Source organism: Mytilus edulis, chromosome 4 (genome assembly GCF_963676685.1).
Source record: "Mytilus edulis chromosome 4, xbMytEdul2.2, whole genome shotgun sequence".
Taxonomy (NCBI): Eukaryota; Metazoa; Mollusca; class Bivalvia; order Mytilida; family Mytilidae; genus Mytilus; species Mytilus edulis.
In genome coordinates this window covers 30,370,485-30,442,573 of record NC_092347.1, presented here as the reverse complement: position 1 = coordinate 30,442,573, position 72,089 = coordinate 30,370,485, and the positions used below count along the sequence as shown (strand labels likewise).

General features: G+C 31.7%; 3 protein-coding genes across 6 annotated transcripts in view; 1 reads left to right on the top strand and 2 right to left on the bottom strand.

Moving 5' to 3' along the window:
- Positions 1-29,653: 29,653 nt before the first annotated feature.
- Positions 29,654-58,245, bottom strand: LOC139519406 (geranylgeranyl transferase type-1 subunit beta-like). Its single transcript, XM_071311459.1, has 9 exons — positions 58,091-58,245; positions 52,628-52,752; positions 51,653-51,720; positions 49,734-49,885; positions 49,304-49,436; positions 46,303-46,348; positions 40,701-40,885; positions 39,070-39,178; positions 29,654-32,226 (listed from the first exon to the last, which is right to left on the bottom strand). Exons 1-9 carry the CDS (start codon positions 58,183-58,185, stop codon positions 32,081-32,083), a joined length of 1,059 nt encoding a protein of 352 aa, XP_071167560.1. The 5' UTR covers positions 58,186-58,245; the 3' UTR covers positions 29,654-32,080.
- Positions 58,246-64,670: 6,425 nt separating this feature from the next.
- On the bottom strand, positions 64,671-70,009 carry LOC139519404 (retinol-binding protein 4-like). Of its 2 annotated transcripts, XM_071311458.1 has the most exons (3): positions 69,642-70,009; positions 67,190-67,372; positions 64,671-65,931 (listed from the first exon to the last, which is right to left on the bottom strand). In XM_071311458.1, the coding sequence occupies exons 1-3, from the start codon at positions 69,646-69,648 to the stop codon at positions 65,414-65,416; spliced, it is 708 nt and encodes a 235-aa protein (XP_071167559.1). In that variant the 5' UTR covers positions 69,649-70,009; the 3' UTR covers positions 64,671-65,413. The 2 variants fall into 2 exon arrangements, with proteins under 2 accessions (XP_071167559.1, XP_071167558.1); XM_071311457.1 differs by lacking the exon at positions 69,642-70,009 and having other exon boundaries at positions 67,190-67,518.
- Positions 69,468-72,089, top strand: part of LOC139519403 (protein Star-like) — an 8,714-nt gene continuing 6,092 nt past the window's right edge. The window contains exons 1-2 of one of the 3 annotated variants that reach the window (XM_071311454.1): positions 69,526-69,590; positions 70,625-70,679. The gene's annotated coding sequence lies outside the window, so the exon portion shown is untranslated. Of the gene's footprint in view, positions 69,608-70,624; positions 70,680-72,089 lie in introns of all 3 variants that reach the window. The other 2 variants (XM_071311456.1, XM_071311455.1) reach the window with 2 other exon arrangements.

Genomic DNA, 72,089 nt, shown 5'->3' with positions numbered 1-72,089 from the left:
TTCATCTTTAAATTACCTCTTAAAACACAAATATTACATAGTTGTAATATTGATATTTGTCATTAGTGTGATTAACTTTACAATATTCATTAATTAATCGATGGAGGTTTCATATTAAATTTGAAACGGTATCAAGTGTGAACAGTTACAGATTATTTGCTTGGAACTTGACAAGCAACACGTGATATTCTTTCTTTAATGCTTGTATCTTTAATATAGTATAACACATGTTTACATAAAGTTGCTTATATTCACGCTATTTAGACACTGGTCTCACTGGCAAATCATCACCCGTCTAGTTATTTATAAATGAATATGAAATTATATTGATGTGGATTACTACTGTTCAAAATAAACAAAAATAAATAAAAAATTCATTCTAATTTCATTCGTGTTTTCATGTTTTGATAGGAGGGACGCTGAAATATATTTGTGTAAATATTGGGGTATGTTCAAATCATATAAGATTATTTCATACCATTCGATGCTCTTGCAATTTTGTCCCTGGCATACATGTTCCTTTCCTCAAAAGGATATGAAATGTTCATACAATATTCACAAACATTACTGTATTCACAAACATTACTGTATTCACAAACATTACTGTATTCACAAACATTACTGTATTCACAAACATTACTGTATTCACAAACATTACTGTATTCACAAACATTACTGTTTGACAAATCTAAAAGCATCTCTATGTACTAGTATAAAAAAAGAAAAATACATTTATATTATATAAGCGACCCAATAACCCTTGTTAGAATGTTTGTTGACTACTATCAGACGTTATATATATGAACACAATTAGGCTGAAAATGCAAAAAAGTCATTATTCATATTTAATATAAATATTTAGTGCATTTTAATCCTTACGGTTTTTCTATCTTTTTTTCTTCTTCCATCAGCGGAGTTTGAACTCCTGCTTCTGAGACAAACCGCCAGCGGTGTGCCCAGCGCCCTATACCACTTGGCCAACTTTATTAAGATATAACTGTCGTTAATCGAGTAATTGCTTTCCTGTCAGCTTTATCTAGGGTTGTAACACAGTACATATATTTAAGTCGCAAGTAGGGTGACGTTTCTTTCCAATCAGATATGTTGAGACTGTCATATACCATCCCTAAACCGGTGACTTTAATAATCACTAAACATTTTAAGAAATTATTTTGCAAATTCCTAGATATGATTAAGAGGGTATCAATAATACAAAGATCTTTTGTTTAATAAAAAAAAAGGATAAACAAATATTCTGCATGTCTTACCCCTTTAAGGACCAAGAGGACAGTCATCTGAATCGGAAACCCTTCAAACACTTGTCAAAAAGAAGTCAGATCATTTAATTTCACATCTATATATATTAATGATGTTCTTTCCGTCAACAATTCTAATGAAGTTCCAATATAAACCCCGAAGTAGAATTGAAAAAAAACACCCAACAGAAACGGCTTCCGACGCCTAATTGTAAGACTTATACGTTGACTTTTACATAAGCGGTCATCTGAGTGCCAAAATCTATGACAAACGAGATGATCTTAATGAACTCATCATAGATACCAGGACTAAATCTAATATATACGCACGACGCGCGTTTCGTCTACAAAAGACTCATCAGTGACGCTCGAATACAAAAAAGTTAAAAAGGTCAAATAAAGTGCGAATTTGAAGAGCATTGAGGACCAAAATTCCTAAAAGATTTGCCAAAAAGAGCTAAGGTAATCTATGTCTGAGGTAGAAAAGCCTTAGTATTTCAAAAAAATCAATATTTTGTAAAGAGTAAATTTATAACTATAACCATATCAATGGCAATTCATGTCAGCACAAAAAGTGCTGACTACTGGGCTTGTGATACCCTCGGGGAAATAAATCTCCACCAGCAGTGGCATCGACCAAGTGGTTGTAAATAAACTCATCATAGATACCAGGACTAAATTTAATATATACGCCAGACGATCAATTTATCAATTTACCATAACCTTACTAGCAATATACTAACATTGCATATATTTATCAACTCATTCGGTATTCAAGAAATCGCAGCTGCTACGCAGGCTTTGTAAAACGTCACTATTGTCTGAGCAGAAAGTTTATTGTAGGATTATATGAAAAAAAGTTTCGTCCTTTTCTAAAAAGATACCAAGACCTTGCTGATAAATAGTCTGTATCAAATTTATAAAATACATTATGATCTTGAAGTAAAAATTCTAGGTACTGACGTTGTTTATCATCTTAACTACGATTTATAGTGTTCACTCATTTGTCTTTGTAAATTATTAACCTTTAGTCCATTTTTCGTAATATTCTTTTGGCGTGGTTCGGTACTTATACCTCCCGCCATTGTGTTCTTCTGTAGCCATTCACTGTGTCAGGAATATGACCGTTGTTGATGAATTTAAGCTTTTGATTTTGCCATTTGATTAGAAACTTTATTTTCTTGAATTTTCCTCGAAGTTCTGTATTTTAATGATTTTTGTTTGTATTATTGTCCTTCGTGTTTTGATTACGTGATATGTGTATATATCATTATTTTTCTACTGACATATTTGTTTGTTTGATAGAGGGATGAAGATTATAACACAATGCTGACTGGTATACTGTTATCATTTACATTTTTATCAATTATGTCACAAATTGTTGTCAATATAATGAAATTGTTTGAGACTGTCATACAAGTCATAAGTTAAGCTAGCTGTAAAACCAAGTTTAATTCACAATTATCTACATAAGAATATGTCTGTACACAATCCGGAATATGACAGTTGTTTTCCTTTCGTTTGATGTGTTTGAGCTTTCTATTTTTGCCTATTGATAAGGGAATTTGCTACTTATATTTCCCTTGGAGTTTTTTTTTGGTTATCTTTCAATTAGATATTTCCTTGTCCGTTTATCAAATATAAAGTGACTAGTGTTGCCAGTGACATGCTTTTTGACTGTGTTGGACCACAATAACTCATAAACCAAAAAGTATTTAAAATTCAAATTAATAATAGCAACATTCCCAATGATATGTACATGTATGCGATGATTTGTATTGTTTTTCCAAAATAGTGTCAAAAGAGGGACGAAAGATACCAAAGGGACAGTCAAACTCATAAATCCAAAACAAACTGACAACGCCATGGCTAAAAATGAAAAAGACAAACAGAAAAACAATAGTACACACGACACAACATAGAAAACTAAAGAATAAACAACACGAACCCCACCAAAAACTAGGGGTGATCTCAGGTGCTCCGGAAGGGTAAGCAGATCCTGCTCCACATGTGGCACCCGTCGTGTTGCTTATGTGATTACAAATCCGGTAAATTGTCTAATTCGGTAGGTCATATTCATGAAAGGGAAGGGGATTGTAGTTACGACGTAAGGAACATATCCGATATCATTTGTGAAACGGTTATTCCATAACGGTCAACCAACTCGTGATGGCGTCCGTAAAATTTACGAAGGGATGATTTCAACTTCACCATTTGGAACTCTTGGTTTAATAGCTTCCTTGTTAGCAGCAAACCTCTATCAAGAAAATCATGATAGGAAATGCAAGCACGGGAATATCGTATCAATTGGGAGATATATACCCCGTATGCAGGTGCTGCTGGAATGTTGCTACTTAGAAATGGAAAGTTCACAATTGGAAAGCTGAAATCATCTCTTTTGTCGTAAAGTTTTGTTTTCAACCGACCCTCATTGTCAATTTCTAGATGTAAGTCAAGATATGAAGCCGACTTAACTGTATCTGTAGTATCCTTTATCTCTAGTTCGATTGGATAGATGCGTTCCACATAGTCACCAAATTTTGAATTGTTTAGTGAAAGAACATCATCTATATAGCGGAAAGTAGAGTTAAAGGATATTGCTAACTTCTTATCTTTCTTCCTAAGAAGTTCCTGCATGAAGTCAGCCTCATGATAATAAAGAAACAAGTCGGCGAGTAGAGGGGCACAGTTTGTTCCCATTGGAATGCCGACAGTCTGTTGAAAAACACGTCCTCCGAACGTAACAAATATGTTGTCAATCAAGAAATCAAGCATCTTGATAATATCAGTTTCAGAGAATTTTTTGTTTGAATCAGAGTGATTCTTTACAAAGTAGGATGCACATCCAAGTTCTGAATATAAATTCATAGTGCATGTAATTTGTGGTAAAACAAAGGCGATGAAGGTTATTGAACATCTATTTTTATTATGTTTTCTATGTTCCAATAAACAAGAAATGCAAACTTATATAATTAAAGGAGAGGCGAAAAATATTAAAAGGACTTACGTCATAGAATAATAGATAAAAAGAAAAAAAAACATCATAAAAAACACAATAAAGAACACTAAAGACTAGACAACACGATCTCAATCAAAAACCGGGCTTGGTGTCAGGTGTTCCTGAAGGTTTTATCTTACGTAGTCCCTAACTATCCAGTTCAAATCGGGAACATGGATCATCTCGTGTTTCTAAATATATCTAAATATAATTCTATCGAATAAATTATTCCACTTTTATCCTTATACAGTATCTTCTTACATTTCAAAGTTTATACATAATACCTTATCATACAGATTTACATTTAGATATATACGGACCGAAAATGTACTTTTAGAGTTTGATTTGATGAGGTAATATAGAAATTTAGAAAATCAATTGATGATACCCATACACTTTACATTTCTAACCCACTTAATATAGACCGATGCGAAAAGTTAGATATATAGTTATCAAAAGTACCAGGATTATAATTTTATACGCCAGACGCGCGTTTCGTCTACATAAGACTCACCAGACGCTCAGATCAAAATAGTTAAAAAGCCAAACAAATACAAAATTGAAGAGCATTGAGGACCCAAAATTACGTTTTAGTGAGGGTCGTTAACTGGGATTAAAACCAGTAAACATACGCATTCATCGCTGCTAATGTTGACACCTAGTAAGACAGTGTTGCACAAAACCACATACAAACATAAGTGTTAACAAAGTTAGAGAGAGAATAAAAAAATGCCACTAAAATGCGTTTATTCGATACACACAGTTATACAGTTAAGGATGCATAGCTTTTCATATCATTTAAACATTTTTCATATAAATATATATAACTATGCATGTAATATGCTCCATGTTGAAGACCATGTTTTTTTTTACGAATTGTGACTTGGATGGAGAGTTGTCTCATTTGCACGCATACCACATCTTATTATATTTATGTAATAATTTATGTAATAATCAAATGACATGTATTTGCTACAAATTAACTAAGTAAATAACAAATGGTCATGTTCCAATTTACAATTTGACTACATTATTTATTTCTTGTATCTGTGCGTCAAATGATCACTCCTTTTGACAAATTAATTATTTAACAAAATTAATTACATTAAGTCTTAACAATTTGTTTAAGAGGAACACAGTATTCACTTTAAGTTACATATCACAAGAGTGTTTTATATGACATTTCGATATATTATTTTTTCAATGATTCTACACGTTATGAGTATGCTTATCTGTACGTATAAGTATTTTGAAACGCAATGGTTCAATTTGGATCATAGCTAAAGTCAATCTCAAACGTTGATGCTTGGATACTTCATGAGTTTCTTAGTTATATTTAGTATTCATTTAAGTTTTCACTGCGTTTATTATTTGAAGTTTAATTTACTTTCGAATGTATCAGAAAAAACATTTAACTTATTTTTGAAAGTTATTTGAGTCGGGATTTTTCCAGAAAACACATTAAAAAAAGAACTGGTTCAGCGCAGAATACAATATTATAATTTTCATCTTATGATCTCTGTTTTCTACTAAATTATAAACCTGGTACCTGATAACTATTTACACCACTAGGTCGATGCCACTGCTGGTGGACGTTTCGTCTCCGAGGGTATCAACAACCCAGTAGTCAACACTTTGGTGTTGACATGAATATCAATAATGTGGTCATTTTTATAAATTTCCTGTTTACAAAACTTTGATTTTTAAAAAAAACTAAGTATTTTCTTATCCTAGGCATAGATTACCTTAGCCGTATTTGGAACAACTTTTTGGAATTTCGGATCCTCAATGCTCTTCAACTTTGTATTTGTTTGGCTTTATAGATATTTTGATATGAGCGTCACTGATGAGTCTTATGTAGACGAAACGCGCGTCTGGTGTACTGAATTATAATCCTGGTACCTTTGATAACTATTCGAAATTGGTTGAAAACAATTTTTGGATAAATAGTCGGATATTGATTTCCTTTAGGTGTAATACCACTAAATCATAGAATGATGAAGGGCATAAAAAATGTTCCCTTGAATTTGACAGTTGTAGGAAATAAATCCTACATAACATTAGAGTAACAAATTCTGAGTCATAAATATATACATAGAATGGTTCAAAGCGCCATCATTGTTTAATGTGGTGTCCCTATAGAATTACGATAGATTCGAGCATAACTGATGAGTCTTTTGTATACGAAACGCGCGTCTGGCGTAAATACAAAATTTAATCCTGGTATATATGATGAGTTTAATTACTACAAAGGCTGGGAGAAATTGATAATTTCAAATTAAAACAATCTCGTTTGTCATAGATTCTAGTACGGATATGAGATATAAGTATAAGAATGAAGCAGATAAAGCAGTGTCTGTTATATCTTTAGGTTCCAGTTCTGGAGTATAAATTAAAGGAACCCAATCAGAAAAGTTTTGGTTTTCAATTGAAGATCATCAATATTCTTGAATATAAAATTGAATGGTCTTGTTCGGTCTATTGGTATTTAACCAGTGTCTGAAGGAACCCCGACGTATATGAAAATATAAAGGATTCAGTAATGAGAAGTGCGCAGTTCGTTCCTATAGGTATGCCGACCATTTGTAGAAAAAGTCTACCAACAAATATGTTGTCGAAGAGTGGGTCGAAAGATACCAGAGGGACAGTCAAACTCATAGATCGAAAATAAACTGACAACGCCATGGCTTTAAAAGAAAATGACAAACAGACAAATAATAGTATACAACATAGAAAACTAAAGACTAAGCGACACAACCCCCATCGAAAACTTGAGGTGATCTGAGGTGCTCCGAAAGGGTAAGCAGATCCTGCTCCCTCTGCGGCACCCGTCGTGTTGCTCATATTATTACAAACCGGTAAATAGTATAATTCGGTAGTTCGCATTCGTGAAAAGAGAAGGGGATTTTAGTTACGACATCAAGAATATATCCGATATCAGTGAAACGGAGCATCTATGATCACTCCTAGCTTTTGGTGGGGTTCGTGTTGTTTATTCTTTAGTTTTCTATGTTGTGTCATGTGTACTACTGTTTGTCTGTTTGTCCTTTTCATTTTCAACCATGGCGTTGTCAGTTTATTTTCGATTTATGAGTTTGACTGTCCCTCTGGTATCTTTCGTCCCTCTTTTATTCCATCACAGTCAACCAACTCTTGATAGCGTCGTAAAAATTAAGAAGGGACGATTTCAACTTAACCATTTGGAACTCTTAGTTTAATAACTTCCTTGTCAATAATACCATCATACTGATCACTTGTTCCTCTGTGAAGCATGTTTTAGCTTTTTGTTCACTATAATAAAATATACAGTATGGTATCCCAAAGTAATAAATTCTTATCGTATGCTACTGTTTTTATGTTGAATAGCATTTTGGATTATTTCATTTAGATGATTTTTTAATTTCACATGGGGAATGGTGGTATATAGGGTTGAAAAGTGAAAAGTTTTGAAAGAACTTATTCGAGATTTGAAATCAATCAAAAGTTCTTTAGAATCCTAATATGAGTAATGCCCCTAGTCGAGTATAAAGTATCACAGTAATTCTGAAGACGATCTTTAACAGAATTTTTGTCAATCCAATGGACAGTCCCTTCGTCGTACATTCAAATGATCCGGAAATGTAACATTGTTTTTACGGAATTAAGTGAAGCTTAACTATCGATTACAAACAAGGCTAGTCATCCAATTGGATGTGCAATGTAATGTTCATTGAGACCATAAATGACTTATAATTCGCCAAAGTCTCATACTAGTCAAAAATATGTTTTTGAATGTGGGATTACGGGAGTGCTCATTTATTCCTAATTCTTTTACAAGACACTCGTAGTAGTACGGTTTTCACATAAATACAATATGATTTGAAGCTTTGTCCGCAGAGACATATCGTATAAAGAGAAAAGATATTTCACAGTTTCTTTGTCTATACAAACAGACTTTGTCGATCATTCGCACTATGTTTAAACTTATGAACACGACGTTTTATCAGAGACCTCATTGATTGATCCATTCTGGCAAGGTTTCTAGTTCAACTTCTTCTCGTTTAGTCCATGCTCAGGCGTAGTCCTCAATATAATCCATAATTATTTTGAAGTAATTATTCAAATTGTTTGTCTGGATTCTCTAAAGTTCGGACCATGCTATACCAACTTTCGGAGATATTCATGTTGAATTATATTTTGATCCCCCAGAAATACCGTATAGCAGGTTATTTTCGCTGGGTGCAAATTTTCGCTTATTTTCGCGAAAAGAACAAAATCGCCAAAATAAATTCCGCCAATTTAAATCTGCATATGCAAAAATAATGATAAACGTTTTGAATCCGCAGATAATTACCGCCAAAATATTTCGTATACCTTATTCAATGAAAATCGCGAAATTTTACACCCGCGAAAATAACCAGCTATACAGTAACATGGCCAGAAGAACTGTAAACATAAGACGAAAGGGAACACAATTACATGTACGAGGTTTCTTTTAAGAAATGTTCTAAATCAAGTTACTGCAAAGCTTACTTATAGTTAAATACTTTAGGTGCTTAGATTTTGATGTAACTGTATGATACATCAAGAGCAGTATATAATGTTTAGAAGTAGTTGATTATATCTGAAATATTTGAAATAGTATATGTTCAAGATTTTAAATGTTTATAATAAATCTTTTTATAATTTGATCAGTCTGTGTTCTGTAGTAACTTAAACGTTTTAATGCTCTTACATACCTTTTGAGTTGTCTCCAAACTTAAACGTTTTGATGCTCTTACATACCTTTTGAGTTGTCTCCAAACTTAAACGTTTTGATGCTCTTACATACTTTTTGAGTTGTCTTCAAACTTAAACGTTTTGATGCTCTTACATACCTTTTGAGTTGGCTCCAAACTTAAACGTTTTGATGCTCTTACATACCTTTTGAGTTGTCTCCAAACTTAAACGTTTTGATGCTCTTACATACCTTTTGAGTTGTCTCCAAACTTAAACGTTTTGATGCTCTTACATACCTTTTGAGTTGTCTCATAACTTAAACGATTTGATGCTATTACATACCTTTTGAGTTGTCTCCAAAATTAAACGTTTTGATGCTCTTACATACCTTTTGAGTTGTCTCCAAACTTAAACGTTTTGATGCTCTTACATACCTTTTGAGTTGTCTCCAAACTTAAACGTTTTGATGCTCTTACATACCTTTTGAGTTGTCTTCAAACTTTTGTTCTAGAGCTTATCTGATGAATGTTTCATTAAGATCAAAACGCGGCTCGTGCTTATTCAGTTTTACACTGTTACTTTATATAAAATTATTATACATTTTATAAATTCAATATATGTCATATTTGTATACATCGTTTTATTATAAACTCTTTCTCTCTTTTTGTCTTTTCCACGCAAAACTTCTGTAGATGTTCCTTTGAACGTTGTAAGTTTCGTGTGCTGCATAAATATTGTCACTAAACTACATTTGTTCAGCATATTAATTCGTCAATTTGTTAATCATTGTAAATCCCTTTAAATTAAGTCTGTTGATCGTAGCTTAACTTGATTTCCCACTTTGAATAATCAACCACATCTATAGCGTTAATCAGGAAATAACTTCAATCACGGATAGTAATGAACTATATAAGGTATAATTTCTCTGTCGTCTGAAAGAACAAGGATTTCCGTTGCAAATACCAATTAAATACAACTGTCTCTCAGACCTCTGTAAACAGTAACCGTGATTTGCCGTCGAGTTATCTAAGGATTACACCCATCTATGTAGTCACTGACAAGATGAAATATAAATGACAGTCAATTTTAATCAATTACCAAGTGCAATAACAAGACTCATTTTTTGTATTTGTGAGACATATGAAAATAGAAAAGTATATATGTTTATTGTATTATTTATTATATCGTATAATGTTGAAATTAGACGATGGTCGTTGTTACAATTGAAATATTAAACAAACAGAAAAATTTCAAAGGATCTATAAATTTTTAAAGTGATTACGAGTAAGAAATCTTTGAAGCAAATATTTTGACTATATCTTAAATGTTATGACTACGAATCTGTACAGTAAACGTTTAAAAAATACATTGTGTTCCACAAGCCAGGTTCAATCCACCTTTTTTTCATAAAATGCCCTGTACCAAGTAAGGAAAATAGACATTGTTATATTATAGTTCGTTTCTGTGTGTGTTACATTTCGGTGTCGTGTCTCTGTTGTGTCGTAGTTCTCTTATATTTGATACGTTTCCCTCAGTTTTAGTTTGTAACCTAGTTTTGTTTTTTCTCTATCGATCTATGAATTTGGAATAGCGTTAAATATTTTGGCCACGAGCCTCACTGAAGAGACATGTATTGTCGAAATGCGCATCTGGTGCAACAAAATTGGTACCGTTGATTTTATTACTACCACTGGGTCGATGCCTCTGCTGGTGGACTATTAGTCCCCGAGGGTATCACCAGCCCAGTAGCCAGTACTTCGGTACTGGCATGAAAATACGGATTTTTTGTGTTATTAAAATTTGCTGTTACACAATATTAAAAATTATTATAAATTAAGGAATGTATCTCCCTCATGCAAAGCTCTGATTCCTTTCACGAATTTGGCTATACTTTTTGGACTTTTTGGATTATAGCTCTTCATCTTTTATATAAGCTTTGGATTTCAAATATTTTGGCCACGAGCATCACTGAAGAGACATGTATTGTCGAAATGCGCATCTGGTGCAACAAAATTGGTACCGTTGATTTTATTACTACCACTGGGTCGATGCCTCTGCTGGTGGACTATTAGTCCCCGAGGGTATCACCAGCCCAGTAGCCAGTACTTCGGTACTGGCATGAAAATACGGATTTTTTGTGTTATTAAAATTTGCTGTTACACAATATTAAAAATTATTATAAATTAAGGAATGTATCTCCCTCATGCAAAGCTCTGATTCCTTTCACGAATTTGGCTATACTTTTTGGACTTTTTGGATTATAGCTCTTCATCTTTTATATAAGCTTTGGATTTCAAATATTTTGGCCACGAGCATCACTGAAGAGACATGTATTGTCGAAATGCGCATCTGGTGCAACAAAATTGGTACCGTTGATTTTAATACTACTGTTGCCTTTATTTTTCATCATTTTGTAATCTAAGTTTTTACATAGATTGAAGGCACTTTTTTAAATTTTAAATTCAATATTCAGTATTATGGCAGCAAATATATTGTAAAAGGTTTTTTCTCTCACCATTACCATATATGATTACAATATATATACTATCAAAATTCAAAGAAAATGTCTTATATTCCGTGTTTTTCTACAAAATGCAAAAAAGGAATATTATAATTTTTTTTTCTATTTCGACATAATAATGTCGTTAAACTTGTATTATTCAGAGAAAGGACATCGTCTGTATAGTGGAATATGAAGTTAAAATAGATTTCTAGATTTATCAAAGACCTTTGTTAGCCAAAAAATATAGAAATGGTTGTTTCTACGTTTCATCTTTTTCTTATGCCAACTAGTCTTAACAACCATAAGCTGTCGCAGTTTCCAATTTGCAAGTCCGATAGTTTTCTTTTTTTGCAAGGTGAGGGCATGTTTTTTTTCAGGATGCGAACTTCCATGGATATTAAATGTTCAGACTAATAAAATTGTTGATTAAAATGTCATTTGGTGTTAATGACTGTGCTATGGCCGCACAGTCGTTTGTTGAACTCTATTTCGTTTCATCGACATTGCTAAGTTTCAAGTTAATTGGACTTCAACTTCATCAAAAACTATCTCGACCAAAAACTTAAACCTGAAACGGGACAGACGGACGGACAGATGGACGGACAAACGGACGGACGGACGAACGGTACATCGAACAGTTCAGAAAACTAAATGCCCATAAATAATGCATAAAAACAACTTTTGTAATAAAAAATAAATTATAGTTTTTATACACATTACTCAGAAAGATATATAATATTGCTAACATACAAAATATAGTCGAAATTATTACAATGAGATTTTCCATTTAAAAGGAAGTACTTGATACATAATTTTGTTTTATGAAGGTATTCTAACAAAAACTGTCATCCTTAATTTTCTTTAACTTGGTTACTCTTTTGTATTCACCAAGTGTTTGTTAAGCTAGAAATTTGAGATACATGGTTATCAGATGACACAAGTAATGAAATATTGCAAGTACTCATATTTCTTCGAACTTTCAAAAAAAAAAATATACTTCGACAGATATTCAACATTTAAGTGCATTATTAATATTTCGTGGTGTTAAATAAAACATGTAGTTACTACATAAAAACGATCTTGTATACCATTATCAATGTATGCACTATAACATGTCCCAATTGGATTTCAAATTCATTCATTTGAATTGATATACAATTAGATAAAGCATGAACAGTTAAAGTGATCAAAGAGAAGAGATATTAAGACTATGCTCCAATGAAAACATATCTTTCATTAATCAAAGCACACCTGAAAGTTGAAATATTAAATATGAAACATATAAATATTTTAATAGAAGTTAAATGGATTTAAAATATTGTTTCATCAAGAAATCCATTTAATTAATCTGCAGGCTCGGCAAGTGAAAGGGTCGATTTAAATAAGGTGATGCAGGCATATGCTTAAATAGAAAAATCCAGTACATTCAGACCGATTTACAGAGAGATATAAAGAATACAAAACAAATTTAAAAAATAACAACCAAAAAAAATCTCGAAAACACAGCAAAAAAAAAGAATAAGAAAATAATATTTTCTCAGGATAAAAGAAAATCGTATATTAAAAAAGAAGCCAAAGGGTCGATTTAAATAAAGTGATGCAGACATTTGCTTAAATAGAAAAATCCAGTACATACAGACCGACATACAGAGAGATAAAAAAAAAATACAAAAACAAACTTAATAAACAACAACAACAAAAAGAAAATACAGCAAAAGAAATTGGATAAAAAATTGTATTTTCTCAGAATAATCGAAAATAGGGAATTAAGAAATCTTCGTCGATTTTTATTTTTATAAATTTCCTGTTTACAAAAGTTTGAATTTTTCGAAAAACTAAGGATTTTCTTATCCCAGGCATAGATTACCTTAGCCGTATTTGGCACATTTTTTTGGAATTTTGGATCCTCAATGCTCTTCAACTTTGTACTTATTTGGCTTTATAAATATTTTGATATGAGCGTCATTGATGAGTCTTATGTAGACGAAACGCGCGTCTGGCGTACTAAATAATAATCCTGGTACCTTTGATAACTATTTAGTTTTGTAAATAGTATATATTGAAAACTTAAGTAAGATACATATATAGGTTTTTTTGTGTATGTGCCTGTACTTCCTGTTTTGTTTTTATCTGTCAAATTAAGGAGATCTAAATACAAATAACACTTTATGGATCTGGTGTGTCCGAAGAGCTTGAATTAATTTCTATACGTCAGGAGGAATACTTCTGTAATTTGATAGCCAATGATGTATAAGTACATTAAAAACATGAGGAGCTAGAATTACAAAAAGGAACATAAACGAATATATATAGATATATTTAATAATTTTTTTTTACACCAAACGATGCTTTTAAAACAGATTTATTATGATAAAATGAGTAGTTTTTTGTTGTTCTTGGTAATGGGAAATGTGTGTTTGATTGCAATATAAATAGTGTAGCAATGTAACTTGATAGGCAATATATGAGTCAGTACCGTATTTTGACTCTGTTGAGTTCCTTTTATGATTTTCTTAATAGAGAATTTTACACATTCTCGAAGCAGCTGCTAAATGAGAATTGTTTATTGTGAAGTATCTTTGAATATTATACGAAGACCTGATAATTATATTTTGGAATATCTTTTTTTCTTAAATGACTGCATGACGATTATTTTCTACATAGCGGAGTTAAAATTTGTCATCTTTTTCTTGTTCATGTCAATGCCTTGATTTTTGTATTTGACATGAGCAACTCGACAGATGCCAATTCGCCTTTTCAGAATCTAATGCATTCTGGGTAATATTTTCAAAAACGTACACCAAAACGTTGTGATTGGTTTTAAGGTGGTATGGGTGTCTTCCTCCATCTTGGATTGTAAAAAACAGAGAATCAAAGGTCCAGATTTTCTATCAAGTTACCAAAATGTTATGCAGGAATGCAGATATTTAATGTGAATTTTCATTTAAAAGAACCAATTTATAAGAATATAACTTATCAATATTAATATTTTTGCAAATGTTGATTATTTTTGGTTGGTTAAAAAAAAAAATAAAAAACCATTTTAAGGGGAGTTAACTCTAAAACAGTGCATTTTCTGAAGGATTCTACATTGAATTTTTCTATTTTGTATTTAGCCAAAAAAAACGTACGGTGACCCTATCTTTTCTTTTGATATTCTCAAAGCATTGTCTGAAAGCTATCTTTTCCTTAAGTATTTAACAATTCTATCATTTTGTTTAGTTTCTAATTACAAAATGGTGTTTTTTCCTGTATAATGCATACAAAATTTGTCATTTTGTCACGCCCTGTAGCTTGAGAAAATGCACGGTGACCTATCATTTTATTATATTTTTCAACATATATCAATAGATACTACATTTTGGCAAAGTGTGAACAAATTCTATCATTTTTATTTTAGACTCCCATACCACCTTAAACGTTCTAAACAATGGAAATTCATCCAATGACGTAACGTTAGATTACCCATAGTTCTTTAGATTCTGAAAAGGCGAAATACCTTTACTTCACTTCAGAGGTGCATACAACTCAACTTTTATAAAAATGTGTTGTATGTAGTGCTGTGTAGAATATCATTTGATGTTATCTTCTTTACTTTGTGTTGTTTGTCCTTCTTCGATGTAAGATGTTATTTCCCTCCTAATATTTTCTTTTTACATCGCAACTTACATATTAATAAAACCACAGTTTTGCTTCAAACCATTCATAATTCCGAGTATCTTTTTTTATAAAAAAAAAAAGTATTAATTTGTATTGTAGACCAATGTATTAAATTGAGTTAGCAGCATAGTTTGAATTTCTAAAGGCAGAAAGCTAGCTTACTGGAAAAACACAATGATTAATTCATCTACAGAGGGAATAACATGGATATGTAAGTTAAAAAGAATCGTAGCTCTTGATTTAATATTTTTTTTTACAGTTTTCAAAATTAAAGCAAAGAATTTTGTCGTTTTGGCAAGAAAGTGTTAATTTGATAATTTGATCATCGAACGCCTCATTGACAACTGATGTTATCCTCCTGTCTGAAGTATTTCAGCTAGTAATGTAAACTTAATGCTGTCTTAATGTTAAACAATATTAGTATGTTATTAATATTCATTCTAAGCACACTTTGTCATAAATAACGGATATTGGTGATAATTGCAGAGATAATGACATAATATTTGTAACAGATGACAGATTTCTCCAAGTCTCGTTATGACAATTCTTAATCCCGGTCTCACTAACTACCCATCTGACAAGACAAGTCTAAGCTTTACTCTAGATTAAACGCCTTTTCGGTCAACAGTGCAGAGAATTGTTAATTAAATATTGTATTGGACGAATTATTATTGCACTTCTTTGAATTCGGAAAAATCGTTTTACATTTCAATATAAATCAAAATAGAGAAGTCCATTTTTATTAGCCAGTTGTGGTCCGTTGGAAGTTATGTTATGTTGAAAAAAATTACGTTTTTCAAAAGTACTATATCTTTTTTTTTCTATCTCGGAGAATATCTCAATACTAAAAACTATGTTTTGAGTTGCTGATAACATCCTATTTTAATAACGTGAAACTGAACATTGCCGGTACGTTATATTTCACTAAGTACGTGGCATTTTGTAGTAATTGCAAATACTGTTCGGCTTGAAGTCAGAAAAAATTAGTTCTGGTAGAACAACTTGTCTTCTTATGTACAATTTGTGAAATAGCCCTTTAAATCAGACTCAACCTGTCGGTCTAGTAAAAATTTTAGTATTTATTCATACCACATATACACATATATTACATTATCATATTCCCGTCCTGATATTTGATCATATTTGCTTGCAAAAAACGTCACTAGACGTTTAACACCGATTTATCCAGTCTTAAACGGTCGTTTTGATCTAAACAACTTCTGAACAATAAATTGTTTAGTCATGTTCAGTTTTTCTGGACTGCACCTGTATACCATCAAATCTGACTAACGATAAAATATAAATCGCATTAAAAGACATAGAGATGCATATTGTGACTAACTATGAAGGGAGGGACCAATATCCTTATCAGGGACAGGAAATAAAAAAATATACATATAGATATAAAGAAAGAAAGAAAGTCCAAATTATCACCAAATTGAGTGGAAATTGTATAAATAAAGGCAACAGTAGTATACCACTGTTCGAAATCATAAATCGATTGAGAAAAAAACTAAATCCGGGTTACAAACTAAAACTGAGGGAAACACATCAAATATAGGGGAAAACTACGACACAACATTAAAATGTAACACACATAAAAACGAACTATAATATAACAATAGATATAGGAAGATGTGGTGTGAGTGCCAATGAGACAACTCTCCATCCAAATAACAAGTTAAAAAAAGTAAACCATTATAGGTCAATGTACGGCCTTCAACACGGAGCCTTGGCTAACACCGAACAACGAGCTATAAAGGGCCCAAAATTACTAGTGTAAAACCATTCAAACGGGAAAACCAACGGTTTAATCTCTTTAAAATAAAATAAAAACGAGAAACGAGAAACACGTATAAATTACATAAACAAACGACATCAGTACATCAGATTCCTGACAGGTGCAAACATTTGCAGCGGGATTAAACGTTTTAATGGATCCAAACCTTCTGCCTTTTTCTGAAACAATAGCATAACATCACAACATAGAAAAACACACGATAAAATATCAATTGGCAGGCTTAACTCAATCAAAAAACGTACATTAATACACTATAAACGAATAAATTTAATCTGCGATATCTGAATGCAAATGCACAGTTAATAAAATATAAGGGACAACATTCAAGGCCAAAAAGCAAACAAACAAGTCCAAACAAATCCATGTCAAGACACCACTGCGAAATATTTAACCCTTCGAAAATATAAACTTTAGAAGAAAAAAAACGGTTTAAAAAAAAATACAGGTAAATCTTGAAGTTTATACAAATGTAGTAAAAAGAAGTGATATTCCAAATAATCAAAGCTGGAATATATGGCCATTTTCCTAACATGGTACAGGACATTTTAATTTTAAAAAAAAATGGTGGGTTGAACCTGGTTTTGTGGCATGCAAAACCTCCCACTTTTATGGCAACATTAAATATAATATTAAAATGACAACATTACATGATAGGACTACAATACAAATAAATTGGAGAATATAAAGGACAGAGAAACACACGAGTAATAGCTAACAAAGATACCAGGTTTAAAGATTAATACGCCAGACGCGAGTTTCGTCCACACAAGACTAACCAGTGATGCTCTGATGAAAAAAAAATCGAAAGCCAAAACAAGTACAAAGTTGGAGAGCATTGAGGACCAAAAGTTCCAAAAAATTGTGCCCAATACGGCTAGGGTAAACATCTGCTATATGCTAAGAGAATGCTTCGTATAAGCATATGTAGCTATTATACAAAATATCTTTGCAGTAGTGTTTCTGTGCGTGATGTCATGAAATAACATACATATCTGTAACAAATATACCAAGGTGAAGGTACTGATTGTCCACATTTATTATTAAAAACGTATACATTCAAGTCATGTTTGTTCCTGTGAAGCTTTTGATCGAAGACAAACTTCTTATTTTATACATTTTACAGGTCCGTCACCAGTGACGTGTCGTTACAGTAGAAAATCTTCCCGTGATTGCGATTAAAACCTTATATCTTATAGTCTGAGGGTTGTTTGATTTTAAGGTTTTATGTGCTTTATATACAAATATTGGAGTCAATTTTGATATCATATTGCTTGGTTTGCATTGAAGGACATGCATAACTAATATGAAATGTGTTTCATCTGAAACATAATACATAATTTTCATTTCAAAATTTCATTTTTATTTTTATAGGTTTGGTAAATAGTGTTCTTTCTATTTGTTTACGTATGTACATAATTAGCAAAAATATTGTTTTAAGCATTTATATGTTTTCATAGTTTTGTTACATATTCAATTTGATATTTTTATTAGAACCAAATTTAACTTCAATATGAATAGTAAGTTCTCGGAAGTTTAAAAGGAAAAAATCTTCATATTGTACATGTATGTAATGTTGCAGTATTAAAGAACAATTCATGATAAGCCTTTGAATACTGAAAACATAAGTAAAATCATTAAAATTCTGAACTCCCAGGAAAATAAAAAAAAAATGAAAGCGCGTAATCAAATGCAAAATCAAAAGTTCAAAACACACCAAACGAATGGATAACAACTGTCATATTTCTAACTTGGTACAGACATATTCTTATGTAGAAAATTGTGGATTAAACCTGTTTTATAGCTTTCTAGACCTCTCACTTGTTTGAAAGTCGCAGTAAATTCTAATATATTGACACAGATGTTTGAACAAAACAAAAAGACATAATAGAATTAGGTTAAAATGTCAAAAATAGGGGTACAGCTGTCAACGTTGTGTTATAATCTTAATTGGTATAAAAACAACATGTAACAAATAAGCACAAAAAGCCATATAGAAAACGTATGTAAAATCAGATTCCACTATATATAACTAAAGATGTTATCTAAAACAACCTCTTGATATAAGCAAAAAAGATAAATAAAAGTGGACCCAGGGGCCAACAACTGCTGCATCTGATCTGGACATTACTATAACGGTTTTAACATGGGTTTTTTATTATAAAAAAAACATTATTGCCTCGATTGTTGCAGATATTTTGAAGTTTCTGTCGAATTAGTTTAAGACCTAACTATAACTGTCTAAAACTAGAGTCAATTTCTTAATCTATTCATATGCTGTATTATTTCGTCATGATGACTACCTTAATCAACCTAATACTTTAGCGATTTTTCTAATATAATATAATGTTGCGAATTTATTTTCTATCTCTGTTGAATAAAAAATATTTAAAATCTGGTATCAACATTTTATATCTTTGTCACCTACAACCTTATTATCTAATTTCAAATAATAATAATAATAATGAAAATTTATAGAGCGCCCTATATAAAAAATAAAAATAACTCTAAGGCGCTGTACATTCAGCATGGTATTAAAACAAATCAAAGACAAAAACATAAAAACATACACTGTGTTAGATTCAAATACTAAAATAAAATATAAAACTAAAATGTCTACGTTGATATAAAAAGGTCAATACAATATAAAACAATACAATAAAAAAAAAAATACTTTAGACTTTAAGTTTATAAAGTTGAACGAATTGTCGTTAATTAATTTTTCACCCAAGATGTCTTTCAGGACATTTTTTTTCTGAATAAATGATACATCGATCAAGCAGTATATTATTTACTCAGTCTTTTATAATGGTCTGCTCGATTAAAAGAAACCATAACAATTTTAATTGAAACAATGCAAATTTACTTGAAATGTTTAGAATTAGCATTCACGCTCATTCATAAGCCTGTCACAATTTGTATTGATAATCCATTTTTTAAGAAATCGCAACCATAATTCAACGAGACATTTCTCAAAAAGAAATTGATAGATTTGATGGGTTCGTGCAATAAATTTCATTGAAAGAATATTTCTAGATTAGGTTTTAATTTTCGTGGATGTTTAAATTACAGTTTTTTTCTTTATATTAATTTCATAGTTCTTTCTTAACTGCTACAATTCTTAATTATTTATATTATACCAAAAAGGAAACCTCGATTTACATAATGTTAAAATCTTTTACTGCACGTACTTATTACAATGGACCAATATGATCATAAGCCTGTTTAATGCCAGAAAATAATAGAGTAGAAAGTCTTCAGATCGTTGATTGAATGTCAATGAAAGCTCCTTTAATGCCGAGGAGAGTTCCATGATCCTTTCAGTCTAAACTAGCAATTGTTGTTTTTGATTAGCGATACAAACCGTCTTGATTAATAAACATTGATTTAAACGCCTTACCTGAAGGATTTAATTAACTCGATGACTATATAACAAGTCTTTTCTGACTTTAAAATTATTGCAATTTAAGTGAAGATTTAACACTGTCATCGGTAAGCCCCTCGGAAACTTGGACAATGTATTATTTTAGGGTTTACTTCAGATGTCAAGGAGGACTTTTATCTTAAACAATGCTTTGATGCTCTAGCTGGCTTACTATTATTCTAATTATTCATTCTTACTGTCAGTTGACCACTGGGTTGGTTAACTAGAGTGTCTATATTAATTATGATTGACAAGAAGTGGTCACATAGCATCTTATAATTATAGTTTGTTCATTATGCACCTTTTTACCTGAATACTTGAAAAAAATCTCCCATTTGATTCTTCCATTATATTTTAATCAGTATATAACTCTTGCATTTCAATTTGACCATTTTGTTCTATGCCAATTCCTGACAATGCAAGTTTTGTGAAATTGCGTCACCTGCATATGCATACCATCAAATTTGGCTAACGATGAAACTATATAATTAGGAACCAAGATCTTTATTTGGAAAATTAAAAACAAATTGGAAAAGAAAATCCAAATGTCATCAAAATGAGTGGAATGATATAAAACAACTGCTTTTTTGCAAAGAGAATGTGTTGTTTAAGTGTCTGTACATAGTTGAAAAAAAAATATTAATCATTTTGTGTTTCTTTGATTGCCGATCATTGCTGCAAAGAATTAACATACACAACAGGGAGAAATCTACCAAAATGAAGACCTTATTTGTCCTCATGTCAATTAATGAAAATGAATAATTCAAACTATATTTGTTCCTGTGTCGCTATAGATATAAAACAGACTTTTTATTTTCACATTCAGTTAAAAGGTCCAACATGTCACACATGGCATATCGGTATGCTCTTATTTCGCAGTTTAGGGGTCGTTTGATTTAAAGGGTTTTTTTTACGCTCTCGTTCACAGCCAATAACCTGTAGTCGAGGGGTTGTCCTTTGTCTTTATCTGTAAATAAAGGCAACAGTAGTATACCGCTGTTCAAAAATCGTAAATCCATGTACAAAAAACAAAATCGGGGAAAACAAACCAAAACCGAGGGAAACGCATTAAATACAAGAGGAGAACAACGACACAACATTCAAATGCAACACACACAGCAACGGACCAAGTACAAGACAAAATCCGATGAGAATAACAAATATAACATCAAAACCAAATACATGAATTTGGGATAGAAAAGTACCGTGACGTTTTATAGTAATGTGAATTCACACTATCTGTCATTTTTACTTTTTGTTAAAGTTATTAGCTTAATAAGTTTATTAGTTTTCTGTTAATTATTTTATATTGTGTTACCGCGAAAAAATGTATAGCATATAATTCGGTATAGGTTTTCCCGGTATTCCCCGTTGTTGGAGGTCGGGTTTTCAAATCCTTATCAATTGATCTTTTGAGAAAAAATAATCTTCTGGTAGTAGATTCAAATCTCAATATTCATATATTGCTTGTTAAGATTTAGAAAAACAATGGAGAAACTCATTAATATTATTTCAATTATCATGATCAATGTAGGCAATTGAGTACCACACGCAAATGAAGAAAATAATTTGGATTAATATAACACCTTCATTCTTTACATTTGAAACGATTGAATAAAAGTGTAACTACCCCTTTGTGATAGGGTAAAAATGTTAAAGATAAACCATAAATAAACCTCTTAGCATTTGCCATTTGACGACACTGGGTAAACATCGAACAATTGTGAGATGGAATCACGTAATTTACGTTTCTAAAACTTTCTTCGTATCTATGAATAAAATAATAAATTTCATTATCAATTTTAACTATATAACAAAATATTTTTAAAATTCAATTTTTAGCGCAAAGACTTCAGTGTTAAAGTCACACGACTGTTAAGATTTTTGCAAATAACACTGAAGCTTTAAATTAATATTTCAATAGAATATATAATTACACAGTTAAGCCTTTTCCATTTTTTTCTCGCATAATTTCAACATATGTTTTCAGAGAAAAGAAGTTTATTGTACGCAAGAGATTTATATTTTATTGATGATATGTTTTTAATTGAAATTTAAAAAAAAACTATGATGAACAAGATTTTTTTTTAAAATAAAAGAAATATTAATAAAACAATGACAATTTATGAGTCTGATGTAACTGGTTCCTCAACCAACTAAGCAATTTTTTGCCGGCCTTGAACATTTTTTAATTGATTTGCAACCATTTGCTTTCAATGACAAACAATATTTATTTGTGATTGCTCACATCAATTTTGTTTTACTATTAATCAAGCAAGCACACGTACATGTTTATACTATATTCTGCAGCGGTTGGTTTGAATTTGTTTTAGATAAATTTATTTGGCCTTTCTTACTTTATGGTTCGAGCATCATTAACGAGTCTTTCGGTGTAAAACGAACTGCACGTCTGGCAGAATAAAATAGAAATCCTGGTATCTATGATGAGTTTATTTCATATAGGATCAGCAAAACCGATATACCAAATGTCGACATCAGAGTGAACATGTTTAAATTATAAAACAAATTCATCATTATCATGAAAAGAGTTCATTTCAAGGCATTCTTTAATTAAATAAAATGTATTGGGCAGAAACAATATTGTATTTTCAGGCACTCACAAAAACTATGGTTACCTTCTAATTTTATTATGTCAAGTAAAACTTCAAACAACATGTCACAAACACTGATGCACGTCGGTTTCATGTCTTTATATGAATAAATAAATGGACGGTTTTTCATAGTGCATTCCGTATATATACAACAACAGATACATGTAAGTACAATATCACATTAAAGTCAGTCAATTAATTTATTGGAAATACTGAGAACGTTCTAACCAGGAATTGACTATCTTTAGTTAGCTGTAGTTTGCAAAACCTTCGGAGAAGAGTCCTCAATCCCCTTCAACATCGTTTTTTATTTGGCCTTTTAATATTCCTTATTCGAACGTCATTGGTCGATATTATTTAGATAAAACGCCAGTCCAGTGTACCAAATTGCAAGGCTTATATGTTTAATGAGTCTCATTTTTATATTATGTCATACTGCAGAATTTTTATGATACAGACATGACGAAGTAATTTTAAAATATAGTATTGAGTAATACAATCAATTTTAGAAAAAAATAATTTAAATCAAATCGCGAAAGCGCTGTAAAGGCAGTTAATTACAGGTTGTGTGTATTTCTAGTCCAGTTATATCATTATCTTCCATAGAACAGAGGTGGTTTGTAGAATTTAAGATTTAGAGTTCTTTTGTACCTAGTTCACCTATATCTATAGTCTACTGTTTACAGTATATTTTCTGTGCCTCCCATGAAATGCATTTTTAGCCATGGTCTTGTCAGTTTGCTTTAAATTTATGAGTTTGACTGTCCCTTTTGTGTCTTTCGTCCCTCTTCTTTAGACATATAAGAACTTTTTCTTTTCAATATAAATAGACTATTTTTAATTAATGATTGTATACGCATATTCTATGACTCCGATAAAAAATAGTTCACAAAGATTGACTAGTCTCTGTACTGTGTGTATAGCAAGAACATCAAGTAACATAATGGTAAATGTACATAGAAACATGTCAATTTTTTTGATGACCATACCTGCAACTGCCAGTATTTGCAGAGTATTTCCCCCATTGAGCTCAAGCTCCCAAATGGCAATTTTGTAAGAGCAATTTTGACGACTATTTTAAAGAAAACAATTAATTCAACAATGGCTATGAGCTTGTTAATGCACGAAGAGGCCAAAAACCACATTAGAATATATTTGAAGGGAATCCATGACAAATCATCCCACTTTTTCACTAACTCGCCCCACTTTAAAAACAAGAGTGTACACACTGAAATGTCTCGCCTTCTTTACTAATCATTGATATTATGTTGATAGTCCTAATAATAAAGCTTTATTACAACTGTCACATAATCTTATAACATAAACCAAGAAAACTAAACATTGACCTTTGGACCATGAAAATGAGGTCAAGGTCAGATAAACCATGCCAGGTTGGTATGTACAGCTAACAATTCTTCCATACAACAAATAAAATTGACTTATTGCTTATAGTTTAAGAAAAACAGACCAAAACACAAAAGCTTAACACTGAGCAATGAACCGTAAAAAATGAGATCAAGGTCAAATAAAACCTGCGCGACTGACATGTAGATCATGAAATATTTCCATACACCAAATATAGTTGACCTATTGCATATAGTATTAGAAAAACAGACCAAAACTCAAAAACTTAACTTCGACCACTGAACCATGAAAATGAGGTCAAGGTCATATGACACCTGCCAGGTAGACCTGTACACCTTACAACCATTCCATACACAAAATATAGAAAACCTATTGCAAACAGTATAAGAAAAACAGACTAAAACACAAAACTTAACTATAACCACTAATCCATGAAAATGAGGTCAAGGTCAGATGACACCTGCCAGTTGGACATGTACACCTTACAGTGCGTCCATACACCGAATATACTAGACCTATTGCTAATAGTATCTCAGATATGGACTTGACCACCAAAACTTAACCTTGTTCGCTGATGCATGAAATGAGGTCGAGGTCAAGTGAAAACTGTCTGACGGGCAAGAGGACCTTGCAAGGTATGCACATACCAAATATAGTTATCCTATTACTTATAATAAGAGAGAATTTAACATTACAAAATATTTTAACTTTTTTTTCAAGTAGTCACTGAACCATGACAATGAGGTCAAGGACATTGGACATGTGACTGACGGAAACTTCGTAACATGAGGCAACCATATACAAAGAATGAAGCATCCAGGTCTCCCACCTTCTAAAATATAAAGCTTTTAAGAACTGAGCTAACATCGCCGCCGCCGTAGGATCACTATCCCCAACCTGGATTACCAAATCGCCCCACTTGTGAACTGTGTTAAATCCCGTTAATATTACTCCTGCCAACTGGTCCCACCTAATGGAAATCGGTGAAATCTAGATAAATGTATTATTAACCAGGGTGAATTTAGTAATGCCAACTCGCCCCACTTATGGAAAAAGATGTTATCCCATTAAATATAAGTTCAATTCCTTATATTGCATTATGATACATATAACAGGTTTCTTTTCAATTGTTATGCAAATAACTAAGCTTCAAAAGTTACAGTTATTCTTCAACAATCAGGTTTTTTTTAGAATTATATATAATTTCAGTATATATCAATAATAGTAATTAAATTAATTTTCGGTTTGTTTGTATTCTGTGTAGATTAGTTTTCATTAAAGTGGTGCGAGCTTTTATTTTTAATTATATATATATATATATATTAATCTAAATATTACCGTTTTTTTATAAGTAGGGCGAGTTGGCAGGAGTAATATTAAACATGATTTAACCAATTTCACATGTGGGGCGATTTGATAAATCAGTTTGTGGCGTTTTTTTAAAAAGTGGGGCGATTAACCAGTGGGGCGACTTGTCCTGCTTCCATTTGAAGGCCCCCTTGAAGGTTTTGTATGACTATATGAACCATCTTTCACGTAAAACCCCCATGTGCATTTTGAAAAGTTGTCAGATATGTTTCTAACTCCAGGCAAAATCTACCGGTATGAATGAAAAAGAAGTTTTCAATTAAGGCTCTGTGGCCATAACAGCTGTCTCATTAGCATTTTTACCACTTCCCATATTTGCAATTAAAACAATAGAAGAAAATTATTCAACGCAAAAACAAAACTTACTTGTAAATATGAAATTCTCTTTACGGTATGAGTTTTTCTCATTGTTTGAGATTGTACAGTAGTACCTGCAACTGCTTATACCTATTTCTTATTCACTTTTGCTTGATAAACTCACTAAATATCATATACATTGTACCACATCTCCTTATTTTTATAAGCATTCCAATAACATGAACAATTGTAATTCAATTCTATATACCAAAGCAAAATTAACTGCACCACTTTCATTCACTAGTATGCATCTTTTGGCAAAATACAAGTTCTTAAATGACACAATATATATTTATTGATAAAAAAATAAAATTTAGTATACAACTCTTTAAAGGGGCACTAGCTACGATATATATAAAAAAAATAAAGTATGATTTTTTTTAGATCAATCATTAATCAAATTGGAATAATGAAATAATAATTTGCTTTTAGCAATCAATTTCCTTTAATTTTGTTGAAATAAGCGATCAAACATAATTTTTGACTGATTCACTTGCAAGTGAAAACGTCATCATCATTCTAACCGGTATTCATGTGAACTTCAAGTTAACCCCTAGCTAGAGATTGACAACGCATGCATTGTACGTGTACTGGTTATTTAAAGAAAAAGAATGTCAACAACGAAAGTGAAACTACGGTAAATCATTTGATTACTAATTCGATGCACATAAAATCATTCTTATATGGTTAAAAACAATGAGAAACATCTATTTTTAATTTATAAAATAAAATCAAACAGACCTATAAAAATGCAATTGCACGTGTTGGTTTAATCTATTCGTATCTTTATTTTTGTTTACATCGCTTATATGGTCATCTGAGGTCAAATCGATAGTTAATTAGATGGCGTCTGGACTAAAATACACACGAAACGAACCTATATATTATCTACCCCATGCTCTGTAAACTGTTTATTTTAGACTTTTGATAGTTTGGATAAATGTTTTACATTGTTATAAACCAAATATGAGAATTTGAGACAAATCGGTTACAATGAATTTGACAGCTAGTGCCCCTTTAACAGGTATAAAAAAAGCACAGCTGTGAAATCTGTGCTGAAAACATAGACATTGATGGTATTTGAGTAATTCCATATGTGAAGCTCAACATTAGCTCGTCAGTTGGTGGTGGACAGTTATAGTTCCTTCCTGCAGGCTAGGATGAATGACTTTTCAGGAAAACCAATTTCACAAATCAAAACTTTCCTCTAGATTTCTCCTACAATATTCATCCAGTTTAGTTCTTTTGTTTTAATTGGACACCGTCCTGATTTTTAATTTTGAAAACCATTCAGTCTCTTGCTTGCAAATGGTGCATGAAAACAGGATGGGTATGGCAGTAGACAAGTCTCTTTAATGTGGGTTTGTGCCCTGAAAAAAAGTTTTATAACAAGTTTTTTTGAAACTTGTGCAACACACATACCTAAATAACTATAACATAGAAGAGAGCATCATTCGTGTCAATGTTTCGTTCCTGTTTACATTGTCATTGATATTTTTTCAGAAAGCCTGAGGCATAGCTCATGAATTCCTGTTATTACATCCTAAATTAATATAATTACTGCTAGAATAATTATCAGCATGATATACGTACACTATCATTGTACAGCCCAAGTCTTCAGTATATATAATTGTTGCATTCATTCACTCCTGTGTTCAGTCGTTCAAAAATATTTAAACATCAACAAATGAACTTTAATAAGGACAAGAAAACACTAGAAAAGATACGTACATACAACCCGTGTTTTAAAAGTGTATTTGAAAGAGAAATATATCTGGTTCAACGATGTATATAAAAAGAGGAAAAATTGTAGATATTGCATTACGATGCTTTCTACCTAATAGCACGTGGATATGTTTACATATTTCATATTTAGACTTGACCCAGTATGACCCGTACCTTGTAGGTCACCGCCGTCGTTTAAACACTAGACTACAGTCGTGTATAAGACAATAAAAAGCTTAAGCCTGTACTATTTGTGTGAAGTAAATGTGTTTGTTCTCTACATTTAAATTGTTTTACCTGATAGCAAGGACGTATATCTATCCGTTTCCTTCTCAATTCACTTTGTCAAATTCTTCGAACTTCTTCAAAAACGTATTACTGCGCCCGGAAGTGAGAAAAATATGAGAAATCCTCGTAAAATAATGCTATCTTCAATTTTGTGGAATCCATTTTGTTATATTTATAATACAAAGATAAAGAAAAGTTACGATTAATTATGAATTTGCATATCATTATACGGAACGTTTATGGACTATTTTTTCCATAGCTGTATGTCGGTCATTTTGGCGGGAAATCATGTACACATACACACGTAGATTGGCTGGTACCCGATCGTAATGTTACACATCACATATATCAAATGGCTAATACCCGGAACGTAGTACCGGGAACCAGGATAATACGTAGACAACATACATAACTAATACCGAAATTGAAAACGCTTTACGGTTTCTCGTTCATAAACCGAATTCCGCTTTCAATTATAGAAGATGCCATATTAATCATGTTCAGTCGACTTTTCATTGTTTTATCAACGTCTGAAAGAATCTTTAGATGTCAGATAACACTCGAAATTGACCCGACCTCTTTCCACACGGAATACACATAATGATAGTTTGTAGTCAGGTTGACTGCTTATAATGCAAAATACACACTAATAACAAGTTCTATAAAACGAACAATACACACTGATCGTTTCTTTAGTCCCCAATGTAAATGAAAGAAACAAAAACCATAGCATACCATAAAAAGAAGAGGAGAAATTCGAACATTTCCGGATCTATTTCTGGCAAAAAGACCCCCTGCATAGATTGCGTATGAAAAGATGAACCTCATGACTTAAAAGTCAGGCCTTAAAGCACTGCCTTTAAAAACCAAACTTTAATACTAAACTTATGACGGAGCTCTAACAGATAAATGGATTATCTAAATTAGTTTTGTAATTTTTGGTCCTCAATGGTCTTCAATTTCGTACTTTATTTGGCCTTTTTAATTTTTTTCATTCGAGCGTCACTGATGAGTTTTTGTAGACGAAACTGCGCCTGGCACAGATACAAAATTTCAATACTAGTATCCCAGATGAGTTCATTTACAACATGAGTAACAATTGATGACACGAATGTGACCTACAGAATTAGACTATTTAACGGGTTTAAGAGCAGTACGACGGGTGCCACATGTGGATCAGGATCTGCCTACCATTCCGGAGCACCTGAGATTACTCCAGTTTTTGGTGGGGTTCGTGTTGATTAGTTTATAGTTTTCTATTTTGTGTTTTGTGTACTATTGTGTAGTTCTCTTTTTTTTGTCAGGGCATTGTGTTTTTGATCTACGAGTTTGAATATTTCTCTAGTATCTTTCGCCCCTCTTTTGTATATAAAGGTCCAAATGACCAATATTAGTAACAAGCTTTCCCTCTACAAATATCGTAGGATTTCTGATTTTTGGTCATAAACTAAATATTTTCACATAAACAGGAATGACTTTTTTGCCAGTGGATGAAGGTCACTTGTACTCAAATTTCAAGACTTCAAGAATATAAATATATACATGTCGAATGATTCCATAATGCATCTTGGAATGGACGTGGAAAGGAAAAACAATACAACTCCTTGAACACTTTTATTATTAGAATAAAAATTACAAATATATGCTTGATAGATGGAAGGTTTATTTCATACAGGGATAAGCATGAAGAAAAACTAAACAGTGTTTTATTTAACAAACATAGGAACTTTCCTTATATATCAATGTTAATCTACAGATATGCCCAACTTGCAATCATGCATCATTTAAAAGTAACTTCTCGTTTCACCATTTATTAAAAGTTAAGACACACAGCATCTCGTCTTTCCCTTTCTAGTGATCCAATTTTTCTCATCATAGACATAAAACATCATTGGACAATAGGCATTTTAAAATTCGTTCATCAGTGAATTTTACAGGTAGAAACAATGAAAATGTACCACCATACAATAATTGTCTATTTGTAAGATCTTTGTCTTAACGAGATCAAATCAGTATTTGAACTAACATTTAATTCCCTTAAACATAGTTTGGAAGATACTTGAAATACTTAGAAGTAAGAACATTGAAAATTAAAACTCTGCACTGTACCATTATTTCAGGTTGTAAAACCCCATGTAGCAGCAGTAAACACCAAAATAAAATGATATCCCAGTTGCTTCACTTGTTTAGAGCTAAACAATACTTCAGTTGCCTATTTCAGAATGCAAAACCACAAATTAATAAATCTGGATTACAATAACCAACTACAAAAGTCTGCCAGTTTCTATCACAAATTGGTTATTAAATATCTGGTGAGTGCATTCTTTATAACTGTATACATATATCTTATTCCAATAAAAATCAAACAATATAGCACATTCAAAACAATGACAGAGTATAGAAGAAAAAAACTGATCTACAAATCATGAGCATAGGACAGTATGAGGAATATTGATTCAAGTTAAATCAAGTGCTGCAGAAGGGAACCTGCTTACTCATGTTAACAGGTTAGACCAAGTCTACATCAAATAGAGAAGATTTATGGTTTTCTTCAAAGTCTGGTGTATATCACACAGTCTTAACTTATTATGTAACTGCTTGACCCTTGACAAAATGTATATGTTGCATCCTGTGTTAAATACATTACTCATCAAACTATTTAACCTTAAACATGTCAACTACATAACATTCAAAACAAGTTCATTCCAATTATGCAACAGACATAAATTCAATATATAATCTCATCATAGATACCAGGATTAAAAATTTATATTTACGCCAGACGTGCATTTCGTCTACAAAAGACTCATCGGTGACGCTCGAATCAAAAAATGTTTTTAAAAAGGCCAAATAAAATTGAAGTTGAAGAGCATTGAGGACCAAAAATTGCTAAAAGTTTTGCCAAATATAGCTAAGGTAATCCATTCCTGAGGTAGAAAAACCTTAGTATTTCAAAAATTGAAAGTTTTATATTTTTGTACTTCTCTGCACCGATCTTAAATAAAATTGAGAATGGAAATGGGGAATGTGCCAAAGAGACAACAACCCGACCATAGAAAAAAACAACAGCAGAAGGTCACCAACAGGTCTTCAATGTAGCGAGAAATTCCCTAACCCAGAGGCTTCCTTCAACTGGCCCCTTAACAAATATATACTAGTTCAGTGATAATCTTAAACAACCATACCTATATTACTACCAACTGAGTAAGTTCTAGGAAACAGAGAGCACAGGCTTTGATAAACTAAATATGCAATTCAAATATCAATATAGAAAATTTTATAACAAACAATATATTAAAGGCCTTTTTGTTTACCCAAAGTCTGTTTCCAGTAAAAAAAAACGAATGGAAATTATACTGTTTTCTTTGAATTTTCATGGAAAATCAAAATATATGCTATTTGAAAAAAACATGAAAAATTCAATTAGACATATTTCATATCTAGTTATTGTTTTAGCTATAACTTGTTGATATTGGTCAATAAATTCTAATTTGAAAAGTTTGGCTAGAAATTGGTGCTGTTTTATGGCCTTTTCCAATAAACTCCGTTGGACATATTTGATGGTTATCAATGTTCTTCTGTTGTTAAACAAAGAAAAATATACAACAAATATTAGATGTCATGTTTATGGTTATCTAACAATTGTTTTTGATAACATACTTAATTACAAGAGATTTCATAAATGAACAAATAGACTAGTATGATACACTAAGATTGGAAAAAGTTTTAAATACAACTAGAGGTATTCAGTTGATCTTGTATTTTAAAATTTTGGCACATGTTCATGTCGATATTGCTTTTTAAAATTAGCTTACAATAGATGCAAAGGTCAAATAGAATAATTTAAACACAATATTTTTGGGCATAAAGAAACATGGTATTCATAATAAGATAACACTGGCTACTATGCATTCTTCTGACATACATATCATAATATGAAAATATAGAAGTAAATAATGGCTAGTGCATTAATCAGATTGAATATAAGATGCTTTAGTTAAAATTTGTTTCCTAAGAGTTTATAATTATCATGACTTTGATCGCCATAATTTATGGATGTTTTCTAGATGGTCTGCTGCTCTCTGACTTATATTAAGTGCAGGATGCATGGGCTGAATACCTTCTTCTCCTACCAACGACATACCACATACTCCAAAATAGGCATGGAGGGCATCTGGAATAAAAAAATTATACATTTTTATCCTTCCAATTGTACAAATAACATTTACACAAACTAATGTTTGCTTCAAATGTACTTATACAAATAACGTCTCAAGTTACTTCGCTTCAATATTGATCAAACAGAAATATGAATTATTCTTTTTGGTAACAGTTCATTATGGGGTCCTTTTTGCCGCCTCCACTTTAACTCTGTCCATGTTATAAAAATCAGAGAGAACTATTTGTATTTTAACAATTAAACCTTAAAGTGTCTGATTTAACTTGCAGGATTAAAAAATATATGAACAGTGTGGAAAATATAAATAAAACTCGCTAAGTACAGGAGAAAAGCCAAAGCTCTTAAACTAAATTTAATATTTTCCAACAATTTTAGTATATTGTATATAAATATACCGGCATGTTATATGTGTCAAAAGACTGGAAGATGATGTTGCAAGTGGACTATTTTTACTCAGTAATTGATTCCCAGTGGGTTTTTTTTTAAAATAATTATTCATAATTACAATTGCACATTTACAATCAGTGTAAAAAAAGATGTAAGATACTCGAATGACATTCAAACTCAAAAGAAGAAAATAAACTAACAATGCCATGGTTAAAAAAGACAGACAAGCACTTGTACACAAAATACTGTAAATACAATTGACTAATTATGATGCAGTAAAAACTGTCAACATCAAATGAGAAAGAGCATTTCTTAGATTTGTTTCACCAATTCAATTGGTTTATCTCTGATGGTTCCACCTTTTCAACATTTTTAATATTTTTCGTTGTCCAACATCAAAACTTCTGAATGTCCCACATTGTTTTATGATCTTGAATGTTCTCAACTGTACAATGTAATTGTTACTTTTTTTGCAGTATCAAATTAAAATGAATTATTGAATTTGGAAACTAGTGGTTGATATCAATTTAATATAAGTAGATATAAATATTTGAATAAATTTTCATTTAAAATGCACTTTTCAAAAAATAGAATAAAACATAAGTTATCTGTAATTATTTTTTTTTTTTCATTAATCAAGTATATTAATTCATTATATCGATCTCCAAACAGCTCAGAATGCTCATTAACACGAAAAAGAATAATAAAAATATGAGTGCAATTGTTTAAAATTTAAATAACCATTTCCAATCGCAGTGTTACATAGGTACATGTTATTATGTTACTTAATAGAAATAATTTACATAATTTGAATTAGAGGACAAGGCCTCAAACTATATTCTCTTTTAGGAAAAAGAGGTATATTTAGCCTAAATGTGTCGTCAGTGTACTCTGAACATATATTATATATCATAATCCTGGGCTTGCTCAGGTTAATAAGTGAACCGCACACCTTTTTTCACAGCTGAGTGATTTTTTGTCTGACCACTACTATATAAGCCCGTGCAGAGTTGTGACCAGCCTCTTTATTTTAAAAGGCCGCACATGATTACCGGTAAGTCGACTCGATTTAGTACACGAAATAAAAGTTTTGCAACAGACTCTGTTGTAAAATAACTTATCTGAATCGGAAATATTGAAAATAAATTTCAAAACTTTGCATAATCTGTCAGCTGTTTATATACAGAAGTTATGTCGCGCTGTACACTGCATTTAAGCGACAGTGAAAGTGACAATGATGATGAAATATTAAAATTATTTGCGTCAGACAAAGAAGTTGATGCTTCATTTTCTGATTTTTCTCAAATTGAGAACATTAATGACCCGTAGTTCGATAACCCAGAAGCACATATATTAATTGCCGAGGACATTCGAATGGCAGTAACACAAAAACAATAATGACAACAGACTGAAAAAGGTAAGAGGAGTACAAGATCTACAAAAGGCAAGGCTTTAGCCAGTAAGCAAAAGACACCTAAAAGGCAGGTGACTGAGATGGACAATGAGTTGCCATCAGGGAGCGGAATAACAGTAAGTCCGGTAAAAAAACGTGGTAAAGGTACGAAGGCTACAAAACCTCGCACATCCACAGGCACAGTAAAGAAAAATGCTGCAAAGAATCAGCTTGACCAGTCAAAGTTGCTTAAAACTCTATTCAAAGGTTTGTGGGATACTCTAGTATCCACATTGAGTCACAATAATGAAAAGTCAAGTAGTAATATTGACAATAACATGGAATTTTCTGAGAATGAGTCTAATGAGCAGGTGATTGACACCCACTACAATATCTTTTCTGACGAAGAGAATGAGCCTCAGGTTATAGCATCAGATGACGAATTTGACTATGAATTACCTAAAATATTTGGAGGCGATGAAAAATATGATGAAGAGGTAAGCCCATCATTGGCTAAAGTTTTTGACAATATTTGTAAGAAGAAATCAGATGTGTCAGTAATGACGAGAGAAATGAAGATACCGGTAAATTGTAAAAGTCTGGTAGCACCCCCAGTTAATGCTGAGATATGGCAATTCCTTGAATGGAGCTATCAATTAAAAGACGGATGTCTTTAAAGCCATACATAGACAAGAAATATCACCAACTTCGCAATTGCAATGAAGATGTAGGTTCTAATTAGACTTAATTTTAGTATTTGATGAAAATTAAAAATATGTGGAATAAAGACTTGAGAGCAAAGACTTGTCCGTCTTAAACAAAAAAATTGTCAGAATGATCTGATTTTCAAATTAGTTTTGTGTTGGATATTTATATTTGGTGAATGTCTTTGTTTATATCTCTGTTCAAGTTTTTTACTGGTAATGTTCATGAGATCAGTTGGTTATTAAGTTCCATTTATTTCGTATTCTATTTTGGAAGTTGCATTTATTGGAGCTACAAAGAGTTCACTTATTAACCTGAGCAAGCCCAGGATTATGATATATAATGTTACCTTATCCAAGCATCATTTATGATGAAAAGGATAAGGTTCATCATATGAAGAATCCAAAGGGCTTCGAGGGTTAATATGTACCCTCCCAAATTATATAATCAGTAATACGCCCATCCCAAAAATAAATAATAAGACCAATAAATGCCCATAGCGGTTTGGTTTTTTAAAAAGAGGCTGGTCGCTACTCTGCACGGACTTATATACCGGTAGTAGTGGTCAGACAAAAAAATCATTCAGCTGTGAAAAAAGGCGTGCGGCCTTGACATAAAGTAAAGGTTCACATATTAACCCTTGAAGCCCTTTGGCTTCTTCATATAATGCACCTTATCCTTCACATCATAAATGATGTTTGGATAAGATAACATTATTTTATAGAATATAAAGAATAAAGGATGGTTGTTTAACATCTAGTGGAAAGTTAAATGTATATTCAGAAATGAAATGAAACCTGGGCTGACCAGTCTTTACTCTTACTTTGCTCATTACTTTTTATTTTTAGTAAGACCAATTACCTTAAAATCAACATAACTTTTCATTATTTCAACTTTGTCTTTATGATTTTGTAATTCAAGGATTTTCTTATTAACTTTTTTACCATAAATCTTTTTAATTTTAGTCACTAGAATTAAACTGTTTCTTTAAAAAGAAATTTTTTTATGATATATTTCATTTCATTTCTTTGATTTAAGTAAACATTTTATCTTCTATGAAGTTTGAATATATTTATTTTTTGTATTATATTGTTTATAATTTGTACAGCAGAATAGCAAATTGATCACAAAAATAAAATAAAATATGTTTAACGGTTTATACCATTCGTTTCTCAAAGTTTATTTGAAATTTCATAAGCTGCAATATTTAATTCCCTATAAATTATCTGATACGGGCTACTTGGGCGCAGGACATTTTAGCGAAAATTTTAAAACTTCTATGGGACATTTGAGCGCCGACATTAGAGTCCATTTTATTACATATTATTTATTATAACAATGGGCATTGACAATTTTTATTTTGGTTAAAATGGGTTAAAAATCAGGCGCTTAAATGGGTTCTACTTTGGCGCTAAAACATCCTATTTTTTTAAGCTAAAATGTCCTATCAATGCGCTAAAATGCCGCTGATCTAATACACACTTGCATAAGAAATGTTCAGACAATGCATATTTTGAAGGTAAATTTGTAATGGATTGGAATCATCTTTAGGATATTTTTTTGAACCAAATCTCTTTATTAAAAAAAGTCAAACACATCAATAATTTATTAGCATTATCAATGTGTTTATTCAAGGTAACTCAGTTTTTAGATTCAAGCATAATCTTTGCTGTTGAAAAAAATCTATTTTTTTCCATTAAAAAAATGGAAAAAAATAGATTTTTTCCCTTGAAATTTTTTTTAAATGTTCTACTGCACTTCCTCAACAAAATTAAAATTAACCTTAGATTTTCTTTCTGCATCAAATGTTTTAATGATTTTAATCTGAACATTTGTTTAAAATTTTTACAACTTTAAAATGATTTCTTAGTTTACTTATTACACAATTTACACTTAGTATGTGAATGTATATGTAATTTTGAAGTACATTGGAAAAATGAGAAGAAAGCATGCTACACATCCCCCTTTCATTTCTTCACCGAAAAATAAGGATTTGAGCATTTCTTATTATCCCTTTATGTAAAAAAAAAATGATGTAAGTAAAAATTTCATTTTTAAAAAGTTGTATATAAATTCAAAATCTAGTTTACTTCTTATCCATGCTGAAGTATCAATATTATATAACACAAAGTTCTAAAGTGCCATGGAAATTTCAAAAGTCTTTCTGGAAGGGTATGATTTCTCAATCAGGGTATTCATTTTAATTACTATCACACAATATGGATACATTAATATTTCCCCTGAAGCTAACTCCATTATGTGTATGTATTATATTTTATTATTAAGTAGATTTGAAAAGCTTACTAGAGCTTGTGTTTATGTAGTTTATTGAATATCGACTCTAAATAAAACTTTGAATCTTAAATCCATTTGAAAATTAAAATTATAGCTTACCAGAATGAAAGGAAAAAAAAGCAAACAATTTATATGACTGTAAAATAAGTAAATTAAATTGACGGGTCAGTATAAAGTAATTCTTACCATGAATATATTATCGTTGAAATAAATCATCAAAGACAATGAAAAATTAATTCCTAAAGATAACTATTGATTACGCACGTACATCTTAATTACAGACTGTTTTCATTGGTGGAGAAGCTACTTTGTCGCTAAGCAAGCGATAAAAAACATATAGCCACACTTAAGTGAGAAATGTAAAGAAATATTAAGTTAATGGTCATACGTTAAAAAACTTAAGAGCACTTTAAACAGAAGAATTAATTTTTATTTTTCCAATTAATGAGAGATTTTAATTTCAGATTTTTCTCAATCCAAAATGTTGATTTGTATCTGAAGATTATGTACCTATAACTCCAGAATCCAGTTACAAATAACTTTATACCATCACACAATATGCAAATTATTTCTTTGATCCCTCAATCAACTGTCTTTGATCAACTCTAATAGTGGTCTATGTCGTGATCATCGTATAATGAATTGCTAGTCTTAATGATCTGAGGTGCAGCTCTTACTAATCTGATTGTACATTCCATGTGTAACTTTCAAACAATGCTGATGTCATTTGCATAACATAATGAAAGTTTCAATCAATTTTAATTAAGTAAAGTTTTTAATTCCAATAGTAAACTTTAACACTTTAAATAGAACGTTAGAGTAAATATCCTATTTAGTTATCTTGCAGTAGTAAAACTAATTCCTTATTAATAGGAATTAAATGAAAAATATCATTAGTAAATATTAAGGGAACAGCTTTGATCTTTTTAACATTAAATTTTATTTTGTTTTGCAATTTACAGTTTACATACAATGTAGGGCTTAGTTCATTGTTTACAACAAAACGATGATGTTCAGGCATTAGCTTTTGTAGCTGTTCGTTTGATGTTAAGAGTGGTGAGGTAATGTCAAAACATGGTGTTTTACCATTACTCCTTTTTTATTATTATATATCAAGGTTTAAATATACAATTGTATACATATTGTTATAATATTTTTCTCATTATCCATGGCTGCAGATGATATTTTCAAAAAGTTTGCAGGAATTTCAAATTTATCTTGAATTGTTTGCCAGAACCTTTATTTTACAGTAGCAGTCTTTGTTGATGCATTTGTTGTCAAAAATTTGGAAATTTATTAAATATCTGGTAGCATTTGGCCCTTAACATCTTTTTCAGATTAATTTCATATTGTATTAAGCAAGTTTTATTAAAACTTGTATCTTATTTCTCCAAACACACAGATGTGAAATTCAAATGATCAAATGATTTTTTTACGATGTCTTTCACCAGATTTAAATTGCCAAAATCCAATGAATATCATGCAAGTGAATCAAATAAATTCCTAACAAAATGCTTATAAAATCAGCTAAGTAGACGATAAGGGTTATTTTCAGTGGCTGCCAGCGGGTTGGGGAGTGATTGAAATAAGTAAAATCACAAAAATACTGAACTCAGAAGAAAATTCAAAAAGTCCCTTTAATGGCAAAATCAAAAGCACAAATGCATCAATTGAATGGATAACAACTGTATACAACAATATACCTGATTTGGTACAGGCATTTTTTATGTAGAAAATGGTGAATTGAACCTGGTTTTACAGCTAGCTAAACCTCTCACTTGTATGACAGTTGCATCAAATTCCATTATATTGACAACAATGCATAAACAAAGCAAACAGACACAATAGGTAAAAATATCAAAATTAGGGCCCAACAGTCAGCATTGTGTTATCATCTTAATCACTATAAAAACAAACAAATGTAACAAATTAGTGAATGTAGAGAACATATGGAGAAACTTTTAGTGTAATAATTTGTGTCTAGTTTTTAAGGCTGTGTGAGACTATAATTGTCTGGAGTATATGATCAGTATATATAGTATAAACAATAAATGTACCTGGTGTGTGATCTGGCCATTTAGCAAAGCCTCCTGTTATACTGTTTTGTGTTTCTAACATATAACCTCTATTGAAACCTTTGTCTGTTAATTCAAACATATCTAAAAGCTGAAAAATATAAAACAACTTCATCATAATTTATAGCCACTACCAGTATAAGAATTTGATACATATATATTTAGAAATATTCCTGTTCATATTGCTTATTGCTATTTTTGTAAGTAGCATATATATGCAGTCTCTGTTCAAGTGTTGTAAATACCTAACCAAGGCCAGAATTTTTTAATTTGTTGGTTTATGGATCTGCCGATCCGATTTTGCTGATTTCCAGAATAAAAATAAAATTCACTTTTCATGCTTTTTTATTCCCGCCGACCGTAACAAATGCATTATCCCTAAAAAATAATTAAAATACTCGTTTTTTTATGAAATGAAATGCATTAATCACTATCAAAATTGATAACACTTTCTGTAGTGAAAAAAATAAAACTTCCAGTTTACGTTTCTAAAAATAGACAAATCAATTATAACTGACCTTGAAATGTGGTTTGCGCAAATAATTTTGCGAAACGAAACCTGTGTTTAAAACCAATTACAAAATCAATTCGTTTACCGTATTTGTCATCAGTTCGTAAGATGCATTATCTGATAGAAATAGACTTGTCCAAATGTGGACAGGTAGAAGACGTTAAAGTACTAAATATTAACAAATCATTTGAAATTTTCTTGCTTCATAGATCATAAAAAAATATCGTCCATTTGGCCAAAAAAACGGGAATGCATGACAACAGATTAATCCGATGTTCTCGTTTTTCCAGTGGACGAGTCCATTACGTTTGTTGACATGTGTGTTGAAACTTATTTTCGTACGACGTTTTTACATTTTTTCTTCTTTATCAGTTTTCATGCTTGAAGATCGTAATTCACCAAGCCCACCAAGTTATCGGGAATTGATTAAGAGCTACGCGAATCTGTTTTTCATGTTTGTGAAATGACGATATCCGTGCAGTCCCCTTCCACTTTTTGTTTACGGGAAATTATTAGAATGTCATGTGATGTTTATGACAGCTGATTTCATCGAACTAAAATCTAAGAAATGATGACAAAATAGCATATCTTTTTTCTTTTTTTTGCCGACCGACCGACCCGACTTTTTCATTGGTAAAATCCGTAAACCAACAAATTAAAAAACCCTGGCCCAACATCATATCTGAAAAATTTAGAATTGTACAAGCATTGCTGTGTTCAGTTTTAATTGTATAATTTTCAAGATTCTTATAGCTAAATAAAAATATATTGATATGATTCATTTTACATAATAATCATACTGATGAAGAATATCTGTTATCTGAAATATTTACAGATAATTACATTTATTGTTTCCTTCTTTTTTTAAATATTGGTGTTATTTTGTACACTTTTTAGAAATATAATTCATTTATTGTGTACATGTATTGTTACTCGTAACAATCCAACGCTCTCATAAGAAAGATTGTTGACTAATACCTATATGTTTAATGTATACATATCAACTGGGCAAATTCTAAAATATTTGAAAATAAATTTGCCAATAATAATTAAAGGTAAATTTAACATTGTAGAAAAGTTGACCTTTCTAATATTGACTGACCTTTAATGTTGCACCAACCCAGAATGAGTAACATGTATCAACAGGCTTATTTGGTCGTCCCTGAAATCCTGTTTGTTGTCTACTAATGCACCATCGTTTTAAACGTTTTATTTCCTTTTCATTAAAGGCGTCATACAGTTTGTCCATTAACACTAGTGCTGCTATTGCACAAAATGTTGATCCACCTTCAAATATACATACATGTAATACATTATTTTTTCATGTGAAAAGGAATCTCACAATCTTTTTTAATATGAAACTTTTTATATCTAAGAACAAATTACAATTAATGTGGCAAGCATTTTATTTCTTGAAAACTCAGATTATTGGCTATTGGTTGAAGTTAATTTTGTTGTCAAAAATACTAAGGTAAATTTTATCAGCTTTGTTGGTATTACAGAATTTAACAGAAAGATTTTTAATACAAATTTCCAGTTTGGCCCAATGCTTTTTACAAATATTTTATGTAATACAGCTCAGTGTAAAAAGTAACTAAATTGACATAATTTCTTTTCATAGTTTTAAACCGGAAATTGAAATAAAACTCCTAAAATGAACCAAACAGGTCAAGGACCATTCAACTACATCATTGTACATGTACATTTTTTTGTACTAACATTATTCAAAGCAGCACAAAATCTTTAGGTCATTTTGAACCATATATGCTGAACAATACAGAGAAATCATTTTTACAGGGTAGTGGACTACTTTAAATAATTTTGTTATCATTATTGTAGAAAATTCTACCAGCTCATAAAAAAATTTAAAAGTCTGACAGCTTCAAAAATTACTATATATATATTAGAATACATAAATGTAAAAGGTGTATGAAAAATAGGGGTAACTACAAATCTCCACAAGGGAATATATAAATCGGTTATTGAACTTAAAGGGAGATAATTGTGGTTTATGACCAGCATATGATTGGATTGGATTCTATTGATATAGATAAAGATATTTACATCAACAGCTAGACATTCTTTATGTCTCTGTCCCAAGTCAGGGGTCTGAATTTATGTGCTTGTTGTTTGTTGAAGTCTATAACATTTGACACTTTTTCATAGAAATAACCTGGAAATAAGTGCATTTATTTCTCAATAATATTGTTTAATATTTTTCATGATTGGGTCTTTTATAACAGACTATACAGTCTGTGTTTTTGCATTGTTGAATACTGTACAGGTGCTTTTTATAATTGCATAGATTTACTTCATTTGACCTTTGGTGGATATTTGTCTCATTGGCAATCATACCACATCGACATCCTTTATTTTTATAATGAGCATGTTTTAATTTTCATAGCTACTAGAACACACCCGCGAAATCGCGGGCATTCAGAGCGTAGTTTAAAGTATGTAAAGTGTTGTTGGAAGAATTTTGTATAATATTGAATGACTGGAGAATTTCAGCAAAAGTATCATAAGTCATAGGTTATTGGGGATAGGAAAATGTTTCTTTTTTATCCCTCCTCCTACATTTCCAAAATTCTTAATTTTTGGTTTTCTATCAATATTTCAATATGAACATTCATTTAGTATGTTATGAACATTTAAGTAAGGAGCCTGCAATTCAGTGGTTGTCGTTTGTTTATGTGTTACATATTTGTGTTTCGTTCGTTTTTTGTACATAAATAAGGCCGCTAGTTTTCTCGTTTTAATTGATTTAGATCGTCATTTCGGGGCCTTTTAAAGCTGAGTATGGGCTTTGCTCGTTGTTGAAGGCTGTACGGTGACCTATAGTTGTTAATTTCTGTGTCATTTTGGTCTCTTGTGGAGAGTTGTCTCAACATGGTAATCATACCACATCTTTTTTTTTTGTAATCAATGAATTTTGTAAAAGATTTAATGACTGGAGAATTTCAGAAAAGGTATCAAAAGTTCACATGAATAATTTTAGCGCGTATCTGTATATTATGAACATTCATTACTGTATAAATAAAGTGTATTTACTTTCAATTCTAAGTTTACTATTCGATCCATGGTGGTCAATTGATATAGTATACAGACCCTCTCCATTTAATAAACTCTGAGACCGTCGTGGATAGTAAACTTGAAAATGATATCAGATAGAATTAAAGTACACTTTATTCGTAGTATATGTATGGTCAAAGTATACAGAAAAACGCAAACCGGAGGTCTAATCTGACTTAAAACTTCGTCCAATGACGGGACAATATCCGGATGACTTTTTTCTAGTTTTTCTCCCAAAATAACTCAACCTGAATAATCATATGAATGGATGACAAATGCGACTATGTACTGTACCTATAGGACACAGAGGCGTATTGATTAATTTATTGTGGAAAGAAGAGACGCGACACACAAAATGAGGTCTTCTCGTTTAATAGTATAGATAAAAAGAAATGGGTGAAATCAATAAACTTGAAATGTTTTTTTTAAGTGATCTCTGACCATTGATAAAGAAATGAGCTCTAAAACACTGATTATTGTATTTTCTTAAAGGAGAGACAAAAGATACTAAAGGGACATTGAAATCTTAAGTCCAACACAAACTGACAACGCCACGGTAAAAAAAAGTAAAAGACCAAAAGAAAAAATCAAAATACAAAACACAACACAATCAAAGAGCTGATAGCTCTGAAGTGGAAGAAGGTGAATAAAAGGTAACTTGAATTACCATAAAAGCAGCCCCACTTACCCAGGCTGCTTTGTTCCATTATTGTTAAAATGTATTTTTTTTCTTCAAACAAGAAAAGGTCATAAGTACATTGATTTCCCATCCGTACAATCATTTTCTATGTTCAGTTGACTATGAAAATTAGGTAAAATCTTTAATTTGGCAGTAAAATTAAGAAGATCATATCAAGAGGAACACATGTGTACTAAGTTTCAAGTTGATTGGATTTCAACTTCATCAAAAACTACCTCGACCATAAACTTTATAACCAGAAGCAGGACGGACGGACAGACTAGAAAACATATTGCCCATAAATGGAGCATAAAAATAGTAAGACTTGTTACATACCCGCCAACTTTTGAAAGTTTCCATATGGGTTTTTACTGCACAACAACAATTTTAAAGGTTACAATTTTTAGCGACGTATTTTGCAAGATCTGGATTGTCTGGAAAAAGTGTCATATTTGTATGATGAACTTACATGCCTTTTCCTTAAGTCTGTTTGCATGATTCTAGTTATATATTAAATCAGTAGAAAAAATATACATGAAGCTAGCAGACCAGGGTTTATTTTCCAGATTAAGAATATTAGATGCTTTTTGAAATTTCCAATTTTGAATTATGTACAAAGATGAACCTTTAACAGGTTGGGAACAACACTCCAAATGAGGGTAACCTAACTGGAAGATCACCACAACCCACTGTAAAAAATGAGCACAAAAAAAGTAATTTATATTCATATTATTTGATGAAACTTTTCCCCAAGAACTATGCATCTATTAAGTACTGAATGGTCAAAACATCATGTTTTTTTATCGACATAAATTTTGTCGTAAGTGTAACCAAATGATGTAGAAATTGTGTTTTTTCTTCAAATTTCCATCAAATTGTAATGTTTATAGTTCCCTTATTGCCTCTCTATTTGAATAAAATAAAATTATAAGAAGAATCTGTTTCTAATTTTTTGTTTTGTTTTGTTTTTGACAAATGATTGTTCACTGCTTGAAAATGAATCATTATATTTACATTTTATATATCTTATCTGTATATATTTTTGTTCATGTCTTCATCTCCTTATCATTTGTAAATGTATAGACAAATAAGAAAGAAATAAGCTCCACATGTATATTTGCAACATCGTAAATTAATTAAAAAAATAATATACACTAACACTAGTACTGCATGGATTTTAAGCATTATGAAAGTCATATTTGTAGAAAGCTTAAAAAGACTTAAAAACAGTGTAAAATGTCTTGCTATTTCTTAGCTTACACAATAAAATCTAATATACACTAACATTTACAATTTTAAATTTCAACATTTTACTAGAAATTAATCTAACTACTAGACCTTTTATTTGTCTAGTTGCTCATATTGTCTGTTGACATCTAATATGTAATAAACAAATTTATGATATAAACTTCAATTTAATCCTTGAAAGGAGGTCTAGATTGCTAAAATAATTTCTAAATTTTAATTTTTTTATTTGTCCAAAATCATTTAAATTCATTTAATCAACATCCTTTTATGATTATTTGATTTAAATATTAATCATTTATAGTCTTTTTACAATTTACATTTTTAAAAGCAAAATAACTGAAAACAGGATAACACAAAGGGAAGTAACAAAAAAGTATTTCAATTTCCCAATACACATCGTTTTGATATTAACACAACGGCAGTTAGCCGGAAGTAAACATCGTTGATTACCAGTATGTTTGACACCCAAGCTGTCAAGTGAAGGTAAAATTTAACACAGGTGTCAATTACACCCGTACAGTAGTAAGAAATGATCAAATATCGCGTCTGAAAATTTTCATTCATGAAATATTTCATGCACGGGAGTTTTTTCTCCTAAACGGGAGGACGGGAGGAGACCCCTGAAAACGGGAGTTTTGTACTCCCGTCGGGAGGTTCACATGTATGTTACGAAGGGCATCTAATTCACATGACAAAGGAAAACCATGAATAAAGACAACACTTTATATATCCTTTTATTTATATAAAAACAAAATCTTCTTGTAAATTGCAAATTCGTAACTTCAAGGGCGAACTTGTAAACAGGGCGAGTTGTCCCGATACCAAATTCACGCATGCGTAATACAAATATCTACAGTTAAAACATCCTGTTACAAGTAAACAAATAACGTTCATGTGGATGAGATGAAATCTAATAATTTACATAAATAAAAGGGTCATATTTACGATAGTGATTATTTTACAATCATAATTTACAAATTAAATGATTCAGATGCCTAATCATGAGTAAAAATCGGTGTCAGGAATCTTACGTTGTTTTGAAATTGTAATACACGAAATGAATGCGGCATACGGAGACTCAATGCAAATGGTCAGCCCCTTAAGTCTTCAGAAGACTTGACGTCTTCTTCCACTAAAAAACTAAAGTCTGAGGAACACAAACCCTGCCACAACCAGAGGGGATCTCAGGTGCTATAAAAAAATAGGATTCTGCTAATGACTACCTATGGCAGTTCTTGTTGAAGATAACACAATTCCAAGTATATTTAACAAGATAATTAATAAACTGTCACCTTAACAAGACTGGAGTGACTAATAATTGTTATGTAGTTATATAACATTCAATTAAGATCTTACTTCATGAATAATGTCAGATATTGTCAACACTCATCTTATTTCAATAGAGTTTTTTGTATTTTAGGCATGAAAAGTATTACATGACTAGAATTGGGATCAAAATAGGTCATACATTGAAAAAATGTGCTACTTTATGAACTCTCATACATGTATATGGTACTGAAAAATTTTGGTGAGCTGGGAAATTTTCACAATATGATCTGCAAAAATATGGCCATTTGACAGGTGCACTAGAAATCTAAATAATAAGGTCAAAGAATTGCAACTATCCAAAACATTATCGTCTTTAAAAAAACATTAAAAATTTTAAAGGATTGTATGTGCAGTTTTGATGCTTATCTGAACCTACCGTGAGCTTCTGTACCTGGACCTTGACCAATACCTCCTTCATAGGACTGTAAAATATATAATAAACTATTATAAGTTACCACTGAAAGCAAAATGGTCTTAAATAATTATCTTGCAACTGGTTATTTCTATATATTTTTTTAAGATCTGTTACAATAATGAAAAATGTCAGATACAAACAACCAAATTACTCAGGTAGAGTCATCTGCATCTTCGCTAGCCAAGGGTTACGATCCACTCCCGCTCTCTTCACCCTTGGCGGATTGAGCCAACATTTGTGATAACAATGGTGCGCCATCTATTGGAAGATAAAAATCATGCCAATTCCGAATACATTATTCTTGACTAATGGTAGCACTTGAACTCTTCAATTTGGAGGTAAAAACACGGTAGCGTCTAGATTCTACACACTTGGTAAAGCCGGAAATGAAAACATACGTCAACATTCATGCATTTGTGCATGAAACATACACAGGAACTTCTATTTGTTGATTAAAAACATTCAAGTTTGCACTAAATATAGTTGTATGTTTAGGAATGTAAAGACTTGTTGCACAAAAAACATGTGGCAATTGTTTACAAACACTTTCTACATTAACACGTGATCATGTTATATGCGCATTTTGATTGGATGCAGGGAGTTTTGACTGCAACCAATAAAAATCCTTACCTTGTGTCTCCGAAATTTTATCTCAATCCGTCAAGGGTGAAGAGAGCGGGAGTGGATCGTAACCCTTGGCTAGCGAAGATGAGTCATCTGAGGCAAGCAGTTTTTACTTGAGCAATATTAAGTTCAATTTTAACCAACAATTGGTCGAAACTCAGGAAAGTTATGACTGAAAGTTTTTTGAGAAAAAAAACGGTTTTAATAATATGTACAGGTTAATGAAAAATAACTGTCATTTTAGGTATACTACTTAAGTGTATACAATTCTTCCAATAGTTAGGAATACCAAGAAAGTTCTGTCATATAAATACATAATTCAACACTAGATACAAATTGAGGTGAATATCAAAAATAAAACAAGAATGTGTCCAAAGTACACGGATGCCCACTCGCACGATCCTTTTCCATGTTCCATGGACCGTGAAATTGGGTAATAATCTAATTTGGCATTAAAATTAGAAAGATTATACTATAGAGAACATATGTACTAAGTTTCAAGTTGATTGGACTTCAATTTCATCAAAAACTACCTTGACCAAAAATCTTAACCTGAAACTCCCACTTTCATTTTCTATGTTCAGTGGATCGTGAAATTGGGGTCAAAAGTCTAATTTGGCTTTAAAATTAGAAAGATCATATCATAAGCAACAAGTGTACTAGGTTTCAAGTTGATTGGACTTCAGCTTCATCAAAAACTACCTTGACCAAAAACTTTAACCTGAATGGACGCACAGACGGACGGATGAAGGGACGGACAAACAAACGGAAGCACAGACCAGAAAACATAATGCCCCACTTCTATCGTAGGTGGGGCATAAATATACAAATAGAGCTAGCTAAAACTTCCCTGTACAGATTTAAGGAGAATAATCTTGAAATTCATACAAATGTAGTACGAAGAAGTGAAATTTAGTAGATATTCCAAATAATCAAAGCTGGTAGAAAGACAAGATCCATATTAATATAAAAATCACAAAAAAGCATTATAAACAGTATCAACAGGTCGAATTAACAAGAAAATACGATTTGAGAGTACTCGCAGTTACTGACAGCTAGTTAAATGCCAAAAATAATTAATAATAAAAAATCATGCATCAGAGACTAAAACATTATCAAGATAAAACAATCAATATCTTCAATCACTAAGAAAAAAGTCTGGATTGACAGATGGACAGACAGATGGACGGACAGACTGAATGCAAACCTAATGTCCCCTTTGACTTCATTGATAGGGACTGATAATTATACCCTCCCATAGTTATTAGGTAAATAGGTAGTTGATGAGCAATGGATGCCAAAATTCATCAATACAGCATACTCATATGGAGGATGATACCAAATATCAGGAAGCTCTAAATAGTTCATAAGAAAAATGTAACAGAAATGTCACACATTGTCATTACATGTACATATGTGTAATTATCATATACATGTTCAGTAATCAGAATATTAATGTGAAAGATTGATTGATGGTTGTTTCCTGTCCAGTGGCAAATAGAGCATGCATGATAGGACTAGAAAACAAATACAACAGGTAGATCCAAAATAGAGGTTTTCCACGATGAAAGTCAAAGAAATTTTAACTGCAACTAGAAAATGAGGATTATTCAGATAGGGACAAAATTTTGCCTTGGAATGGACCACCTGCAGACCCCTAAAAGAGTTTTTGCAAGATTTTCTTAAGTCCTAAGAGCATGGCAATCTCTTCATATGAGGCATCAAAATAAACTTCCCCATTCTAACTTCATGTGGCAGCGACCTTGTACATCCTGCACAGCCAAAAGGACCCCTCACTTTGGCAAGGGTTTTACTGCCAGTCAGACTCAGATGAAGGCCAAAGTGACCATTTTTCTATTCCTCATTCACCCTTTATTGGACTTTTGATTTGCAGGGAAGCATGTCTACATAAGATTTCTAACCAAATTCAGGAAGCCACAATGTAGTTCCTGAGAAAAATGTGATGAAAATATTATGGGATGGAGAGACAGATGGGCACAAATATTAACGAGTATACCCTTACCTTTTGAGTGGGAGTAAAATTATTTAGTATTTTTTAATTAAGGCAAGATTTTTTAAAGGTGTGCAATATTTATCACTTCTCTTATCAAATTAAAAAAGATTAATTTAAATATTTTCAACTGGTCAATGTATACTGAATTTACAGTGTAAGGGAGATAAAAAGGTCATTTCTTTGAAATTTTTTATGATCTGCTATATCAAAATATAATAAGTATTTGATTAATCTCTTCAACAAAGTTATAATTAGTGCTCTTTGGTTCGGGTTGTTGTTTCTTTGACACATTCCATGTATCCAATCTCAATGTTATCTACTTACCATACTATTTTTAATGAATTGAACAGCTCTGTCTTTATTAACACCTGTCCAGTCATCTAATATAAAACTTATACAGCAGGCACAATAAACAAATCTCATGTCATTCTCACTGCCCTCTGGTACACAACAGAAACTGAAAAAGTAATGTAAAAATACACTTATCTCATGTCATTCTCACTGCCTTCTGGTACACAACAGAAACTGAAAAAGTAATGTAAAAATACACTTAAATCTCATGGCATTATCACTGCCTTTGGTACACAGCAGAAACTGAAAAAGTAATGTAAAAATACACTTAAATCTCATGTCATTATCACTGCCCTCTGGTACACAGAAACTGAAAAATATTGTTAAATAGTACACAGCAGGTGAATACACAAATATAAAGTTGTTCTCGCTGTTCTAAGGTACACAAAATGACCAAACATACCTTCCATCCTCTTGCTGTAGATATCTTAGTCCTGTAGTCACAGATCTCTTGTCTACACCTGACAAATCATTCCCTAATATTATCAATGACAACAAAGCTGTGTATGTATTGGCAATATGTCCTGAGTCAAGTGGAATTGGATTTTTTCTTGCCTGAAAAAAACCCAATGTCATTGAAAACTCAGGATATTTATGTTTGAATACTTAGTGAGGTCATTCACAATATTAATTTAACTGTCAAATATTGAATTTTGCTGCATTTAAGGCAAAGCTAGCAAATGAAAGCAGTATATTTCTAACAGTAAAACCCAGAAACCTGTTGGAATGTTCTCAAAGCAACATCTCTATACTAATTCATTCAAAGACTGAATATTGCCTGCTAGTAAAAGGTTCAAACTTAAAGTTATGCTTTAAAAAGTCCAGTAGTTACAACCTCTGTGTGAAGGGAGGTAACTCAAATTCCAAAATAATAAAGAGTTCTAAACATGCTATATACATGATATATTCAGACATTTTTTCAGATGAGACCAATTTTTAAAGAATGGACAAATATGCAAGATTTATCAACGAATTTCAGGAAATCTGCATACAGATGAATGTTTCAGATATCAGAATGTTAGTTCTTATTCTTGTGATTATTTGCAAAAAAACTGAAAATAAATACCTCTGAATTATAGTACACAGGGCTCACACTATTTAAGAATTATAGGGAGAAGTGACTTCTCTTTTTGAAACTGATAGGGAGAAGTGGTGAGATTTGAAAGAGAAGTGCTCATTCGCGCGGTGCGCTACAATGTTTGGATTTTACAATAGTATAAAGGGTCATATGTAAATAATGTTCTTTTTATGTTGTTCAATTCATATGAGTAAAAAATTACAATTAAAGTAACATTTGAAATTAAAAGTTGTTTAAGTTTTACTAAGGTTCTTGTGAGAACCTACCAACTAAATATCTAGCACTAAAAAAAAAAAATTATTTTAAGAAAAGTAAAGAAATTATAATATATCAATTACAATTTAATTAAAAATTATCTTGTGTATGAAATTCAGTGTTACTCATAAAAAAAATATAAAAGTTATTAAGCTGGGCCATAATATATTGATATTAGTATAATAGTCTCAGAGTTAAGCAACTTTAATCAATAGTTTGAAACAATCCATAAAAAATATAGGGAATTATATACACCAATGAATTAGATGTAACCAAAAGTCTCTTAATTCGTGTGGAATGCATAATTTTCCCCTTTGGGATCAATATTCTTCTGTCAGCTGTTCCATCCGTGCGTCCGTAGTAATTTTTGTAAAAGTACGGATTTGGGTCATAGCTGGTCCGGTTCGGATCCGTAGTTTAGAAATCGGTCAATGGCGGACGAATGCAAGAAAATTTACAAAAATAAACGATGTTTGACATGTTATTTGGAAAGGAACATGACGGTTTTAATGCAATAAATGGATTAAAAATTTACTGGAGGCAACTTTTATCACGTTTAAATGAAGTAACAAACTTATTTTGCCGCCGAAATTTAGGTTGATGTACGTTTTCGAGTAACAAGCACCGGAACTTGCGCAAGTTGCGGAAATGCACGAAGTGATAAAAAGTTGTATTTTTATCAAATAACCTGCTACACACTGCGAAGACAATGCTTCAACCTCTTTTCTAAAGATAATGAATCGTTTATGTCTGAATTTCTTTAATTATCAGTAAAAAATTGATGTTTCATCAACTTGGTAAAAATTGAAAATGTCCGATGACGGAAGCGACTGAAAGCGACTATCGTCAAGAACAGGGCGACTTGTTTTCGCTTATGGGGGTCGGGGAAAGCGAAGTGACGGTCGGTAAGGCGACTTCTTCGCCCAAGTCGCCTGGTAGCGTGAGCCCTGAGTACATGTACTTTAATTGAGAAATACAAAAAGATTCACCTCTTCAGCCTTGAATGGATTTCCTAATGTTGTAGAGCCTCTAAAGCCACACTGATGTATATTACTATCTAAAAGTAAAAAAATATAAATACTTTTTATCTGCAAATGTAATAATGCAATATTTAAAAGAAAATTTAAATTTTCATGGAGTTTACATGTAATCACTTTACAATAAACAAAAAAATACAATGAAATAGAAATGTTTATTCAAACACCCAAAAAAGGGATTTTACACAATAAAGGTGTCACATTTGCCTTGTTTGGGTCATTATTCATGTTATTTGTTAGATTTAGTCCTTTTCTCCATAATTATGATAATTGTTTATTGTTTGTTCTGATGTTGTTTTAATACTTTTTTTTAAAGTCCTGATAAAGATATACATGTATCAGATGCATATATGGTTATAACGCTGGGTGATGTTAATTCATGGGTTTTTACATTCCTGTCAATAATGTTTGTGTCAGCACTATATCATTTATATGAAAATATATATCTACAGCCAAATAAATAAGTACCTACATTGTATTTTCATGACATTTTTAACTTGCAGAAAGTTAAAAATACCATGAAAATAGGTACTTGTACAGTAATTAACTAGATTTCAGTGGTCAACTCACAAGTATTTAATCCAAATTTAGTGTGATGGGTTTAACACATTGTATAAATTTATATATATTGTATCTATTTTATGTAATTTGTCAGAGATTTCTCAAGATAAGTTGTTTGCATACTGTATTACCTTCTTACTAAAGTAACTAATTAGTATGATTTAGTGTAAAAATCTTAGTACATGTAAGTCAAATGTGTATTTTGTTTCACACAAACTTAAATTCTTTTATTTAAGGGAGATAAGTAAATCATAATCCCATTTAAAATTTGATATGCCGATTAAATTTGAAGAGGTTCAATTACTTAAATTACATGTTTGTGTATCATCAAAAAGCATTGCAAGCTACTGGTGGCAAATTACTTACCATCATCATCTGGTAGAAGTTGCAGGGAGTATATCCAATTTATAATATTTTCTTTGTCACTTTCTAGAACCTCAAGTGAGTCCAGCATATCCAATCCAGAGATTCCAAAAAATCCTACGGTCATTCTGAAATTAAAAAAAAACAACAATTTACATTTCATACTCTAGGTTAGCAATAAATTATTTTGTTTTGCCTACAACCATCCAATGTTGGGTATAAGAAAGAAAATTTGGTGAAGCAAATCTATGAAATTTTATTCTGAGATGTGAAAAACTAAGAGTGAGGAAGATCTAACTGGATGTCTTTCTGATATTCTGGTACATCATGTTGCATTGTGATGTCTAGTTATGGCGTACAGATAGTTATAAAGTATATACTGGTTTTCTGGCATTGTACACAATCTATAACAGAATACATTTGGTCAGATTATATGTTTTCATATGTCAATTTTATTCATACTATGCATGTTTTTTCGATGGAAATAATTTGTGACGTTGCATTGCATTTTTAAAAGCAGGAAAACACATGATACGATTGTTACGAATTTACAGTTTAAGAAGGTTATAATATTTCTACAGTTATATATTTCCCGATATCTCTATGAGATTCCAATTTAATCTTTTTATTGTTGAAAACTGTATCTAAAATCATCCCTTTATCCTTGGTTGCTATCAGACGCTTTACCTGTAAAATTGTTACTAGGGTGCTCTCTTCGAGGTCCGCGTTCGTAGTATAAATAGCGTGTAGCTATTCAATTCAAGTTGTCATTCGTATCGAAGACATTGAAAGGAGAAGAATAGAAAGGTAGGACCGTTAATATTTAAAGATGAGTAGAGGATTGTTAGTCAAACAAATTTAAAGTGGAGTGTTTGAAACCTGCTGAGAAGATATAGATAGTTTTGAAAGTTGTATAAACAGGGTTAGTGCTAAGGTTTTGCGTTCCACATCTCTCACTATTGCAGAGAGTGTTTGCTGTTAAACCATATCTTAGTGCTACCCTGTTCCAACAGTTTTATAAATATATTTTAATAAAGTTTCATATGTCAAAAGTTTACAACAGTTGGAATAGTTTCCATACATTCGTTTTGATAGGTTTCAGCCCGTTTGATACATTTCGGTTCAGCCCTGTTTTATACATTTAGGTTTCAACCCAGTTGATACATTAAAGTTTAGCCCTGTTTTATACATTTAGGTTTCAGACCCGTTCCATACATTTAGTTTCAGACCAGTTCCAAACATTCAGGTTTCAGACAATAGTTCCAAACCGTCAGACCAGTTTCATACATTTAGGTTTCAGACCCGTTCCATACATTTAGGTATCAGGATCGTTCGCCCTGAGTTTGTTCGCCCTGATAGTCCGTTCGCCCTGGGTTCGTTCGCCCTATATTCATTTATGATATGTATATGTTACATCAATGAACGAAATATATATTTATTAAAATTTATTAAAATTTATGTATATCTATTAAAGTTAAATACAGAATATTTGCCAAATTTAAATTAATTAAATAAAAGTCTTGGCTGCATTGTTACACTTTATTTTATAATTACTTTTAATATTACTGTTGATGGAATTTGATTGCTGAGTAGGTGTCATTTGAAACCATTGATATCACTGATTGTTATATAAATTGTCTTTGGTGGATTAATAATGAGAATAACATTTTTCTCAAATAAAATAGTCAGCTTGGATGGGTAAAATTCAGTTTGAAATAAAAAAATAAATAAAAAAAAGGATAGGTAAAAACACTAATGACAAGTGATCAATGTACAGCAGTGTGACTGTGTTTTTGGTATTTGTTTCACTAATAGTAATTCTATTTAGTGCTTTTAAATATTTGTTTAGGAAATAAATGTGTGCGACGTACAGTTCGGAATTGATCTTGTTATAACTGTTACTGAATATTTTTAAATTGTTAAAATGTATCAATAAAGTTAAATGTATAAATAACTTAGTCATGTTAGTCTTTAGTTGTTTTATGTCAGGTATAAGTCAGAAACTTATCCTCGTAGAAGCAAGACAACAACTTAGTCTTCAGTTGTTTCACATTTAAAAATACAATGTAGTGATGAAATTCCGAGAAACTTATTTCCTAATAGCAGTACCACAGAACACATCATAAATAATTATTCGGTGAATGTAAACTTCAACATATTCAATTACATACAAATAATTTAGTCTTCAGTTGTTTTACATTTAAAAATACAATGTGGTGCTGAAATTTACAGAAACTTATATTTCCTAGTAACGTAATTATATACAGATACAAACTTAGTCCTCAAAAACTTATAGTCCTGAAATGTACTGATACTTATAACCTAGTATAGCATGTACACACAACGCAACACTATACTTAAAAATAAAATCAGGGCGAACGGACTCAGGGCGAACGGACTCAGGGCAAACAGGTATTAGGGCTAACAGAAACTAGGGCGAACCAGAATCAGGGCGGACGGACCCGGATTCATACATTTAGGTTCCAGACCAGTTTCATACATTTATGTTTCAAACCAGTTCCATAAATTTAGGTTTCAGACTATAGTTTCAAACAGTTGGTTCAAACAGTATCGGACTGAAAGGATTTTAAACAGTTTTTAATTTAACAGGTTTGGGTTAGGTTGATAGGTGTTGAAATTCGTTTCATGTAGTATAATATTCGTATCATATTTGATAGTGATAGTGTAAACTTTTTATTGACTTCAGAACTTTTTAATTGCTTTTCAAATCCCAGAAAACTGGTACGAACCCGAGGATAAAGTCCCCGCCCGGTTACACGATGAAGTACCATATGACATGTATACCAGTATTGTCATTGCCAAGTACAGGAGATACAAATATTGTTATAAATTTGGTATGTGAAAATATGAGACAGCCAACTTGTGCATAGTCATGGATAATTTTTACAAAAAGGGAGGCTTGTTTAGGGGGGGTATCAATATCCCATATCCTATTAAGTTTTTATCCCAATATCCCGTATCCCTATAATGTTTACCCCTATTATCCCAATAAATAATTTTTACAAATATCCCATATCCCTTAAACTATTTTGAAATATCCCAAAAAATCATTATGAATTCATTCCCAAGCCCATTTTTTTCCTCATCATCACAACGTCAACAATTTTGACTGGGAAAACAAACTGTGTTCATGGTGTTAAAGGAAATTTACAGTGCATACGTCCTGTGTTAAATAAGAATATATGTGTCCAAAAGATGAAGTGTTCCATCTTAGAGCCTTGTATAACAATATCTTTTTATGTGATCTTAAACGACAAATTTAGTGTAAGGGGTCTAATTTCAGACTTTTTTTTTAATTGTTCAAACCGTGATGCTTATGACTGTAAAATTTCATTTTGATAGCATTCTTGTTTCATTGATAAGAAACTTCATCCTACACGTTAACCTATGTTGGAAAGAACAGAAGGACTCAAACCTGTCTCTTGTCCGAGATTGCTCTGACATCCAACGGCTGTTTTGCCAGACAAGCTGAGACTGTGGGACGTCAGAGTACGTCCATATCAAAAAGTGGATATTTAGCATGCAAGTTTAATAACTCAAAATAAACACAAGAAAGCTTTCTGCTAATGTACCTACATTACACTTAACTGTTGCAATATTTTTACAGCAGGCAAAATTTGCACAGCCCTTGTTTTGCAAAGAAATAACACAAAATTTGACTCTGTGATCTTGAACTTTATGAATTACATAGATCCCAATATTTTTGTTACTTTTTTTTAATTTCCTTCCTCACAACACCAGTAATAGAAAGAACATATATTAATTTACATTGATTATTTAGTAATTATTCGTTATTAACATAGTTTATGTCGCGAAATATCTACTTTTTGATATGGGACGTGCTCTGACGTCCCTCGGCCCCAGCTTGTCTGGCAAAACAGCCGTTGCACATCAGAGCAATCTGTGAAACGTGGAGACCTCTGAAGATTTGTCCAGAAAAAATAACCATAGCCCCACCCAGAAAATCAAATGGTTGCTGCCTAAACTCATCAGATGGATACATTTTGTACATCTAACAAAAATCTATGATTATTTCAAGAAAATTATCAATGCATATGAGCATATACTATAAAAAAAGATGTGCTATGATTGCCAATGAGAGGACTCTTCACAAGAGACCATGTGACACAGAAATTAACAACTATAGGTCACCGTACGACCTTCAACAATAAGTAAAGCTCATACCGCATAGTTAGCTATAAAAGGTTCTGAAATGACAAATGTAGAACAATTCAAACGAGAAAACTAACGGCCTAATTTATGTATAAAAAAATGAACAAAAAACAAATATGTAACACAGCAACAAACGACAACCACTGAATTAAAGACTTCTGACTTTGGACAGGCACATACATACAGAATGTGGCGAGGTTAAACATGTTAGCGGGATCCCAACCCTCCCCTTAACCTGGGACAGTGGTGTAACAGTACAACATAAGAACGAACTATACAAATCAGTTGAAAAAGGCTTAACTCATCAGATGGATACAAATAGAAATACATCTAACAAAAACAGAGAGTGGACGTGACCGAGTACTTGTACATCCCATCAACAAAAAGACACTAAGTACAGATCTGAGAGTACTCGCAGTTACTGACAGCTAGTTCAAAGCCAATTACAACTAATAAAAAGTAATGCATCTGAGACTAAATTATCAATCATTACACATCCAGCATCCAATGGCACGGTAAACAACATCTCCGTAAAAATGAGGATGTGCTATCCCGTTTGAAATAAGTTTTCTACAGGTAGAACCAAACTTCAAAACCAAATCTAGAATTTAGTAAATATTTTAAGTGATTTGTGGTAACGAAATCCATGACTTAATAATTTACCAAGAATACATAGATTTCGTTCATTAAAATCCAAAACGTTACAACAGACTAGGGCATAGCGGAGGAGTTGTGATATACAAACGCCATAAGATAGTGCCAAAGGAACATCACTATCCAAAAAAGGAAAATTAACAATAAGGAACGAAGTATGGAAAGCAAAACAAATACTTTTAATATTATCAGTACATATGAGCATATAAATATCGAAAATAGATCAATACTTTTCACTTGGGTTAGGATAATTTAAAATAAAACAACAATAAACTCAAATAAATCAACAAAGCACTAAAATGACCTTTAATATTAAACTTTTTTGGGCAATTTTATCAAGTGAGATGTTAATATTTCTGTACTGAACTTTTAAATTCCACTTATTTCTTTTCATGTTAAAAATTCAATATCCTTATAAATGCATCAATATCCCATATCCCATTTACTTTAAGGACAAATATCCCATATCCCTAAAATTAAAATGGCAAATATCCCGTATCCCAATATACCCTATACAAGCCTCAAAAGGGAGGGGTGGTCATGCCTTGTCTTTATCGTCGTGTTTACAATTTGGAAGTATGATTTTGTTTCAAATTAAATTAAATCTACATTTCAGACCTGTTGTTGTCCAGAGAACAGTAGCGAGAGGGCAGAATCTGAAGACATCTTTCAAAAAATTTAATGTGTTTCTTTTTTAGAAGTGTTTGTGCCATTCGTTCTTTTTTATCTTCTAACACTGAAGAGTCTAATTTTGGGTCTTTCTAAAAGGTCAGTCTGGGTCCGGCAGTATCCCAAGTTTAATATTAAACGTTGATCTCTGGATAATAATCTTAATATTCAATTGAATCAAAAAATGATATAAAGAATAATACAAAATTTGAATTTTGATCAAAAGATAAAGAATATGTCGATTTACATGGTTTCGGCAGAGACATGTATTATATGTCTCTGGTTTCGGCAAGTTGGACTTAATGTGCTGTTTACATAATACACAAACCCGTAACAAACGTTGAATCAACACATATTTAATAATTCACTTATTGCGTAAAACACAAAAGCAACAGTGTAAGGTTGGAAGCATAACACAACACTATACAGAGATGAGTTATAAAGGTAGATTAACTGTATACCGCCATCTTGAATTGTGAAGTATCAGTCCACAATAGGTATAATGTTTTGCCTAAATCTGCAAATTTGAGACAGGTTATTAATTTGTAGGTTTGAGATTTATTGGAATAAATAAGAATAATTGATCTATTGCATTTTGAGGACTGAATTATCAAACTTATAAAATATTTGTGTTTGTTCGAAACAAATTGTCAAATTGACAATATCATGGCAGATAACTCAATTAGCAGAATTTTTTTTTGAAGGAATGATCGAGAAATTTTGAATTTTTACTTGTAGCAAGAAAACTTTGTCGATGATACCATCTTAACCTTTTATTTCAAAACATATCTTCTCCTTTTTTATTTTAAAATTACATCTCATAGATTTCCTTTTGGCGAATTGGACTAAAGATTATTACACTTCCGTGAACCATACTCGACCTGTTTTTACCTCATTTGCATTAAGGGAAAAAAAAACCAGATATTAAGATATAAGAGAGTAGAAATGCCATTTTCCACAAGTCATGCGAAATATGGTCCATTTTTGACTACCGACTGAGGCACTGAAACAAATAGTAACAAATTCATGGAACTAGTGCACTAATAGCGCCCTTTGATATCAGACTTGTTCTTGTAACGTTGTTAATAACAATGTATGACCCTTGATATAATAGCCATTATTATATCTATGGTATGATCAAACTCAGTATAGAGACCACTCCAAATTGCATTTAATTGACAATATTAAAAAGAAGATGTGGTATGATTGCAAATGAGACAACTGTCCACAAGAGACCAAAATGACATAGAAATAAACAACAATGAGCAAAGCCCATACCGCATAGTCAGCTATAAAAGGCCCCGAAATGACAATGTAAAACAATTCAAACGAGAAAACTAACGGCCTTATTTATATATAAAAAAAATGAACGAAAAACAAATCTGTAACACATAAAACAAACGACAACCACTAAATTACAGGCTCCTGACTTGGGACAAGCACATACATACATACATGATGTTAGCGGGATCCCAATTCTCCCCTAACCTGGGACAGTGGTATAACAGTACAACATAAGAACGAACTCTACAAATCAGTTGAAAAAGGCTTAACTCATCAGATGGCCAAAATACAAGTGGACTTGGCCGGATATTTGTACATCCCAACAACGAAAAGACACAAGGAACAGATCTGAGAGTACTCGCAGTTATCTGACAGCTAGTTCAAAGCCACTAACAACTAATATTTAATTTACTGATAACAAAATCAATGTTTATACCAATAAAAACAATATTCAAAGATCTTATTACAGTGTTGAATTGGTAACCTTTTAGAATAAGTTTATTTAAACGAGCGATAAGTTAACAAGGATCATTTCTAAATTTCCTGGCCCGGTTAACAACATTTCCGTAAAAATGAGAATTTGCTATCCCGTTTGAAATAAGTTTTCTACAGGACTGAGGTACAACCAAACTTCAAAACCAAATCTTTATATTTATGGAAAAATTTAGTAAAGGTTTTAAGTAATTTATGGTAAAGATATCCCTGGTTTAATAATTTACTAATAATACATAGAGTACGTACATCAAAATAAAAAAACGTCACAACAGACACGGGCATAGCAAACGAGCTGTGAAATATAAACACCGTAAGATGGTGCAAAAGGAACATCACCATCTAAAAATGGAAAATTAACAATAGGGAACGAAAAATCGTCCCCTTTGTCGTAAATTTTAGTGTGAAGTTTCCCGTTGAAAACCGAAATATCTAAATCTAGGAAAGGACAGTTATTACCGTTTAAATTTGATTTATTTAAAGTAAGTTCCTTGGGGTAAATTTCAGCAGTATATTGAGAAAATTCTTGATTATTTAACGAAAAATATCATCAAGATAACGGTAAATGTTGTTGAATTTATCAATTAAATGCAATTTCGACGGGTCTTTACTGAGTTTAGTCATAAACTGTGATTCGTAGCAGTACAAAAACAAGTCTGCTATTAAAGGGGCACAATTAGTGCCCATAGGGATACCTACAACCTGTTGATAAACTTTGTTGCCGAAACGTACATAAATATTATCAAGGAGAAAATAAACAGCTTCAATCATCTCATCACACCTCCAGTAATTATAAGTATATCTAGCAAATTTACCTTTCTCATTAGAGAAGAACTTCAAGGCTTTAGATGAGTTGCAGCAAATATTTTTGCATTCAGCTTTACCAAACGATCGACCATTTAATTAAATAGGGAAAACTTTCTGTTTGATACGATAGTGTGGAATTGTAGTGTTATAAAGAGTCGAAAAATCAAAACTGTCAACAAAATCAAAAGGACCATCAAAAGCACGTAATTTATCAAAATCACCCAAAGATTTTTTTACACTCCAAAGATAGTTTATACCACTATGTTTATATATTTTATTACAATAGCTTACAAATGTATGCTGGGCTCTTTAATAGTAGTTAATGAACTTGTTAAAAGCACTGACAGATTAGTTGTAGAACACTAACTAGAGGCCGAGATGAAACGATATTTAAATGGGTTTTTTTTTGTGTAGTTTAGGTAGCCTATTTTACATCTAACTCGGACTTCATTAAACTGGTTTTTACTGTGCGTATATAAATCTGTGATTTTACTATGTTCATAACTTCGATGAACCAAAGCAAGTTACATATCGACCTGTATTTAAATCAAATTGGTTCTCTTCTTCGTCTTCTTCTTCTTTTGGTTTACAATAGTCTATCGAATTCGTTGATTACATACTGTTGGCATACGTGGACTAGTCCATTTACAAAGCTTTTACCCCAATTTGCACAAAATGTATGTTTCTATCTTATGTTCAATGTATACAATCTGTCCTTTACTATTGACAACGAGTATATATTACATTTTCCCAAATTAACCGTTGGAAAAAATATGTAAATAGATTTTTATTTCTTCAAATCTTTTTTTTTTTTGGGGGGGGGGGGGGGGGGGGTATTATTTATATTTTTATAAATAATATTCTTTACACCAGAAATGTTATTTATAAACAAACGTATGAGTTAAGTAATGACTAGCATATTATATCACTTTCGGACACGCAAGATAGAGATGTATATTATACACCTGATAGTTCAAAATGGAAAGTTATAAGTTATCGGCCGTGTACACTGATCAATACCTACAGAAGTGAAACGATGCATGAACTTGCAAGCCCGACAGGAAATCGCTTGAATACCTGGACGTGTCACCTCACACCCCTCACAATACCTTTTGGAGTAATACCTTTAGCCATGCTGGTGATTAGATGAGGGAAGATCCGAATTTATTTGAATAAAGTTTATTACTTTAAAGAATTATGAACGAATTAGATTTTCGAAAACAATTTTCACGGAACACTTATTTAAGTTTTGAACTTTGACTTTTTAACTAATTCCAATATTAAAATTTTGAAAATAACAGACTATGGTTATTTAAGAAAAATAAGAACATTTTCCGTATCAAGTTAGTTAGTCAGATAAAACAACACAGTACGATTGACAACATATCGACACGCAATTACGACTACATCGGTTACTGTAGTTTTGGTCCTTTGTGGTTTATAGACATATCGTGATTTTTTATTGTAGAAGATGACAAAATGGCGGAACGCAGAGAATTGATACTCAAAATTTAAAATCGATGGTGATCTCTTATCTAGTGGAATAAAACTTTAATATATATAAATTTGAGAATTTTTATGCAGAATGGACATTATATCAATTTTTGATTTTTTTGCGAAGTTTCCCTTTAATCCACATTGCCTAGCGCTAGAGGTATAGTGGGAGGGTTGAGATATAACAACTCATGTTTAACCCCGTCGCATTTTTGCGCCTGTCCCAAGTCTGGAGCTCTAGCATATTTTAGTCTTGTAAGTTTTTCATTTTAGTTGATATATATGTTTTGGGGTTAAGTGTGACGTCCATTATCATTGAACTTTAGTGATCGGCATAATACACATTTTGTTTAAGGACGAACTGCATTAAGCCCGATTCCTAGTGAGCGATTTCTCGCTGTGTTGAAGACTGTTTTCTGCTCTTCGGTCGGCATGATGTCTCTTTGACACATTCCCAATTTCCATTTTCAACTTTATGTCTGGTTTATTAAGCCAGAATTTTTTTTACCACAAGTTACTTTAAAACTTTACGAAATTCTACCATAGATATAAAGATTGGTTTTGAAGTGTGGTTGTACCTGTAAAAAGCTTATTTCAAGCGAGATAGTACAACGTTATTTCTACGGAAATGTTGTTTACAGAGTCCAGAAATTTAAAAACAATCCAGGTAAACTTATCGATCCTTAAGATAAATTTATTCTAAAAGTTACCAATTCAACACTTATCAAATCTTTGAATATTGATTTATTGGTATTAATATTGATTTTGTTATCAGTCAATTAAACTCAAACTAAATATTATTTTTGATATACATATGCACATTTATGCCTCTTCAATCTGTCAATATCTGTATCTTGCCATTGCACAAGGTCGTTTTTTCTTCTTCTCCGACTGTTAATGACGTCTCTACACTAAATTATGAATGTATTTTGAAAGTTCATTAATTGATGTTTTAGTCGTAGCTGCTTGAGTTTTTGTTTTATCATTTGTTATTGGCTATCAGTACTCTGAGATCTTTACTAAGTGTCTTTTTGTTGTTGGGGTGTACATAAGTATCATTTCAAGTCCACTCTTTGTTTTTGTTAGATGTGTTTATTTTTGCATCTATCTGATGAGTTAAGCCTTTTTCAACTGATTTTTACAGTTATGTTGAACTGTTACACTACTGTACCGAGTTAGGGAAGGGTTGGTGCCTTCAAACTAGTTTATACCCGCCACATTCGGTATGTGCTTATCCCAAATCGGGACCCTTTACTTCAGTGGTTGTAGTTTGTTGCTGTGTAACATATTTGTTTTTCATTGATTAATTTTTACATAAACTAGGTCGTTAGTTTTCTCGTTTGAATTGCTTTACATTTGTCATTTCGCGACCTTTGTAAGATAAGATAAGATAAGAAAACGGCATAAGTACAAATAAGCAACACAAGCTCTAAGGAGCTTTTGACCGAATATAAAAACATATAAATAACATAAAAACAGTGCATTTTGACATATAAAACAGCCTGTAATACAGAGATGAAATCTCACATACATAGTATGCAATAGGAGAGTATGCATTATGGGCTTTTCTCATTGTTGTACAGTGATTTTCAGTTGTAAATTTCTGTGTTATTTGCTCTCTGGTGGAGAATGGCAATTATACCACAGTGACACCTTCTTATTTTATAGTTACTTTCTTGAAGAAATGTGAATGAATGAGAAAGATGTTTTTGTAGTAAAAATAGTTGCATTTCATGATGTTTTCCATTGTCTACATTGGTTTTAAAGGGAAATTTAGGGTGAGATGTCTTCCATCGCTATTTCTATTATATTCTGGTAAGTAAAGCAGTTTCAGAAACATGAGCTCACAAGTTGAACGGTCACAGTCGAAACTGGTTACAATCGTTCAAAAGCTTTTAAGAATACCAAAGATGTGTTTGATTGTCAAACTAGTTGCATTTCTCGATACTTTCAGTTAATACCTTGCAATAGTTAAATTTGTATTTTCAACAATTACAACCATAGTTTACTTCGAAGGACAGGCCACTAAGAGTCGTAGTTTTAAGAAGTAAACATAAGATAAAAAATTCAAAACATGCCAGAAAAGGTCAAAATTTTAAAGAAATATATATATATATAGCAACACAAGCTATGTAAAGTAGATATAGGAAGATGTGGTATGAGTGCCAATGGGACAACTCTCCATCCAAGTCACAATTTATAAAAGTAAACCATTATAGGTCAAGGTACGGTCTCAACACAGAGCCTACAACTACTGGACATCATATTCCTGACTTGGGACAGGTGAAAACAATTACAGCAGGATTGAACGTTTAAATGGTACCAAACCATCTCTCTTATCTAAAAACAATAGTGTAACATCATAACATAGAAATACTCACTATAAAATATTAATTGGAATGGCTTAACTCAATAAAAAAAACGTAATAACACAAATGAGGAAGTAAACACATTTCTACTTGTATATGTATTTGAAACACGTGCATCATATTTGCTCAATATTTTTAATATACTAATGGTTCTTACTTTTTTGGTAACAGATTGTCCTATTATTCTTTATTGAGAGATACAATTGAAGAGCATAGATTCGTAAAAAGATACAATGAGTCCTGGATACGATATAGTACCTTATCACAATATCTTTATCTATAAATAACATTCCGAATAAAATAAATGGAAAGATGAATAAGTTAGTGTAGCACATTTAGAATCTTATAAATAGTTAGAGTAAACTCCTTTTTTCGTTTTTATAGTTGTATGTAGATGATTTTAATAAACTAAGCAAGATATGAGTTTCATGTTAATGTACCAGTGAACACCATATAAATTATATACACTGTAAACACGAAAGCAATGGTTAAAGATCGAGAATAAAAGGGACAGGAATGAGAATTTTTTTACACATTAAATGACTTGCGATTTAGATCTTGTTGACCTCTATCGAAGTCTTTTGATTTTTGTTTTCGCTGTACTGTTGTTATCTCAATGCATATATACTCTGCATCTCTATGTCTATTGTTCGTCAATGATTCACTGAAACACACTGCAGTCATTTTGAATTGAAATTTCAAATTGAATTTAAGTTATTAGTAGGACAAATTGTGATAGTTTTTACGACATACACTATGAGCCAGCCGGATACCAACCTTCCAAGTATCAATCCGCATATAATTATGACTAAGTACATAATTCTATTTAATTAAATATTATAACATTTCCTTTTCTTTGTGGTCCTTCACCACCATTGCTTATTTTTGTCAAACAGTAAATAAAAAACACTAAAAAGATAATAAATCCTATAAAGACAGTTGACATTATAAACACCATTCCATATGTGTTCGGAAAATTAAAAGGATTAAAATCACATCCTCCATCTTGTTGAAAAGTTTTAAAATCTCTTGGAGACATACACACAAATGGTACAGCATCATTTATAGCTGCAAGATCGGACAAACTGTGCCCTGACAAACTTCTGGTAAAAGTCCAAATATAAGATTCTTCTGGTTCACATGTCCCATCTTCAAGTGTATTCCAGCATGTAAAAATAACAGCATAGCTTTCATAATCCGTAGATAAAACCCAATATGTGTTTACTTTTTTGGCTAATGAATAATTAGTTCCAAACGAGACATCGAACACTGCTGGTTTTTCTTTGTCTACAATTTTCCCTGATCCTGCTACATAGTCACAGAACGATCCAAAGAAACTGCCAGCTGAAAATTAAAAACAAAATATATTATGGATTAACATGCCTCTCTTTAAGTTATGTAAAAAAAACTGACATTGTAAGATTGAACGATTTTGAATTTCAAAGTTTAGAAAAGAATGTAATTGACTGTCTATGATTATTTATATTTGTGCCGTTGTGTCAGGTTATATGACCGTCGGCAGTCTTTTGAAGTCATCACGATGGAAAATGTAATGGTCCAGTCTTACATACGCACGACATGCTTTCAATTGATTACAACGAATTAATGCATTTTTAATTATATCTTTTGACCTTTTTTTTTATAATTTGAATACACGTTTGAGTATGTTATAAATGAAATATGAAAATTACAGTCAAATCGGTGAACATGAATTTGTCAGCTATACAACCGATCCTTTTAGAATCCTACAAGTTAAGAGTATGCATATTATGCAAAATTTGGAACATCATACCACACAATTTATTCTTTAATCCTCAATAATATCGACCAAAAGTTTACTTGTCTTGTTTTTATCTTTTTACCTGCTGGATATCATCGGCCTGTTTCATCATAGACCATATATAATGCTCGGTGCATTTGTTCATAAATATAAAACTCGTTTAAAATATATTTAAGCTGTATCCACGGTTGTGAATATTTCTGACAAACAATTTTCTAATATTTCCTTTGCGGTTTCAGTTTCAACGAAATTATCTAAGTCAGTTTGGACAGATTCGATGTACAGTTTTCAGAGATATTTCTATACCAAATGGCATTTTATACATGTATCTTTTGTCAGATATCATTTCAATAATGAATGACACTTTTATTTCTGACTTGTACAGGTTTTACTGATATTTTAGTATTGATAATATTTAGTTTTATTCAGCTCTAAATGATATTTTCATCTTTTCTGAATCATAGATATCAGTACTGAATACATGACATTTGTTTCAGAGATCAGTGTTTCAATTCTCAAAGCATCTTCGCTAGGAAACGGTTTCAATCTAGTCGTGTAGAGGAGGATACTAGATCGTAACCATTGATTAGCGAAGATGCTTTCTTCCATATCTTCTGAGGTTTTTTTTTTGTGTTGCACCTTCAGTAGTTGTTAGATACGTTGGTATTCAAAAGATGTTGATGTTCTGGTTTTTAAAATAGAAAGAAGTAAAACTATGATTATCTGCAAGCAGTACTAGTATTTCAAGAATTGTAATAAGCATAATCAAGGGAGATTAATATAAAACAGGAAAAATTCACCAGTAAACATTTCTGTACTTACACGCTTGAACACTTATTCTACCATCTTGTAAAGCATTGAATTCTAACTGTACATTCTGCGGAACGAAATATGATCTAATCCAGTAATTATTGGTCGACATCGCATACCAACGTCCTTGAAATTTGACAGGGTCAAAGTTTTCTTGTGTGTGTTGGTGAAATGAATTTGTTCGACAGTTCCTACCTAGAACAAAAGAAACGTAAAGCGTAATATCAATTAAAAGTATAGATAAAATGTCCATTTTCCAGATATATCATAGCAGATTTTTTGTACACGTGTGGATGAACATCTGCTACCGTATAATATACAAGATTAGTCTAGTGCAACAGTTTATCGAATAAAAATAATATACATATAGAAAATCGAATTCCTAATATAACAAATAGAATTAGTGTTTAAATTGTTATAACTACTTTTTTCTAAAGAGTTTATTTTTTAATACTAAAAATACTATCATGACCAGGTCAAATAAAGTATTTTATTATTATTGTATGTCTGTTCGTGTGATTGGAAGACATTGAAATGAGTGCCTATGAGACCCACAATGCGCCCCGTATTCGTGTTGCTTAATCGTCAGCTCTTTGTGTAATGTTTTGTATTAGTTGTTTGTCGTTTCGTCGTTTTCTCTGGACATAATGTTGTCTGTTTTACTGGACTTGTGCTTTTTGTTTTGTCATTTGAGCCATTGCTTAGTGAATTTTCTTCCTTAATTTTCCTCGGAGTTCAGTATTTTTGTGATTTTACTTTTCCCTACATTTTGTAATGTCATTCCCATCCGGTCTTCGCCAATATAGTTTTATTCAGCTCTTACCAGGAAAAGATATTTAAAAGTTGCCCAGCAAAATCCCAAAACCCACAAAAATTCAAGCGGTCTTCTCCTTGTGGCCATTTTATCAGAAAAAATGACATTTTAAGTTTCAATAGTCTAAACAATTATGAAATTACCGTTAAAAACCAGCATTTTCATGAAAATTATTTGCCATTAAATACCATAATTTTCAAGACATGAAAATTATTATGTAAATAATTATATAAAGTTCGAGATGCATGTTAGTTGCGTAAACGCATCACTGTTTGCGAAATCCTGGGATGTCTCTCGTTGATGGCATATGCTAGTTGTTGTTCTGCGGTTAGCATGTTGTAACGACTATTATATTAATTGTGTGTGTGTTTCTCTGTGATGGATGTTTTTGCGTGTTTTTAATTTGTGCTGTATTTTTAACATTGTCATACAGCGAGCTGTGTGCTAGCTAGTCATTTAACCAGGTTCAACAAACCATTTTTTTCATAAAATGTCATTTAACAAGTCAGAAATATGGCAGTTCTTATCAAATACATGTAGTTCGTTTCTATGTATGTGGGCGTTTGTTTTGTTGCACTTCAGTGTTCCTCTTGTTCCGTTGTTTTCCTCTAATAGTTGATGTGTTTCCCTGGATTTAAGTTTGAAATTCAGATTTTTTTCTCTCAATCGATGCATACCTTTAAACATCAGTATATAGTACTGTTGTCTTTAATTATTAAACTACTTTAATAGTTGAAACTGGACACCTTCAATCGTGGAGTCAAGTCAGTGGCGTGATGGCTGTTTATCTGAATTACACAAGACTCTCTAAACCAAACACATTGCAAGCAGGGGAGGATCAAGCCATTTTAAAAAGGGGGTTCCTAACCCAGGACAAAGGGGGGTTCAACCCCCAGACCCCCCCTTTTTGGATCCGCGCCTGGCAAGTGTGTACTAATATTTAGTGTGGCTGCTCTTTTGATACGTGCACTTGCTGATGCTGCCGTTAAATTATCAATTATTATTCCATATTGCACCAAGGATTTGTGTCCTTGATGATTGCACTAACATCTACCAAAACTGTACAGACGTCAAACATGATTTAAAAGGTCTTGTAAAGTAGTATACTAACTCTGTTAGTTACCTCTATCAAGGATTTTTTTAGCGCAAGTGGCATGGGCAGTAAACGTAACAATACAATACAATAATTGTGTTGTCAATCAAAACAGTTCATGAATGATGGATATGGCGCTGGTTAACTTTATCCACTATTCTTCCACATAATCTGATAAAACTTAAAATCAGTTGGTATGAGAACATATTTTGTTTGCTAATGCAAATTATCTATAATCAAACTATCAAACTATATATTATAATTCCTCTGGTACTAACTACGCGTCAGTAATTTTAGATTTTTTTTCATTTATTTTAAAAACAATTTGACAGAGTTGTTTCAGTTTTACGGAATTCAACCCTAGCTTTCCGGTATGTTATTCTGTGTATTATTTGTTACATTTGTAAAGTACATTATAAAAAACGTTTTTTCAACCTTTGGTATTGACAAGCATTATTAGGATGTAAAATGTAAACAAACATGTTAAATTCACAGAAACAGAGAAAGTAAGTATCATAGTATGGTAAGAATTTCGCACGCACGATTTGCTTGTTTACCTTTCATCTCAGCCTTTCATTTGCCAAAACATTTATGATCATTCATCTAACACGTTTAATCTTCTTCTTCTTCTTTTGTATCTCCCTCCTATTGTAGGAGAACCACCGTCCTTGTGTAACGGCGTAGACTTTTTAAAATCCCAACATCATAAAAAAAAAACCACTCACATATTACGGAATAGTTATATATATACACACAAATGTAAATCTTATCACACGGTATTTACATTAAGTCATAAGGTTAAGAAGGATCCCTATAATCGCTTGATATTTACATTGATTCAAGGAATATCTGTCACTACTGTTACATCTTTTAAGTCATTCACAATAGCTCCTGCCCATAATCTGCGATAATTACGAATTTTCGGCCAATATAATAATAATGCCAGAGACATATGCCTGTATGAGCTATATGACATGTATGACATATATATCATGTATTATAAGTATGATAAATCCATGCACATGATTAGAAAACTGATAAAATGCATAGCATAAAATATGAAAAATATGATGATATCTAAATGGTAATTATCAACATCATATTAATAATATCATCTTATAATCTGCACAAACTGTGCACATAATAATATTATCTTATAACTTCTGTACAGTTGTAAACTGTGCACATAATAATATCATCTCATAATCTGCACAAACTGTGCACTTACAGTCATTTCCATTCCATGATCGTAATCATGATGATGATGATGATTGATGACTTTAAAATAATTTTAAACTGATTGAAAATAGCATTTTTTCTTGATTGATGTTTGTCTACAATATTGTTAAAATTACATTGTCACAAAACAAATAACATATACTCTTTGAGCTTTTATAACTGACAAATACATTGTTAATACATTTATACAATAAGCATACACAATTCTGATATTAAAGCATGAAGACATGTATAACTTTAATCCTAAAGCCTATATGCAAAAATGATATGTATACTGAATCCACATTTTCATAAAATGCAGCACAGGAAGATCGAGGCAATTACATATGGCATCAAGCATGACAACAAGAACTCATGTAAGCTTAGTTAAGATGGAATATATATACAAGGTATGCAAAAAGCTGCCAGAATATATCATAAAATAAATTGTGTGATAAAAACGGCATTATACCTCAAATGATCTATCTCAATATACGTCAAATGGTACCTGAATTGTTATAGAAAATATAAAAAAGGAAAGCATAGTCATGATGCATGTAGTAATAAAATTGAGAATGGAAATGGGGAATGTGCCAAAGAGACAACAACCCGACCATAGAAAAAAACAACAGCAGAAGGTCACCAACAGGTCTTCAATGTAGCGAGAAATTCCCGCACCCGGAGGCGTCCTTTAACTGGCCCCTAAACAAATATATACTAGTTCAGTGATAATGAACTCCATACTAATTTCCAAATTGTACACAAGAAACTAAAATTAAAATAATACAAGACTAACAAAGGCCAGAGGGTCCTGTCTTGGGACAGGCGCAAAAATGCGGCGGGGTTAAACATGTTTGTGAGATCTCAACCCTCCCCCTATACCTCTAGCCAATGTAGAAAAGTAAACACATAACAATACGCACATTAAAATTCAGTTCAAGAGAAGTCCGAGTCTGATGTCAGAAGATGTAACCAAAGAAAATAAACAAAATGAACATATCAAAGATGACCACACAATACATACTACTACTAGGGGGTCTTTCGTGGTTGGCTCACATTAATACATGTACATTACTTAGATACTGTATTATATGAGACAGCTAGATGCTAAATGATTGGTTCACTAACATTATTCATTTTAAACAAGCCAAAGTATGAAAAAATAAAGCTACACTATTGTGAATTTTGATTTAAAAAAAGGAGCATGTCCACAGGACAGCCACCCAAAATCACAAGGAAACAAAAAGCAAACCAGTAGTCAACACATATATACACTGTTTTTTTAACAATATAAAAATGTTAACACCTAAAATGTGATTATCATGATTATTGTCAAGTTTCGACAGCCAATTGGATTGAATTAGTTATAGATTTATATTTATACCTGGACTTCTTTTCTGCCCAGAGGTAAACACCCATCTAAATCAGCTGTGACTGTGCAGGATGTATAAAATTGCTGCCTCGTCTGGGCGAAATCTGGACGTTAATTTATATTGCCTCATGTATAGTGAATGTCAGGCTCTGTATGTCTAAAAACCATTACAGCAACTCTCTTAGTGGTCTGAGGGTTGCCTGTTACAAGGCAAAACGTTTGTCTCTATCCAGCATATCTTCGTTTTCAAGTATTACCGGTAGTTCCAATTCCTTCATTTCGATCAACCGCGATCTCGTAGAAACTTTTTATTATATACTAAGTGTCTTTAGATACGCAACAAACATATTTCAAGCAATGTGTGGTCACTTTTTAGCTCACCTCGTCCATCACTAAATCGTGACGTCCGTCGTCG

Bases quoted from the DNA above. Each gene is read 5' to 3' on its own strand.
- LOC139519406 (XM_071311459.1), bottom strand. From the start codon at position 58,185: ATGGCACAAACACTTCTAAAAAAGAAACACATTAAATTTTTTGAAAGA. The intron at 51,721-52,627 runs GTAAGTAATTTG...TTTTACTTTTAG, and splicing joins ACTTCTACCAGATGATGATG to ATAGTAATATACATCAGTGT. The intron at 46,349-49,303 runs GTAAGTAGATAA...TATATTTTACAG, and splicing joins AATTCATTAAAAATAGTATG to TCCTATGAAGGAGGTATTGG.
- LOC139519404 (XM_071311457.1), bottom strand. From the start codon at position 67,430: ATGGACATTTTATCTATACTTTTAATTGATATTACGCTTTACGTTTCT. The intron at 65,932-67,189 runs GTAAGTACAGAA...TTTAATTTTCAG, and splicing joins TAGAATAAGTGTTCAAGCGT to CTGGCAGTTTCTTTGGATCG.